Source organism: Oncorhynchus mykiss, chromosome 16 (genome assembly GCF_013265735.2).
Source record: "Oncorhynchus mykiss isolate Arlee chromosome 16, USDA_OmykA_1.1, whole genome shotgun sequence".
NCBI lineage: Eukaryota > Metazoa > Chordata > Actinopteri > Salmoniformes > Salmonidae > Oncorhynchus > Oncorhynchus mykiss.
The window spans coordinates 49,926,264-49,995,210 of NC_048580.1; the positions used below are offsets into that span (position 1 = coordinate 49,926,264).

The following is a 68,947-nucleotide window of genomic DNA, read 5'->3' on the forward strand; positions in this document are numbered from 1 at the left end:
GTTTATTCTCTTTGTTATTTTGTTATAGTGTTCAGTTTTCAAATAAAAAGTCATGAACACTTAACACGCTGCGCTTTGGTCCGATTCCTCCTCTTCAGACGACGACACCCATTACAACACATTACTGAGTATCACTCTCCATATTTTCAAGCATAGTGGTTGCTGCCTCATGTTATGGATATGCCTGTAATCGTTAAGAACTGGGGAGTTTTTCATGATAAAAAAGAAACGGAATGGAGCTAAGCAGAGGCAAAATCCTAGAGGAAAACCTGGTTCAGTCTACTATCCACTAGACTCTGGAAGATAAATTCACCTTTCAGCAGGACAATAACCTAAACATGAGGCCAAATATACACTGGAGTTGCTTACCAGGAAGACAGTGAATGTTCCTGAGTGTTTGGGATGCTGGTCTTCTAGGCAGAGTTCCTCTGTCCAGTGTCTGTGTTCTTCTGGCCATCTTAATCTTTTCTTTTTATTGGCCAGTCTGAGATATGGCTTTTTCTTTGCAACTCTGCCTAGAAGGCCAGCATCCCGAAGTCGCTTCTTCACTGTTGACGTTGAGACTGGTGTTTTGCGAGTGCTATTTAATGAAACTGCCAGTTGAGCACTTGTAAGGCGTCAGTTTCTCAAACAAGACACGCCAATGTACTTGTCCTCTTGCTCAGTTGTGCACTGGGGCCTCCCACTCCTCTTTCTATTCTGGTTAGAGCCAGTTTGCATTGTTCTGTGAAGGGAATAGTACACAGCATTGTATGAGATCTTCAGTTTCTTGGCAATTTCTCGCATGGAATAGCCTTCATTTCTCAGAACAAGAATAGACTGATGAGTTTCAGAAGAAAGAAAGGCCATTTTGAGCCTGTAATCGAACCCACAAATGCTGACGCTCCAGATACTCAACTAGTCTAAAGGCCAGTTTTATTACTTCTTTAATCAAAACAAGTTTTCAGCTGTGCTAACATAATTGCAAAAGGGTTCTCTAATGATCAATTAGTCTTTTAAAATGATAAATTTGGATTAGCTAACACAATGTACCATTGGAACACAGGAGTGGTGGTTGCTGATAAAGGGCCTCTGTACGCATATGTAGATATTCCATAGAAAACAAGCAGTTTCCAGCTACAATAGTAATTTACAACATTAACAATGTCTACACTGTATTTCTGATCAATTTCATGTTATTTAATGGACAAAAAAATGTGTTTTTCCTTCAAAAACAAGGATATTTCTAAGGGACCCCAAACCTTTGAACGGTGGTGTATACATTGGTCATGTAAACATTTCTTTGCAGATGTTATAGCATGTGCAGCAAAATGCTCCTGTTTCTAGCTTAAGCTACAAATGTGCAGTAATACCTATCAATACAAAACAAGAAATTAAGAAATAGAACGAGCATTTTAATATTAATTTACCAGGCAGAGAAATACAAAAAGTGAGCTTTATGCAAAAACAGAGACTTTGTGGAAGCTTCTGATGGCTGTGGAACTGTTGTTGTAAGCCAGGCTTGCCTGCACCAGTTTGGTGCCGGTTGTGGTGGGGGTGAAAGAAACCTTTCTCTCAATGGTCTGTCCTGGCTGCGGGAGGCACACCCTACGAGGAACAAAATAGTATTAGAGAATAGCTGGAGTAAAGAATGACAAGGAATGACTGGATGAAATTAAACCAGGATGTCACGATAAGATCTTTGAGCTCCCCTATCCTTCCACTGTTGCTAAGACCATATAGATGGGTAAACTGACAACTTCACGAAAACGATGTGTCCGCTTCCATATGGTCAGCGTGTTCTGGTTAACCAGTTTTCTAGTAAGAATGACCAGAAACTGCCATGCGGAGAATCGGAAATGGCTAGTTTCCATCTTGTTTTTGATAATATGTCTTGTTTTAAGGTGTTCTGACTGATTTCATGTCAATGCAAATATGGCAAAAAAAATCGCTAGCTTGCTAACGAACAACTGCAACGATGTATTCGAGAGAGAAGTATTCATTGTGCGAATGTATTTATGTTTTCAATAAACATTGGAGACGAAAAATAGCTTACATGTTCTCAACAATCTACCCCAACCCTGTCTGTTTTTTCCCATAGTTGCGCACACGTCGGTTTTGTTGCCAAACAACCACCCTGTCTATTCCAGTACATATCTTTTGCATGTTGTCGTCTTACAGTCTGAGACAGGCATTACAACCTGTGTGACCTTTTTAGTGAGAGGTCAGATCTCATGATGCAACCACTTACATTCCGTTCCATGAAACTGACAATCAAGAAGAGCATACCTGGTGAATATCAAGACCACATTCTTTCCTCAAGCCACAGGAACAACAGGTTTTCCTTTGTCATTCAAACAAGTGTTAAATGTGTTCCATATAGCTCAGCCAGAGCTTATTTGTTTTTAATCGGAATAGTTTAGAATACAATCAGTCTTTTGGTCTTCCGGTGGCGATCACTTACTTTGTCTGGTCTTTGCCCTCCAACAAGCCTGATCCTTCCGCTGTTGCTAAGACCCTATAGATCACTTACTTTGTCTGGTCTTTGCCCTCCAACAAGCCTGATCCTTCCGCTGTTGCTAAGACCCTATAGATCACTTACTTTGTCTGGTCTTTGCCCTCCAACAAGCCTGATCCTTCCGCTGTTGCTAAGACCCTATAGATCACTTACTTTGTCTGGTCTTTGCCCTCCAACAAGCCTGATCCTTCCGCTGTTGCTAAGACCCTATAGATCACTTACTTTGTCTGGTCTTTGCCCTCCAACAAACCTGAGCCTTCCGCTGTCAGCACAGCACTGCTCAAGGGCATAGCGAAACCATTAGTTAAAGAAACCAGGGCACTGTGCTCCTTCTTTTGCTGAATGTTATCCCCTCCAACGACCTGTGGAATAAAAGCACTTCAGGACCTCTGGGAGGTACGTCAGAGCCAGAGTTATCACAATAAAGACTAGATACGTTGTTAGAGAGCAACCTGTACCTCTATAGAGATCTGTGGGGCGATGATGTTGAACTCTTCTGATGCTAGGACTCGCTCTTTGGTCAGCTCATCCTTTATGACCACCGCCACATTCAGCAAGCCCTCACCAACAAGCATGTTCTCATACTCAGAGTATGGGATCTGGTGATGAACCGACAGAACTGGAAGAAGCACAGTAACAATGTAAGCAGTGTCGAGCATAGAGGGTGTCTAAATCGAAACAGATAATTAAATATTTATCTTGGAGGAGGGACAAGGGAAACGTTGTGACTCATTACCTGCTCATGGTGCAAAATGAAGCTGCTTATCTGCCTCCCAAAACGTGCCTTGTGGGCTACCGTTGTATTCTTTGGTTTGAGCATTGACATGTTCTTTCAGAACCTTGGGGACTTTGTGATGAACAAGCAAATGTTCTCCCCCATCGTTGGCACTTTGTCAATCTTCAGGGAAACCTCCAAACTCTGAACTGTTGCTACGGATAGAGAAAAGGCCAGGTGTGATAACAAACATCAACAACAAAAAATGTCATACATAACAAACAAATTAGAAAAAGATGATGGAAAAACTAAAACCAACCTCTTTCACATGTTGCATGAAAAAAAGACAAGTCCTGTCAGACCTTTGCATCTTGACAGCAGAATAATGGTTCTACAGTTGCGTGTGATTTCATGATGTTAGCGCAATCTTACTTTCATTACACTTGTAAGCACAGGTGAGGCTCTGGGGTCCATCAGAGCCCACGTTCTTAGTGAGGATGTGAGATTCGACCCTCTGCGTGTCCACACTCCTCCCCAACACTAGCCCATCCCTCACTATCACAGTGACAACGTCCGCATTGACCGACGCATATATGAATGGAGCGTCGTACAAGGCGTCATAACGTCTCTTTCTGATGCCTTTCACTGGACACGGACCACAGCAGAATATTCCCCCAGAGTGTTGCAGATGTTATCATTCTATTCACTCAAAGGCATGTCAGAACAATTGGCAGATCTGATCAATAGGCCATCGGTTGAAAAGGCAAACATTTGACGATCAGATATTTCAGAGTCAAAGGTCAAAATGGAATTAAAACGGCACAGTCTTCAGTAGCTTTCATCTTAATGATCTAACAGAAAGTGATTATTGAATAGAATGAGGTATTTGACCTCCACTTTTCTCCTGGGGAGTTGGATCCAATACCTGCCACCCATCAAACCCTGGGCCCAGGTCTGGTCGTGACATCCAGCATTCAACCCACACATGGAAGTTCCTGGAAATAGACACAGAAATCAATTTATTTATTTAGGACATAAACAATTGCACAAAATACTATAAATTGTTATGAAACCATCCAGATGACTGAGAGAAAACAAAGTGCTATTTGTTGCAGATCCAAACATATGACATGTAGAGATATTGAACACCAACCATATGCTGTCCTTGGACATGCTGATTTCCCCCTCAGTGTTGGTGTAATATTCCTCGATGACCAGGCTTCCATTGGTGTCATGGGCGGAGTTAAAGATTGTGACAACTCTTGATGGGATCCCCAAAACTCTCATAACTGAAAAAAGAAAGAAGCACAGAAAGACAACTCAAGACAATGATATTTACTGTTGTATATTGCCACTGGAACGACCTCTAAGGGTGAATAATTTTAAAATGGATTGTCAAATGTCAGTTACCTGTACACATGACTGAGGCAAAGACCCAGCACTGGCCGTACCGTACAGGGCTGAAATTGGATCGGCCCCAGAGCTTTAAGATGTCTGCGCTGCCCGTCCATTGCACCATATTTAAAGTTTCCTGACCAGTTCCCCTTCAAGACACCTCGATCATCTTCACAATTGATCTGGTTATAAACAGTTATAAACACAGACACTAAACAAAGAAAATAGGAGGGCATCACACAAAGTCATTGTGAGTGTGTGTGTCATAGACAGAGGGTGGTGTGGTGAGAACACACTCAGGTATTTTGAACATAACTGACTAGTATCTGCGGATATTTGAGGTCTTGTAACTATCAAAGTGCATAACAGTTTACACACCACGGCACACACAACTCTGCAGATGTAGACAGGGTCTGCACGGAGGAGGTCATCTCCCTGCTTGTCTTTGCTGTGTTGTGGGCTGACCTGGAGGATGTTAAGGCAAATCTCCAGTATCCCCTGTTCATACTACACACAGGAGGAAGAGGAGATGGTGGGGATCGGGTTACTACTGTAGGGTCCTCAAGGAGACACAATGATTAACAATACATTAAGGTTGGTTTTCTTTGCAGCTACTTACCTGGCCAAATGACCATGGTCTTGATATGACATTGTGAGGAGTGCCCATGTACAAAAATCCAAAGTCCTTTTTAACGTACTCATCTCTCTGGTCTTCAAAAGGGATGTACACTGTATCATTTGAAAAATACAAAATCCCAGTAAATCATGATAACAGTAGTGGTCATCACCATCACCATCATCACCACCACATGACCCTACACAGCAGGACAATGCTTCCTATGGTGAAGCTGCGTTGCCCATCAAGACACACAATGTGGACTTGGAGGTAGTCCCACAGGAGCCTTAGCAGGAGAACAGACGTGGACAGTATGAGAATGCCTCTCCTATGGGTGGATATGGGCACTCCACCGAGAAATAGACTCATCCTTTGACAACATGACAGGGATTTCAACAGACAGCCCACCTATACAGCAGAACATTCAGAAAAGGTGAGAAATAGCCACAGGCAATAACCGGCAGAAAAAATGTTTTCATCATCTGTCCTGAACAGCTTTTAACAGAGAGGCGATAACAAATAACTGCTAGGAAAAGCGTAAAGAGTTCACATCAAATATTGGCCTGTAGCCTACCCAGCAGGGCAGTAAAGATGAGTGTCTTCATCTGTGGGTTGAACACTCTTCCATGTAACAGCATGGTGACTTTGAAAGGCCTCCCGCGCCGTACCACCAGGTGCCTGGAGCTCAGGCCCTGTGTCTGGTGGGCCGTGTGGTTGTCATGGACTTCCAGATTGACATGCTTCAGCCTCAGATCTGCCCATGGGAATAAACAGAGTGACACCAAGAAGATGGAAGCACACAGACAAACCGTTTCTCTTATCAAACAGCATAGACATGTACACTCTGCAAGAAAACACACCGTTGGAGGGCAATGTGAGAGGGGTATGCACTGTATATTTGCAAGTGAAACAGAGTGTGTCCGTGTTTGTGGGAGAAAGATTATAGGCCACACTACACTGCACTTTTGATAGCTATTCCAACTCAAGACATCTTGTGACAAATGTCACAATACTTCTCTGAAAACCTTTAGCTGCCTATAATTATAAAGAGCGTTTAATGAATAACCTTCAGGCCTGTCGGAATAGTTTCTGGTGTAGTTAATTTATTAGCATCTCTCAATAAGAAGAGACAGTGATGTTACCTCAAATAAATTTAAATTAAAAATTTTTTTAAAAAAATGTATTTTTTTAAACAGTTGCTCAATCATACTGTTGCTGAATGGCTATGACAACATTGTGTGACAGGAATGCAGTACAGCCCTATTTAACAAGGAATTGAGTGTATCTGTCTGTGCTGTGTGCAATCGGAATCAAAGGACAGTAGTGTTGCTCCTACAATATGCCATTGCCAGCCCAATATCCTTGTAACAATTACATTGAATTGTAATCTCATGGATTTGTTATTTGTATATTGCCAAATGCTAATAGGTGAAATAAAAACAATGGCTTAACAATGACATACAGAAAATATATTACTAAATATTCAAAAGCATGGTTCCCTCATTGAACAGAATTTAACAGACTCAAAAGAGAATTAAACACAAAGCATGGATTTATGAGGATACATTTGATAAAGCACACCACACTATCAATATATGCATTTATTTATCTACTTTACACTAAAGTTTCTGAACATATGAGAAAGACAAGTAGTATAGATGCACAGCAGGAAAATCAAAGGCAGAGTGTATTCAAGGTTTAAAGTAACTGTCCAGTGAAAATCTCACTTTTAAAAATTAATGGTCTGTTAACTCAAACCTAAATAATGCTGTTGACTCGTCCTATACTCGTATTTGTGGCCAAAGCATAAATGGGAGAAAAAAAACACTTAAAAAAAACAACTTCAAACTTGTATCTCGAAGAGAACGTTTAAAAAATACTATGAGCTGGCCAATCAGCAGCCGACTTGCATTTTTAATGACCGGTATGCATCCACACCATTCTGTTGGGGTACGCCTACACCAATCCAATCCTTTTTGACACTAATTTAGCATTTCTTGAAAGGAAAACTATTTCACTTATATTGTAAGTAATAGGTAATATTTCATAGAAATTTGGAAACACTGGACAGTTAGTTTATAAATGCTTCAACATTTTGTAATTTCCACTTAAAAATGTCAGATGTGATTTGCCCTAAAGAAAAATGTATCCTCTATAAAAATGTTGATGAATTATAAACCACATTTCCTGTTGCTGCAGGATTATTTTCCTGTTGTGAGAAACTGATCAAACAGACCTGTTTGCTGCTGGTGTGTGTATCGCATGGTGAGCATGTCTTAATTCCCCTCGTTGTTTGAAACTTCCAGGGACAGACTGCTCATCCTAGAGTGAGAACCGGTCTGTGATGAGAGAGAACTATGTGCCACTGTAGGCAAATGCGACGTGACCTGCTACAATCTTGGGAGGGGACAATGGCAGGGGGCCAACATAGCATAGCATAGCATAACATAAATTAACAGGTACTGCACATCCCCTCATACAGATAAACATCTTTATCAACTCTTAGAGACATTGTTCCACTAGAAAATTAACAGTCAACCGATGATTGACTCATTGCTCAAGGCCTTGTGTTACTGATGTACATTTATGACAAGCCATATAGGAATGCTTGGAACGTAGTCTCATCAGTACCTCTGCTTTGCCTCACTGAACTTCAGTCATATTTTAGTTGACATACCTATTCTCTGCAGAACTTGCTTTTAACACATTTTGTAGGGTCAAATCAAAATGTTTTTCTTTAAAAAACTAAGTTGAGGCAAAGCACATGCTTGAAACCATTTGTTAGATTGTTACAAGTAATTACTTTTACCACAGAATTTGTGGCAAAAATGTTAATCTTGTAACATTGTTATAAAACAAAGCACAGAACATTGTGATTGTGACTGCAGCTCAGTTTCCTTGTTTCCCTTGCGTTGTTAGCACAGTGGCTGAATTTTCAAGAACAGTAGCCTGACTGCCCCCCAAAAATAGTCATCCATAACGTGCGGTTAAGAAATTCAAATCGAACACTTTCATAAACACCTCAACTTTACACACAGCATAACACCTGAATTCAATCCACCCACCAGACATCCTGATTGTTTTTTGTTTGTTTTTATAAGGCACTACATGAGTCTTGCAGAAAAGAGTTGTGATGAGGTTCATGATAATGACAAAATAAACAAAATACCTCACATTAAAAAATTACTATTAGTTCAGCTGCCATTTCAAGAGAATCAAATTGAAGGCTGAGACAGTCCGACCATTAATGTGTGTGTGCCTTGTAATTAGCTTATGGGAGGGTTTGTAATAGGCACCCACAGGTCAGAGAAATAAATAACACCACCAGGGGAAATAAAACAATCTTGGGAATATAAACAGAGCATACCAAACATTAGGAACACCTTCCTAAATTTGCTTTAACCTGGATTCACCTATGTCATGGAAAGAGCATGTGCTCTTAAATGTTTTGTGCACTCAGTGTATATCCTCCCATTACCATTTGCCAACATACTGCACGACTTTATAAAATTTATCTGAACTCCAACTCTTACTGTAAAAGTCACTGTTCCTTACACCTGAGACTATGGCTAAAATGTCTAATATAACAAATTCATTATTAGCATTACATGCTAATATTCCAGCTGATAATCACATCCATATCCCACAAATACACCTGCAAACCACTTAAAAAAAGAAAAAAAAGAAGCTGTACAAAAACATGATTTGTATATAAATAAATTAAATAGCCAACTAAAACTAAATTATTTTGCTAAGCAACTTAAGTGCTAGTACAGTCTGTGCTGTACAATTCTGTATTTTAACCACTTGGGTATGCTTCTTTGTTCTGAGATGGTATGGGGTGTTCCCATAGAAACAGAACCTCATTCTAGTTCTTTGGGTTTTCCTTTCCACCACATTGTCAGAACTCCAGTGGGGTCAGGTCCCCAAAGTCACAGTCAAACAGTTCGCTGATGCCCTCGTGCTCCTCTAGACCAAAGTGGTAGTCTTGGCTCTGTGGAGGTGACAGGTTGATGAAGCCATCCAGTGGGTTCCCAAAGCACTCCGCACCGAGGAAGTCAGAGGATGGCAGGGGTGAAAGGTCAAAGTCCGGCAGCACTCCCAGGTTGGGGAACGGGTCGCCTTCCAGGAATGCTTCTGAAAGACAGAAGTAAAGGGAATGCACTTTTAGTGACCACAGCAAATAGCCATTGGGGAATGTTAATGTATTTCTTGGAGAAATCTCAGACATTCCTGAATCTCAGGGTGACAGTGTGACACTAGTGAGAGCAGCTTACCCGCTTCACGACATAATGGCAGAGGGGAGGAGTTCTGTTGGGACGCAGCTGTTGATGTAATTTCCTGTGTGGTGCTGCACTGTGGTTGTTCTGCATCCTGGGGCATTGTCTGGTCTGTGGCTTTAGTTGGGCTGATGCCTGTCACTGGGCTGCAGACACCAGAACTGTCCTCTGGACACAGGAAGACGTCGATGGGACCCTGAGTGCTCTTCAGGGAGACCTGATAGCCCTGCCAGAAGATGACAAAAGAATAACAGAAGACAAATCAACAGTTGTGGTTGAAGTTTAAACCACATTACCTGGAATACAGTATTTGGTCCAGAAAAAGAGTCTTGAGCAAGCGTCCATTGTTATTTTACCCTTCCACATACCTCACTGGGCTCTGAGACTTGCATCTGGGTCTCTGGAGGGGCTCTGATTACCATCACCAGCTGGTCAGGAGAGTCAAAAGACTTCCGCAGATCCTGGCACATCACATAACCCAGCGTGCCATTATGTTAAAGAAAACGGCCCTATAATGCATATTCAAACACGTACAGTAAAAAAAAAAATGTAAAAGACAAAAGGATATTTCTTGTTCTGGGTATCCTCAGTGAGGAGTCTCAGCTGAAGGTTACACTTGGTAATGAGCTCGTCCAGTTTCTCCTCCGCCTGTGTGAAGTCAGAGACCTCTTTCTGTAGGTCCTGGTAACGGGAAACAGACGCTTCATCAATACGGTTCCCCCTGTGACCAACAGAATGACCTCAGAGTTAGGATAATGGAATAAAAGTGTTTCTAATACAAATATCCTGTAAAATCACTGATGTATGCATTGACTCATATCTGTAGAGGCCAGCACAATAAGGATTGTAAGTGTAATTGATGTGAAATGGCTAGCTAGTTAGCAGTGGTGTGCGCTAATAGCGTTTCAATTGGTGACGTCACTTGCTGAGACGCTGAAGAAGTTGTTCCCCTTGCTCTGCAAAAGCCACGGCCAGAAAGACCAGAACACATATTGTCATACTGCATGTACAGTACAAGAGTTCAGACTTACAGCCATTGTATGTTGTTCTTTGATTTCTTGGAGATGAGCTGGATACCCTCCAGGACATTGGTGATGTCATAGATGCGCCTCTTCTGCACTTCCAGGACCTGCGAGGCCCAGTTGAGGTCCACCACCCCGTCAGGAGACTGGGCTAGCAGGTCCAAGAAGCGCTTGGTGGTCAGGTTCAGAGACGTGTCATAGCGAGACTTCTCTGTGGAAAGCTTTGGAACTGAGAGAGAAAGGGAAACAGGTAATAAATACAAGTATTTTCATTCCTTTGGCCAAAATTATAATAGTTATAACTGAACTATCATTAATAGTTATATTTAAGTTGTGAATGTAAAACAGGGTGTCTTGTACCTCTAGGAGGTGCTGGTGTGGATGTTGGGGCTCTCCCAAGAGAAGGGGGGCGAGAGGTGCTCACATATTGGTGATCACTGTCCAAGTCCAGCTTCCTCTTCACCTGAAACACAATTTATAAAAGGGGTGGGGGACAAGGTCAAATGTTAGTATAGATGCACACAGATAAGTATTTCTCACACAGACACACTTTCTGTAGTCAGTGTACAGGGATAACCTTATCCTAGTCACACTCCGGCCAACACCCATTACAAAACGGTCAGTTAACTACCGGTGGTCGTCCCAGAGTTGGCCGTCGCTGGTCCTGGACCACATCTGCAGGGCCTTGGGGGGTGGCGAACAGAAGGATCTCTCCAGTGTTGCTGGGGACTGCAGAGTTGAAGCCCACATTGCTGGGAGTGGAGATTATGACTATTTGGTGGTCCTCTGAGAGGCCAATACTCCCAGCATTCAGAAGAGACTCAAAGTCTACCAATAGATCCTCCGACGTCTGACCTGATAGGAGCGTTTCTGACATCGCACACACAACTGGGGTGCTCTAGTCCCCTAGATCGTGTTGGGGCAGAATTCAAGTCCAATGGCTTGGTATGGTAGTATTAGCACCTTTTGACATATGTCATCTCTAATGTATGCGCATAATAGTGTAAATGTATTGAAAGAGTTGGCTTTCAAATACTGAGGTTAAACATGTCTAATATTAACAGTATCTTGCTGACAATCAAGCTCCAACAAAGCTGACTCATTCGAAAATGTATGGTCAAAGGTCAAATATAGGGCGTGATTCCTACAAATTAGCCAGCTATAAAATAACGTTGAGACAGTGGTTGAGGTTTCTGACAGCTTCAGTCTAATATACAGTAGTTCGTCTGAAACCATACAATACAGCAACACTTATGCTATATTGATAGTTGAAAAAAGTGTAATAAACCAGCACCAAGGTCAGCTAGCGTGCTAACTTGCTGCGAAGTTTTTCTAACTAACGTTAGGTATTTTCATCTTTCCAATGACTGCGGCGAGGCCACATATAGCAACTCCTTCCCTTTGTCCATTGTCGTTAGCTAACTAGTTATTTACTGTAGCTAACGTTGATTTACATCAACGTTAGTTTGGAGCAAATTGTAAACATAATGATAATAATTTGCTTACTGTGTTGCTAGCGAACAGAGTTAATTGAATACTGTATCCAACGACCTAGAAAAGTTGAGCGAGTTAGTTAACTAGCTGGCTTGCTAGTATTGTTAGCCAAGAAATTGGGTTGTGTTCGCTTCAGGGTTAACTTCGAACACAACTCAAGTTTCATACGAAGCTCACAAGCAAAACATCAGCTACAACAAGTCAACAATCTAAATACTTATTACACTTCCTAACAAAATTGCACTACCCAGAACGTCTAGTTACCTTGGAAGAATAAATAACCTGATTTATATAATGCGTTATTTCAAAATGACAAAATTTGGGCAAGTTAGCATGCTAGCGAGATACAGTACTAGCAAACTCAGTTCTTCACCCACTCGTTATGGTCAACACACCCAGGAAGTAATACCGCAAAACTGAAATAATGACAAATATTCACCCAAAAAATCTACATATCCGATCAACGAATCATATGGATCGTTTCAATGAACACCTTGACTATAATCCGTGCACAAAATGTCTCATCTGAGCCCCAAATCAACTATGATATGTTGTGCTATTATCCCAGCTGATCAGAACAAGAGTTGAGGTTTACCCGCCAAATCCTTTAGCCGCGAAACTGGCATGTGCATGAATATCACGATTTCAATTGGCTGAGTGAATGCGCCCCGCTAAAGTCAGACTTGTCATTGGTTCAATGAAGTGCCACTCTATGTGATACCACGCTCGTTGTTTTGAATGGGAAAATATGTTTTTGTCAGATAAAATGTAAGAAAGTGTATATTAGACTATATCCTAACTCATTTGATTCACTTAATTATTTGGTAACTATTTTGTGATGCAAATCAAGAGGGGTGCAGGAGTTACCGCCGAGTTACCATAGCCATTAACATCTGACTTGGGATCAGCCTGTCCTACCCAATCCCAAAGTAAAAAGACAAGACCAATTCTGTTGGAACTGGTCCTGGAACAGCTGTTGGGAATCCGCCCACCTAACTTTATCGGACACGCAGTCGTATTAATTGAGCGCCTACACACAGAAGAACTACAAGATGGCGCAGGCTATATTTGAAGTCCTGGAAGGTATCAATACATTTGATCATATTCACACTTTTATTTTAGCAACATGCTAGTGGGTTTTAAGACAACGCTTTCTAGCAACAGTGCGGTTATTTTAAGTTATCTTGGAGGTGAAATTATGTCATTGTGGTATGATAAAGCCATTATAATCGATGCCAGACAGCTAGCTAGCTATTATTTCGTTGAGCGAATTTTTATAATCTTCCATGGATTCTTTAGATTTGCTTGTGGTAATGCATTGTTTTTCCCTTGGTTTGGTAATTCGTTGAGAATAAACAACTGCCACTTGAGCTAGCAATCATTTACCACCACCAGAAAATGGCAGGAATCGGCAGCCTTGTTTTCGGAAAGAGCAGTGGCGCACCAGTCCTATCACGCATTTTGATTTGTTCATGTCGAACTGTGGTATATGCACCATGATTTGCACCGTTCTGAACCCCAGTTATATTATTCTGTTCCAGGGATGGACAACCAGACAGTCCTGGCTGTCCAGTCTCTGTTGGATGGCCAGGGAGGTGTGCCTGACCCAAACAGCCAGAACGTCTCAGGCTCATCTACCATTCAGTCAATGGGTGTGCGCTTCTCTTCACTTCCCCTTTCTCCTCTTGATCAGTGCATGACTGCATTGTGTTGGTCATAGAGAGGAACTACTCTAACACACATCAACCATGCATTCTGCATCTCGATTTATTGCCATTGAAATACTGAAGTGTTGATATATCCCCAATTGTTCTCTACAGACGACGAAGACGTCTTTCTTTGTGGGAAGTGCAAGAAACAGTTCAATTCATTGCATGCCTTCATGACCCACAAGAGAGAGCATTGCCAGTCCAATGCCCCTTCCCTGTCTACAGTATCACTGGCATCTAGTAATGCCTACACCCCTGTGCCCTCCATTAGCTCTGTGCCACAGACCCCCGCCAACAGACAGGTGGGTACTGGCTTCTTTTTTATTGTTAGCTGAGATGTTTGTTATTAATTAGTCTCTTCCCAAAGTGGAGTGCCATGAGTGAGAAACTAGTTACTCATCTCCTGTATGGGCCAGTGCGTCGTACCATAGCATCCTCTCTAGAACAATAATTTGCTTGCATTGTAAATGCTGGCTAATGCGGTCTTCCTTTTTTCTTTGTTTTGCCATCCACATCAGGTATCCACATACATTACAGTGCCTCCATCTCCTCTTACTCACACACTTGTCCAAGGCAATGTTTTAGTGAGTGATGATGTTCTGATGTCTGCCATCTCCGCCTTCACGTCCATTGACCAACCCATGGCAGCTTTGCAGCCCCCTATTCAGGTAAGTGGTGTTCATTGAATTAAGCTATTCTTCTGGCTGTATTCACTATAAACAGTTGAAGTTGGAAGTTTACATACACCTTAGCCAAATACATTTAAACTCAAGTTTTTCACAATTCCTGACATTTAATCTTAGTAAAAAATCCCTTTCTTAGGTTTGTTAGAATCACCACTTTACTTTAAGAATGTGAAATGTGAGAATAATAGTAGAGTGATTTATTTCAGCTTTTATTTCTTTCATCACATTCCCAGTGGGTCAGAAGTTTACATACACTCAATTAGTATTTGGTAGCATTGCCTTGAAATTGTTTAACTTGGGTCAAATGTTTTGGGTAGCCTTCCACTAGCTTCCCACAATAAGTTGGGTGAATTTTGGCCCATTCCTCCTGACAGAGCTGGTGTAACTGAGTCAGGTGTGTAGGCCTCCTTGCTCACACACGCTTTTTCAGTTCTGCCCACAAATGTTCTATGGGATTGAGGTCAGGGCTTTGTGATGGCCACTCCAATACCTTGACTTTGTTGTCCTTAAGCCATTTTGCTACAACTTTGGAAGTATGCTGGGGGTCTTTGTCCATTTGGAAGACCCATTTACAACAAGCTTTAACTTCCTGACCGATGTCTTGAGATGTTGCTTCAATATCCACATACTTTTCCTACCTCATGATGCCATCTATTTTGTGAAGCGCACCAGTCCCTCCTGCAGCAAAGCACCTCCACAACATGATGCTGCCACCCCCGAGCTTCACGGTTGAGATGATGTTCTTCGGCTTGCAAGACTCCCCCTTTTTCCTCCAAACATAACGGTGGTCATTATGGCCAAACAGTTCTATTTTTGTTTCATCAGACCAGAGGACATTTCTCCAAAAAGTATGATCTTTGTCCCCATGTGCAGTTGCAATCCGTAGTCTGGCTTTTTTATGGCGGTTTTGGAGCAGTGGCATCTTCCTTGCTGAGCGGCCTTTCAGGTTATGTCGATATAGGACTCGTTTTACTGTGGATATATAGATACTTTTGTACCTGTTTCTTCCAGCATCTTCACAAGGTCCTTTGCTGTTGTTCTGGGATTGATTTGCACTTTTCGCACCAAAGTACGTTCATCTCAAGGAGGCAGAACGCGTCTCCTTCCTGTGCGGTATGATGGCTGCGTGGTCCCCTGGTGTTTATTCTTGCGTACTATTGTTTGTACAGATGAATGTGGTACCATCAGGCATTTGGAAATTGCTCCCAAGGATGAACCAGACTTGTGGAGGTCTTTTAATATTTTTTTCGGAGGTCTTGGATGATTTCTTTTGATTTTCCCATGATGTCAAGCAAAGAGGCACTGAGTTTGAAGGTAGGCCTTGAAATACATTTACAGGTACACCTCCAATTGACTCAAATGATGTCAATTAGCCTATCAGAAGCTTCTAAAGCCATGACATCCTTTTCTGGAATTTTCCAAACTTTTTAAAGGCACAGTCAACTTAGTGTATGTCAACTTCTGACCCACTGGAATTGTGATACAGTAAATTATAAGTGAAATAATCTGTCTGTAAACAATTGTTGGAAAAATTGCTTGTGTCATGCACAAAGTAGATGTCCTAACCGACTTGCCAAAACTATAGTTTGTTAACAAGAAATTTGTGGAGTGGTTGAAAAATGAGTTTTAATGACTCCAACGTAAGTGTATGTAAACTTCCGACTTCAACTGTAAATCTTGTTTACTTTCCCTTCTCAGAGTAACCTGAGTATGCACACAGGTGCATCCTACCTCCAGCACCATCAGCAGTCCTCCCACTCTCTCCCACCTGGACAGTCTCAGCCTCTGTCCTCCCAGGTGCTGTCCAGTATCAGCAACTCAGTGGTCCAGGTCTACAGCACTATGCCTCAAATGTCTGGGAGTGGTAGTGCAGAGATTCACACCCTGGGCTTGCAGCCGTTCCAATCTGTACAGGTGAGCTTTTACTAAGGCAATCTGTAATTTGCACAGAATGAGGAAGATGACAGACTTGTTTATTTCCATGTCTGTACTCTGCAGTGTGTGGGCAACATCCTAAAGATGTTGGACCATTAGTTCATGTGTTATACATGGCCAGGTTGCAGTTGTAAATGTGAACTTGTTCTCAACAGGCCTACCTGGTTAAATTTAAGGTGAAATAATAAAATAAAATGTATTATTTCTTCCCCACAGGTCCCCAGTCAGTGTGTGGAGAGCCAGTCATTCAACACTCCTCCAGTATACAGTCCTGGGAAGCAAGGCACCAAGACCAAAACCTGCAGCATCAATGCAAACCTAACTGAGCTTGAAGAGTTTGACAAGGTGATCATTCCTAAACAACCAAGAAATGTCAAGAAAGGCCAGGATGGAGCAGCAGGTATGATTTTGAGAAACAAATGTCAATATACATATAGGTCTATATCCTAAGAAATTCGTATTTATTTTTTATATTACATGTTTCTCATTATTGGCTAAATAGAATAATGTTGTCCGTTCTATGCATCGGCTTTTCAGCTGAACAAATGAAAGGAAAGTCCCAGAAGCTTAAATGCAATTTCTGTGACAAAGTCTTCTCCAAAAACTTTGATCTCCAGCAACATATCAGAAGGTGAGTTTCACAAATCGAGTTCACCAATCAGCCCAAATAAAAAAGCACTATCCATATGCATTGAATCTACCCAGGATAAGAATATCACATGTATTATATTATAATCTTGGATGTCTCCACAGTCATACAGGGGAGAAGCCTTTCCAGTGCATTGTATGCGGCCGGGCCTTTGCCCAGAAGTCTAATGTGAAGAAGCACATGCAGACACACAAAGTGTGGCCTTCGGGAGTGGCCAATTCAGTGTCCAGGCTACCCATCACAGTCAAGGTGGTACCACTGTGTGCAGAGGAGGGCATAGAGCAACAGGAAGAACAGGAGGAACAACAACAGGAAGAGGAGGAGCAGCCAGGTAATCATCTCACTGTCTAATCATGATCAGTTCTCTATAGGCCACTAAGACCTTTTTAAGGATGACATAGTGGCAATAAGTAATGATTACCAAAATCCAAAGTCAATGAAATATGTAGTAATGTATAAGGGCTTAAGTATGTATTATAAATGTAGATTGTGTACTGAATGTGTGTCCAGAAGCCCCAGGTGAGCCCGAGGAGAGAGACTGTGACTCCCAGACTGATGTGGACAGCTTGGGAGATGGTGACTGCAAGCAGAAAGGCCAGCAGGCCCAGACCAAGCAGATTATCCTGATCGACAGCTCCTACCAGTGCCAGTTCTGTGCCGGCAAGTTCAGCACCTACTTCCAGCTCAAATCTCACATGACCCAGCACAAGGGGGAGCAGGTGAGTCCACATGGCCAGAGGGAAGGATCTACCGGGAACAATAATGAAGCATTCATGCACAAGCCTTATTATGCACAGGGGCAATCAGTGCTAATATTATTTGGCAAACTTTTATTGTCCTCCAATGCACAGTTATTCAAATATGAATCTCTCCATATCCCAGTCTACTGTCCCCACTTGCTTCAAGATGTCCACCATTGTTGCTGTACCCAAGAAAGTGAAGGTAACTGAACTAAATGACTATCGCCCCGTAGCACTCACTTCTGTCATCGTGAGGTGATTTGACATGCTACCTGAGGACCATATCACCACCTTACCTGACACCGTAGAGCAGGGGTGTCAAAGTCAAATGGACGGAGGGCCAAATAAAAAAATCAGCTACAAGACGAGGGCCGGACTGTTCGAATGTTCATTGAAAAATTTTTAAATGACGCATATAGTCTAGTGAACCTAATTGAACCTACTGAAAACCTAACAAATATATTACAATATGATCAGATAAATAAAGCAATATTTTCTTATGGCTCTGTCAGTAATCTTTAATTTTCAACAGACACAAAAGACAAATTTCCTTTATATAAATATCCCCATAACATGAACATTAAATGAAAGAAACCGGTATTCAAGGCACCATCAGTAGACTATATTTTCTATTTTAGCAAAAGTGGGCTAAATTTACTTCAAAGAAAAAACAATAATAGCAATTTTCTATCATCCACTCAACTGAAATATTTTTAAAATATAATTGGATTGAAATACAAAAAAATAAAGTGCAAAAATCTATTAATCAAAAACAACACTTTGTTTAAGGAGAAGTAACATGCAGTGAAAACAAATATTAAATTTTAACTTTTAAACTTGAACTGAGTAAAAACTCTAAATATGTGATTGCACAGTAATGTTCACTTGTTTGAGGTTGAGGGTGATACTTGGTGGTGTCCCATCTTTTCCACAAGTTCATCAATGTTCGGGGTAAGGCTCTGAGCTGAAGAAATCCTCAGAATTGAGTGGAGGTGTTCAGCAGTAAGTCGACTTCTGTGTGATGTTTTGTTCAGGTTCATCAAAGAAAACAGTTGTTCACACAGGTATGTGCTGCCAAACATAGACAACGTTTGAGCAGCCTGGATGCGCAGCTGGGGCATTGTGCCGGGGAGGAAACGGGCGAACTCCGCAGCACCCACTGCCGCATATTTTGCCCTCAGTGCATCATTGCATTGGAGGTCAATCAACTCCATTTGGAGGTTTGGTGGTGAGCTTTCCACGTCAACAGCAAATGGGTTACCGAGCAGTTCCAACCTGCTTTTTTGTGCTTCAAAGTCAGCAAATCGGCGTCGAAAGTCAGCGGCAAGCATACCTATTTTATCAGCCAACTGTGTGCTCGGGAACGCACTGGTAGAGAGCTTCTCTTTCATGGTCTGGCAGCTGGGAAAGTGGCTCAAATTTTCTTTCCGCATCTGCGTCTCCCACAGAGTCAGTTTGGTTTTAAATGCCTTCACTGTACTGTACATATCAGAGATGACACGATCCCGACCCTGCAGCTGCAAGTTTATTGCATTCAGATGACTCGTAATGTCACACAGAAAAGCCATTTCACACAGAAACATTTCGTCTCGGAGTTGTGTTGTGTCTTTCCCTTTGCTGTCCAAGAACAGACAAATCTCCTCACGAAGCTCGAAACATCTTTGAAGCACCTTTCCCTGGCTTAGCCATCGCACCTCTGTGTGATAAGGCAAATCACCATGCTCCGTTTCTAACTCCGTCAGAAATGCCTTGAACTGGCGGTGATTCAAACCTTTGGCTCTGATAAAGTTAACTGTGCGCGTGATGATGCTCATTACATGCTCCATTTTCAAGGCTTTACCGCACAACGCTTCCTGGTGTATGATACAATGATAAGCTGTCAGCTCACCTGTCGCGTTTTCCTCTTGCATCTTTTCCCGTATCTTCGCCACCAGTCCGCTCCTGTGTCCACACATCGCAGGTGCTCCGTCGGTTGTCAAACCCACGAGTTTTTCCCAAGGCAGCTCCATCTCATTTACACATCTTGACACCTCTTCATACAAATCATGCCCCGTAGTTGTGCCATGCATAGGACGTAAAGCCAAAAACTCCTCTGTCACGCTTAGGTTGGAGTCCACTCCGCGGATGAAAATTGACAACTGGGCAATGTCAGAAATGTCGGTGCTCTCATCCACAGCCAAGGAATATGCAATAAAATCTTTTCCCTTTTTCACAAGCTGCTCTTTTAGATTGATGGACAACTGGTCTACTCTCTCGGCAATGGTGTTTCTGCTCAGACTCACATTTAAAAAGAGTTGCCTTTTTTCTGGGCAAACTTCGTCACAAACTTTAATCATGCAGTTTTTGATGAAATCCCCCTCCGTAAATGGCCGGGCTGATTTAGCGATCTCTTCTGCCAAAATAAAACTGGCCTTGACAGCAGCCTGGCCTTGTGATTTGGCTTTTTTGAACAGAGCCTGTCGAGATTTGAGGCCTCGTTTTAATTCCTCTGCCTTTTGTAGCCTTTGTTCCATGTCCATATTCTTGTTTTTGTCCGCGTGTTTCGTTTCATAATGTCGTCTCAGATTATACTCTTTCAGTACCGCCACACTTTCTCCACACAGAAGACACACAGGTTTTCCAGCTACCTTCGTGAACATATACTCCGACTCCCACCTTGTTTGAAACCCCCGGTTCTCAGTATCCACCTTCCGTTTTGCCATTTTTGATGGGTATCTGAAAGTTAATTTTACTGTGATGCTGACGACTGCTGTGCCAATAAATATTGAAATGAAGCAGCCTACTGCTCGGTGCGTCACCTTTGCATTGTGGGAAATGTAGTATTGGTGCGTGTAAAAGATCTGCGGGCTGCCGGCTTGCTGCGGGCCGGTTCTAATAATAAATCAAGATCATCCCAGGGGCCGTAAAAAACCTTCTTGCGGGCCGGATGTGGCCCGCGGGCCTTGACTCTGACATATGTGCCGTAGAGCATATCGCCGCAACATATCCACGGACGACACAATCGTCATTGCGCTGCCCTATCCCACCCGGACAAGATAAATACTTATGTAAGAATGCTGTTAATCGACTGCAGCTCAACCTTCAACGCCATAGTGGCCCTCCAAGCTCATCACTAAGCTCAGGTCTCTGGGTCTGAACCACTCCCTGTGCAACTGGATCCTGGACTTCCTGACGGGCTTATCCCAAGTGGTAAAGTTGGGCAACAACTCCTCCGCCACGCTAAACCTCAACACGGGAGCCCCACCGGGTGTGCTTAGCCCCTTCTTCTACCCTGTTCACCCATGACTACGTGGCCACACACGTCGCCAACTCAATCATCAAGTTTGCTGAGAACACAATAGTGGTAGGCCTGATTACCAACAACGATGAGACAGCCTACAGGGAGGAGCTGAGAGCCCTGGTGGAGTGGTGCAAGGAAAATAACCTCTCCCTCAATGTCAACCAAATGAAGGAGCTGATCGTGGACTACAGGAGACAGCAGAGAGAGCACATACCGATCCACATCCACGGGTCGCAGTGGAGAGGGTCAAAAGCTTCAGGTTCCTTGGCGTGCTGATAACCTGAAATGATCCCTTCACACAGACAGCGTAGAAGAATGTGCAACAATGCCTCTTCAACCTCAGAAGGCTGAAGAAATTCGGGCCCTCACAAACTTCTACAGATGCGTCTTTGAAGCTATCCTGTCGGGCTGTATCACCGCCTGGTACGGCAATTGCATTGTCCTCAACCGCAGTGCTCTCCAGAGAGTGGTGCGGTTAGCGCAACGCATCACCGAGGGCACACTGCCTGCCCTCTAGGACCTCTACAGCACCGGTGTCACAGGAAGGCCAAGAAGATCATCAAGGACCTCAGCCACCCGAGCCACAGCTTGTTCACCCCACTACCATCTAGAAGGTGGAGACATTACAGGTGCATCAAGGCGGCAGCATAGCCTAGTGGTTAGAGCGTTGGACTAGTAACCGGGAGGTTGCAAGTTCAAACCCCCGAGCTGACAAGGTACAAATCTGTCGTTCTGCCCCTGAACAGGCAGTTAACCCACTGTTCCTAGGCCGTCATTGAAAATAAGAATTTGTTCTTAACTGACTTGCCTAGTAAAATAAAGGTAAAATAAAAAAAAAGCTGGGCCCAAGAGACTGAAAGAGGTCCTATCTCCAGGCCATCAGACTGCTAAAGAGTCACCACAAGCTGGCCTCCACCCAGTACCTGGTATTCAATGCTGCACCTTAACTGCTGCCCAATGTACATAGTCATGAACACTGGTCATTTTTTTAATAATGTTTACGTATTGTAGTCATGGCTCATCCTATATAACTTATTTAAAAATATTTCTGGATTATGTGTAATTTTTTTTATTGCTAGCACTGTTGGAGCTTGAAATCTGCGATAACATCCGCATATCTGTATACGCTACCAGTAAACTTTGATTTGTGTCAGATGTCTTAGAAGGATGAGAACAGTGCTTCTAATGTTCCTTCCTGCTGTGTTTCAGGTATATAAGTGTGTGGTGAAGACCTGTTCCCAGACATTCCAGAAGCTGGATCTGTTCCTGGAGCACATCCGGACACACCAGGAACAGCTCACCTACCGCTGCCACCTGTGTGGCAAGGTGTTCCCCTCGCTGTTTGAGCTGGGGGTGCACCAGTACTCCCATTGCTTCTGTCCCCAGCAGAACCCACGCAAGGAGACTACTTTCTATAGGTCAGCTTCACCATCTCCACTCTTTTAATTAGGCCATTCTAATGCTTACAAAGTTCAGTCAGTGGCTTTGGTTAAACATTTTTATTTTCAGTGTGATCACAACTTCTCTGTGTTATGACCTTTAGTTTGACCCCAGGGTTAATGGTTTCACAAGTGTTTCTATCACACTCAGGTGCATGAAATGCCAAAGCCGGTACGCCACACAAGAGGCCTTGGAGCAGCATTTATTAACTGCCTCCCATAACTTCCCCTGCCCACATTGCCAAAAGGTATGGTCTAGAAAAAATGGTTGTCATTCACTGCTAGGTTAGCATCTAATTTCCATGCAGTTACTCTAAAGAATGCATTTCATTTTGTCAGGTTTTTCCTTGTGAGAGGTATTTCCGACGACACCTGCCCACACATGGTATCGGAGGGAGGTTCAAATGTCAGATATGTAAAAAGTTCTTCAAAACCGAGCACTACCTCAAACTGCACACTCGTATCCACTCAGGTAAGGCATGCAGACACATTAGCCCATGATGCAAATAACTTTCACTCAATTCTCTTTGCTGTGCCTATGGCAACACTGTCATTTCATTGCAGGAGAAAAGCCATACAAATGTTCTGTTTGTGAGGCCATGTTCAACAGGAAGGACAAGGTGAAGAGGCACATGCTCATTCATGAGCCCTTTAAGAAATACAAATGTCCATTTAGGTAAGTGAGACTTCTGTTCCAACAGGTTTCCAACAGGTCATAAGTGAGGCTATTTAGAAAGCTGAGCCACAAAGGATTCCAACAAAAAGCTGGGGATACCTTTGACGTCAATGAAACTAAGCTCTGCTTTATTGGCGTATTCAAAGCATTGTTTTGTTCTTTCAGGACACATGTTGGCTGCACTAAAGAGTTTAACAGACCAGACAAGCTGAAGGCACACATATTGTCTCATTCTGGTGAGTGTTTCCTGTCTGTTGTAAATTATTAATAGTCACAGCTGTAAACATAATAAACCTTGTTGCAGGTCTTGACAGACATTTTAAAGTTAGGGTTCAAAACAATGAGCCATACCTTTTTCTGTCATCCCAAGGTATTAAGCCCTATAAATGTGGGTACTGCCAGAAAGCTTTCAGCAGAAGAGCCCACATGCTGGAGCACCAGCGCTCGCACACAGACAACTATCGTTTCCGCTGTGCCACCTGCAACAAGGGCTTCACGCGACAGAAGTACTACAGAGACCACAAGTGCCCCGTGGCTGCGGTGAAGGACGGGGCGGAGAAGAGAGTGAAGAGGCAGGGACACAGGACAGAGGGGAACCAGGAGTCGGAGCATAGCAGGGAAGAGGTGGATGAAAGGGAGGAAGAAGAGAGGATTGAGGACCCTCAGGCAGTGGAATCAAGTGTTCCAGTTGAGGATCAGTCAGAGGGAGGAGAGGCAGAGCAGGAGGAGCACTTTGGAGACTGCTGAGTGACACTGGCTGTTTACAGCAGAGCACCCATGTTTAGAGACAATGGATTGTGGCCTGAGTTGCATTCAAGCCAAATCTTGATCTTGTCCTGAGACTACCTCTGCATGTGGAGGGGATTTGAATCTCTCCCAATTAAAAGGTGTTTCTATACGTTTTATATTAAAACATTGAAGCGTGGCACTTTTTCCTGTCAATGATTGTTATTCAGAACAGTGAGATGCCTCATCCGTGACCAGACATGTGATAATGTTTTCATCCTGATGAAAGCACTTTGTTTAAAAGGTATTTTTCGCCACATGTAGTGTCACTCTATTGTGGACATTCCTGACTACCTTAGGTACTGATTCTATTTTGTGAAACATTTTATGTAATGTATGAATCTTGAGGCATGCACTTGATGTTTATTGAATAAATTAAGCTGCATCTATTCAAAATGGATAGCCATGACTTTAAGCAGTTTCACTCTACATGATTGGAGCAGAAATCTTTCGTACATAAATCAAAACATTTCACCATAAACCCCTTTTTATAAAAGGAAATTCATTTGTTATTAACAATTTACAACATGGTTTCATATACAGGGATAGCAGTTACGATACATCTGGAGACAAAAATAAAAGGGGCTGGCTTTTTATTTGCAATGCAACAAATGATTATTTACACATTTACTTCCCTGGGATTTCCATTCATAATCTTCCAGGGAAAAAAATATGTATTCCCATGCCTTTGCCACAGCCAGAAAAACATCTCCCATTTCCTATAAAAATCGATAAATTCATATGCTAAAAATCTCCCAGACTATTAAAAGCTACATGTATATCTAGTCTCCAATGTGGTTAAATCTCATATCACTGAAGACATCTCAAGGCAATATTCTAGACAAACATTTCAGAATACTTAAAAAAAAATTGATCATGTCACAATGCCCTATAAAACTAGGGCCATAGTAGATTCTTGTACCATAAATATAGGGGCCAATATTGTCCCTTGCAATATTTTATTGATTCACAGATAAATGCTAAGGAGCATTGAACAGAAGGACTGTTCTATTTTGTAGCATGTGCAGTGCAACTTCTGGATCTGGCCATTGCCTGATCAGAGGTCTTCATTTTCCTCAGTCAGTGTTGGGATTGTCAGAAATAGTGGCGGGTCAATCAAAGGATGGGACCGATGCTTCTGATATCCCTGTCCCATATATGTTATTGATGGTGGGTTTCCAGCATTCATGCATGATGTGGGGGACATTCTGAGAGAAGGGAGCAGCTTACTGTTGTGGATCGATACCCTCAAATATTCTTCCAGTATTTTAGAGCAAGTTTTCTCCTTCAACAGCACGCAGTGTTTCCCCTAGGATTTTTTTCAGCAGAGGTGGCAGAGTTTGGAGGGGTGGCGGTGAATGGGGTCTTCTTGGGGCATACAGCCACATAAAAAATGTTTAAATGCAGGAGGTAGCGTTGGTGCGCCACTGCTAAATGCATATAGGGGAAACACTGGCAAGCACACACAAAAACACACTGGTCTTCAAGAGGCTCCCTGACAAACGAAGACCACACTCTGTCTATTGATCCGTTGCTGGATCACTCCTGCCCAAAGCCCTCAGTCTCTTCAATCGCAAACATCAATTTCTCCTTCAGCTGCTCGTAGCTTTTGTAAGGAGGCAGATCCAATCGATTGAAGCTAGAGAAGGTGAAAATAGAGGCAGATTAGTTATCTGTCGAGTGAAGCCTTTTGTCTGTTTTGACTCTTCCATACAGTACTCACCAGGTGTGACTTCTGGGTAGCCAGTTCTCCTTTCCCACCTTCTCGATGCAGAACTTCTGCGGGCCATTGCTCCCTACAAAACCAAATATGTAAGTCACTAACCCATCTACTTCGAGGTAAAAATGGCAAAATGTTATATTTCATTAACTTTTACCCTTACAGGTTAAATTCCTTACCCAATAGGTCTGCAAAGCCTCCGACAGGAAGCCGGCAGGTGCCTGTAACGAACTGGAGGAGCCTCATCCGCTTCTCATTGTCCATCTCTTTGATGAGCTGGAAGGCAAGTCCAAGAGGGTACAGTATGTTCATAGATGTTCTTTGCTGCACGAATGTAATGATACTGAGGAAATGTGGCAACTGACTGTAGCACTGGTGAGGAGAGATGTGTAACACTGACCTGCCAGAACCAGAGGACCTGCTTGCTGCTGCGTGCATAGTGTCTGTAGATGGTGTTCCTCTGCCAGTCTGCCAGGTCGATCTCCTGCATCCCACACAACATGACCTGCAGGAAGTTGACAAGTAACAATTGGCTCACTGTTACATGTGAGTTGGAACAACAGCTGTCATCTTTACCAGAGTGAATATGGGGAACCTGGTGTAAATAAGTAGGCCAAACTAAGACTCGTACCTCAAGTTCTTTGGCATCAAAGTACTGCAGGTACTGCTGTGGGAGGACCTCGTTGAAGCCCTCAAAGAAGGCCTGGGTCTGCTCCTCCACACCTCTGGATAACCTCCACTCTGCTACAAGCCTTGGAGAAACACAGACGATCAAGGCACCACAGACCAAGAGGGGAGGGGAGGGGAGGGGGGGGGGGGGCATATGTTGAGACAGACCTGATATACTCCTCCTTGTTCTCCTCAGTGACCAGGACCTCTCCTCCGTCCGGCTTGAGCTCATGAGTGGTGATTTCACCCAGAATCTCTTTGTCCACAGAGAAGTACATCTCCAGGCCACACTCCTCAATGTCATTCTCCCTGAAGTGCACAACAGATGACAAAGACACGTATCAGTGGCCCAAAATGGAAAACTCATGTTATCAAGAAAAATGGGGCCATGAAGTTAAGTGTGTTCATCACAGCCACCAAAACATTAAAAAGAAACAATATTTACTACAACCAAAGTTAATTTTAGTACAGCTTCATCCGAAGACTCACTTAATCCAGATGAGAGAATTGTAGAATTCTGGGTCAATGGACTCTAGATCTTTCAGTGCCCATGGCTTGTTCAGCATGCGCTTGTAGAACGGTAGCGAAAAGCCTGTGTCAATGAACTTCCCGTGGAAAAGAGCCTGCGAAAAGAGATCAGGAGGTTAACATTTAAAAATGCAGAACTGCATCAGCAGATCTTTACACTCGCAAATGTCACACTGCAGTTGAAAAACATGACTAAAAATAATCACCATGGCGATGAAGCGTCCGATGAATTTGAAGTACTTAAGGTGATCAGGGTTGATGTAGGAGGCAGGGTTGATCTGTAGGCAGTAGTTGTCCTTCCCAGCATACTCAAACAGGCAATACATGGGATTCAGCACCTCGTGAGACAGCAGGAAGAACCACTCCCTACAAAGAGAGAAATATATAATAGTTCATAACACTCATCACAATACAAAACCTCTCTGCAAGGATCCAGTTAACACCACAATTCATAACTGGCTCAAATATCAACGTGTAGACAAATACTTATCTAGTATGTTTTAAAAGGTAATTCAAGTAGCTGAACCTTAGACCAGGGGGCACAGAAGGTTCCGTCACCACTACAATAACTTCGGTGGCGGCTCCTCTGAGGAGGACCATTTCATAAAAAAAGTGAAGCAGAAATCGCACCGCCATTTTCTGGTTGCTAAAATTCTTAAAAAGTTGACTTAGTCTCAGTTTGTGTGACAAAACAAGTATAGAGCTTTCAAACTCAACTCTCATTGTTCCCCTCTAATCAGGGACTGATTTAGACCTGGGGTACCAGGTGTGTGCAATTAATGATCACGTAGAACAGAAATCCAGCAGCTCTGGACCTCGTAGGGTAAGAGTTGAGTACCCCTGGTGTAGAGAATAATTAAACAGCTGTGAAATAACTTTTCCATAACCAAAAATATTGTATTTTCAGCTGTTTGAAGCTGGTGTACAAAAGTAAAAGATGTAAAAAACAAACCTTCAAAATGGGAAGCATAGAAATAGCACACAGAACAGATCTACAGCTTCTTAGACATGTTTTCAATGAGAATTATAGATCTATAACTAACACTTATGTTAATTTTGTCAGGTTGCCCAACAAGTTACATATTGCAGCATTAAGTTATTTTCTAGACAAAAACTATAATAAATATATTCACGTCACCACATAACTGATTAAAACACAGTTTTGCAATGGTCTACAGTAGCCTCAACAGAAGTAAGGTAGCACCATGGTTTAGCCGGTGCTACCCCTGGCTACATTGACTTCAATACAAAACCTAAGAGGCTCATGGTTGTCACCCCCATTCTATAGACTTACACAGTAACTATGACGACTTCCGGAGGACATCCCCCAACCTATCAGAACTCTTGCAGCATGAACTGACATGTCCATCTAATCAAAGGATCAGAGAATGAATCTAGTACTGAAAGCATAAGCTACAGCTAGCTGGCACTGAAGCACATAACATGTGGACAAAAATAAATAAATAGTGGAACAGTTTTGAACAAATTAATTTCTTAAAAATTTGAGGAGAAACAGCAGAGATATTTTGTAATATGTTATTTTAGTTGCACTTTCACTTACGCTAGCTAATGCAGCTAATTTTGCCTACTCAACAACCTAACTCAAACAGAAAGGAATGGTATTCATGTTAGCTAGCTGGCTAAGGCTATCCAACACTTCAATTCAAGGTAAGCTTTCGGTTTTATACTGTAAATGTATTGCCACTGGAGCCCGCCGGTGTAACTGCAAAACTGCTTGCTGTATGTACACTACTGCGTGATAGTAAACCCAATCCGATCCATGTGTACAAACACATTAACTACTAGAACTATGTTGACAGCAAATATGGTGACGTCGATGTAGGTTGTGTGTAACGGTTATTGTATTAAGGTTTGGCTTGGAGAGTTATTTTTTTTGCCTGGTGACAGACAGCTAGTGTTGTGCACTGAAGTCCACAAGTGAAGGGAAAATGTTTTAATGGCTGCTATGAAAGGGAACTGTGGGTGCTGGTGATCGGGTATATTCATTCCGCCAATTCTGTTTCAAAACATTTCTTAAAAGAAGCAAACGGAACAAAAAGTGGATGGACTAGGGCTGTTACGGTGACCATATTACCGCCACACCAGCGGTCACTTTTTAGTCACGTTAATTAGGCTTGTAGCCGAGCCCATAACTTATATGTTTTGATAAGGTTTGCATCACAACTAAAGTGGCCAAATAACTTCTTAAAATGAAGCACATTAATCCGCTTTACAATGGGTGTAGAGCCTAACTGGCATACACACGCAGTTTGTGAGTTTCAAGTTTGGAGAAGATCATTTCCCCCATAAAAATGCACTTTTATAATAATAATAATAATAATAATAATAACTGCATAATTGCATTTGCAGTCACTTTTGAGAATGGTGTTTTCCCGCTAACTGATTATATTTTGGAACATTGACACCTATAGCCTACTGCAATGTGCGCATTGCTGTGCTTTTAATGTGAAGAAATAAACTAATAGTTTATCGACAAGTTAAACATTCTGATCGATTCTGTCTGCCTCATTGCTTGAAAACGTTTTTGGGATGCTAGTGGTTGTATTAATTTCGGAACTATGTTTGGAATATTTATGTCTCGCACAGAATAGGTCATCTTCCGTGCTATAGGGGACAGTAGACTGACATAGGCTAGTGCTTCTGCTGTTCGTTAGGCCTACTCATCTTGTTGAACAGTGTGGACAGTTCTTCCAATATCTTCAATATGCGCCTCGGAATTGGATAAGGACGTACGCAGTTGCGTCCCCGATGTGTCCATCTTCACTTGTAGCCTGTGAGAAAGACCCAACCACGTGACGGCATTGGCTAATAACAATTGAGCGACAGTATCTGAGAGAGCCATATGAGTGAGAGGTGCTTCGGCACACGCAGCCGGAGAAAGGAATTATAATATTCAGCCCAAGGGCACAACAGCCACTGGCCGCAAAAGGCATGGATTTTTTTTTTAGGGGGCACTACGGCCACACAAAGCGGATGCCGCCGGGAAATTCAAGGCATTATTAAATAACTCTAAATTAAGCATATAGGAGGACCTGTTTCTTTGTTAAACGGTCAACACAGAATAGCTGCATGTGTTCACTCCCTCAAATCATTTGGAAAAAATTTTCTTTCCATTTTATTCCTCTTTGTTCAATTGTATTCTTCATACTATAAAATAATGCCACAGAATTCTAAGAAAATCTTGCCTGCCAAATGAAGTAGTGAAACCCACAGCCATATGGCATAGCCAGATCAGAGCCTAACATAAGGACAACTCAAGAGTATGCTATTCTGTTCCTCTGAAATAGACTACATTTTTTTCATATCATGTTTCTGTAGACCCTTCCAAAATAAATAATGGATTTATTGTAATTGTGTAGTAGGCTATATATCATGGATTCATTTGACTTTTATAATGTACATGCTCCTAATATCTGCATCAGTGGCTTGTAGGCTGTGTGTGGAAGCCAGGAGATGCTAAATGTGTTTATGTTAAGTAACGGTCAATTACCATGAGACTATCAGTTATTTGCTTGGCAATCACAGTCACCATGATTACTCCAGTTTGTCTCTCTACCGGTGCACCTACATTGTAAACTTGAATTCGTAGGCTAGGTTATAGCAACCTCATGATGGGTATAGGGAAAACTCTAGTATCATGTAGTAGCCTAAACCTATTACTGTTACTTTGAACTGGGTGAATGGAAAATGAATGAGGCAGTCATCCAATATGCTGTAATAGAAATAAGGTCATGCTCGTAAAAAAATAAAATGTCCTGACCTAATCTTAAACGACACAGAACGCCACTGAATGACTTATTGACTTATTTATTGGGGTGCAATAACTGCATGGGAGCACTTGAAAATAGTACATTATAACTTTACCTTGCCACCCCTCCATAATCAAGACCTTCTTCCCCAGGGAATATGATCCATAATCTCCTGCGGAGGTCCTGTGCATTGAAGCTCATTATCTACAATGGAGAGTCAAATTAATATGGACAACATAGGTCAGTGTCAACATGCTCATTTGGGAGGATGTTTACTCACTTGTTGGAACGAGTCCTCAAACAGGGTTTTGCGGGTGACAGTGATCTTGATGTGCTGAGGCATTGACAATTGCTGGACAAGAAGAGGAAATCATGTGATTTTAAATCATGTGATTTTGAATCATGTGACCCCCCCCCCCCACACACGTGCCAACAAAAACAGCAGGTCATCGTTAATTTAATTATGTCACTGTGCATTGGAATTCATGTTGTTCTGTTGACCATAAAAACAATGTCACTGTTTAACCACTCAAACTCAGAAGGCATGACACCTACCTGGCACCAGAATCTGAAGTACTGGACTTTGGCTTTAAAGTCTCGAACATAAGTTATCTGGGGCCCATTTTCACTGTTGGAGAGAGAGAGGGAAGGAAAAGGCACATTCAGTCACGCATCATGGACCAAATACTGAATCAACTTTGTCAGATTACCTGGCTTTTACTATCATGTATTAGAACTACACAAGAATGTCAAACCATAGACCCCAGACAGTCAGAAAATGTTGTGTTTTCACTACTCTGCACGGACTAAACTGATAATAATAAATGTTTAAGCCAAAGCAGGTTATAGGTGAGATGACTGAAACAGCATTCCTGTGAAAGGCACCAAACAGGTTATTCCTGTTAGTTGGGGAGTAGAGCACAGCCAGAGCATAGTCACTGTTAAACAGAGAGCAGTCATGTTGACAGTACACCAATATCATCACTCAGGTGTGGCTCATTAGAATACTGAAAGACAGTACATCATCTGTTCAGCCCATATTAGTCATCCTAATTATTAGCAACAGTTCCATTACTGGAGTCACACTAGTGCCTAGGAAACAGACCCGTGTTTGCTACATAGAGCCTAATTTTAGTCTAAAATGATGCTTAGTCAGATAGGTAGTCCAATGCTTTGATAAGTGACCGTAAAGTTGGTACGTACAGTGAAGATTTTCCAGTACGAGGGTCGATGTACGTAGTGGCTCTCCTGTTGTGGTCCACAAAGTATGGGATGCCGTCGACTGTAAACCTCATCTCCCAGCCCTCTGGAAGAGGCTTCTCATTCAGCAGCCTGAGGGAGAGAGAGTGTCAACATAAAACAGGGACATACAGTAGGATACAGATTTGCACAATGTCTGAATTTACACAATTCCAGTGTATGGGCATGTGTAGAGTACTAGATCCAGGGGCCGCGCTAATCTTACACTGTTCTAGGTGTTACAAGCTAGCACCCACTGACGTTAAAAGTAGCTGTTAGGATACATCTGTAATAAGAGTAGTACAGATTAACTTCTCACCCCTGAGTGCGAGGGTCCTCCCACTGTGTAGTCCGTGTGGTGTGTTGAACAAAGTACACTCTCCCGTTGCTGTCAGTTCTTTTCTCTGAGAATGTAAATGGGATGAAACAGAACAGTTTAAGTACAATCCTCAATTCATTCAAAAGTCTAGTAAACAGATTCATCTGTGACCTTTTCATGTGAGATGTGAGGTAGTGAGATCTTACCCCATCCATGTGGCAGCGGGCCCAGGGGATCAAACTGCTTATTCTCAGTGGCTGGAACCTGATCCTGGAGCTTCAGTGCACAAGAGAAGAAAGATTATATTCACCAAACAAAGTTAAAAATCAACTGATAGAGTGGTTAAATATCCCCAACTGAAAAAGGATAAACTGTTTACAGCCCAATATGTAAAACAGAGTTAAGAGAAGCAAAAATGTTTACCAAAGCTGATTATATTGTCAAACTCTCTAACTGCTAGGTTAACTGCATGGACCATCTTAGAGAGAAGCTGATAAGGCTGACACCCAAATACTATAAAATATGGTGTGGGCACTACACTAAGGCCCAATGAATTACATTTCAGTGTTATAATATAATTTTCCTACAACAGCTCTGTATGGCTTGCCAGCTAGCTAAATGAAGCTAGGGGTGAGGTAAAGTGTCCCTCTAGTTCCTTTGTTCCAAATAGACTTCCTGTAATTACCCAATCCATTTGATGGCATTATCATTTCACACAGTGCAAATAGCAGCTGACTGAGGTAGTTAGCACAATGACTGGAAGTCTATGGATACCTATAGACTTCGTCATTGCACTAATGCTAGTTAGCATTGGCTTGCGAAACTCTCTTACTTCCTTCATACTGGACATAAAAATTGTATCCACGAGTTCATCTGACTCTGGGGAATTAAAGGGCCTCATTGCCAAAATCTCAAAGTATCCCATTAAACGCATCACCTGTTGAGTGTTTCACATCGGTTCAGTACTGTTATTGTAAGAGCTGAGCACTTGGTTTGACCAGTCAGAGTTCCCACTTACCCCATTCACTCCAAATATGAAGCGCTGGTTGAACTGCTGCATGGCACCCTGTAGCTGGTTGCGTTGGTGCTGCCACTGTTCATAGTTCCGCACCGTCTCCATAGTGGGCCGTTGCCATGTGGTAGTTCTGGTGATGTGGTCTACAAAGTAGACCCTGCCCATGGGGTCCACTCGCCGCTCCCACCTACATACAGGGCAAAGAGGAACAGGGGAGACTATATAAAGAGCTTTGGCATTTAGTATCCTCTAGTAACAGACACACTATTCTCTGCTTGTCTTGTGAACTGGTGTAAATACGTGGATTGGAAAAAGACACAGGATATGTAAAGGGGGAGTTACCCAGAAGGTAGAGGCTCAGGCCGCTCCCACGCCGTCCTCTTTTCCACATGATCTACGAAATATAGCCTTCCGTTCTGATCCACCCTCTGCTCCCATCTTCACAGGAACATGTGATTCAAAGAAAATTAAAACATTTACAACATCAGTCAGCCAACAACAACATTTAAGAATTCAAGTCACGGCAGGTAGGGTAGAGTTTAATTATAAAAGTGATGAGACCACGTAACCCAGGAGCAATAACAACAGGTCATTGCAGTCATGACAACAGCCAAAGCCACATTCTAATCTCTTGAGTTTAACAAAGCATAACAGAAAGATGATCCTGAGGGTGGAGTTGTATTGACACCACAAACCGATTAACAGTGTGTTTCTGCCTGCCAGATCACAATGGACGGTTTGACCCTTACCCAGGAGGCAATGGGCCTGCGGCGACAGCGGGGGCTCTGGGGGGGCCTGGGGTTACACTGTCTGCTTGGCTTGCTGCTATTGCTTGGCTCTGGTCGTGTGTAGGGGGTGGGGCGTTGGGGTCTGGTACTGCAGGTGCACTGACTGGGGTATCTGAGCTGGGGCCATCGCTTTCTTCAGTTGGAATGGATCCATTAGAGGATGCTGCTGTGAACCAGTGAATGAGAAAAGAAAATGGAGTAAGTTTGAGAAAACAAAACCACCTAGTGTCATTTTCTGCCATTATCTGACAAACACTTTAATAGTAGACATATAAAGCTAAATATTATACCAATAAATCCCCAGGAGCATTGCTGTTGGTCTGAAGATGGGTTATGAGTTTGACCGCCTCACCTGGAGAGGAGGTTGGTCTGCGCGGGGTGGGTGGAGGGGGTCGGGAGGGCCTGGGGGGGCGTAGAGGATTACCCCTGGAACCCCCTGCTGACAGAGCGGGAGACCCTTTGCAAGACCCTGTGCCATTCACTGCGACCGCACAACCATTTGGGGAAGCTCTGTGCTCCAAACCATCCACAGAAGGAGAGCTGTCTCTACTCCGCCTGCCACAATATCAACTATTAACTTTGGAGCACTGACAAGACAGTGTCGATATACAAATATAAGCAAGAGTATCATTAACACAGTAACCATGAATAAATAATATGCTTACTTCACATCATCCCCGTTTTGTTGCGATTCCCCATTCGATGTACCTGAGATCCAGAAACACAGAGTTGGGAACTGGATGTACTGAGGGGAAGGTGGAGCTTGTTTTCTGGGCAGGATGGGAAAACCATAACTCTCCCTACAAATCAATACAGATAACACTGTGGATAACATCGCACAGAGCAGACTCACTTTGGGTGTTAGCCTGAGCAGCAGACGCAAACATCTCTGGGTCCACTTGCATGCCATCCAGACAGACAGACAGGTCCCCCACGACATCGGTCTGGTCTCTGTCTGCACTCAGCTGCAGAGTCTGCACCACCTCAGAGACTGGGGGGGGGAAAACATGGAACAAAAGCATTGGTTATGTAACAAAAGCCCTCCTTCCACTCAGCTCCTCGCCTGTCAAAAGCCGTTATCAGCCCTTTGAATCATCCTTATCTGCCACTTTACACCAGGACTCGAACGAGTTTGGGACATGAGGGACAGTACACCACAAAGACTATGACCAATGTTTCTCTCTGTTATCACCTTATCAAATATACCTTCAACAAACTAGTGGATGGAAAAAGTAATGGAGAGAGAATCCCCATAAAACGCAAGCAAACCAACCAACCAATCAAAACAGAGGAGTTCTGTTAGCAAATATACAGCCTTAAGATACAGAGTAATTATCCTATTTCAAACCAAAGTTACAATTTTTTACCGATCATCAAAATAGGAGTGATGTCATATTTCCTATCTGGTTTGGCTTAAAATGTGTTTAGAAAGTAAGGATAATACTGTGCCATCGTCGCGGCCCGCGAAGAAGGACTTGCCCCCCCCACACATGCTTTGTAAGTAGGAAACACTGCCGATTTTGCAGGTTATCAAATTATTGTTCTCCCCACTGTACTTGTGATATGAGTAATGTAAGATTAGTAAACATTATTAAGTGCAATTATTTAAAGTGGCATTGTTTAAAGTGATTAGTGATCCATTTATTAAAGTGGCCATTGATTGGGTCTCAATGTAGGCAGCAGTCTGAGTTAGTGATTGCTGTTTAGTGGCCTGATGGTCTTGAGATAGAAGCTGTTTTTCAGTCTCTTGGTCCCAGCTTTGATGCACCTGTACTGACCTGGCCTTCTGGATGTGGGTGGACCATTTCAGTTTGTCTGTGATGTGTACACCGAGGAACTTAAAACTTTCCACCTTCTCCAATGCTATCCCTTCGATGTGGATAGGGGGGGTGCTCCCTCTGCTGTTTCCTGAAGTCCACGATCATCTCCTTTGTTTTGTTGACGTTGAGTGTGAGGTTATTTTCCTGACACCACACTCTGAGTGCCCTCACCTTCTCCCTGAAGGCTGTCTCGTCGTTGTTGGTAATCAAGCCCACTACTGTTGTCTGCAAACTTGATGAGAGAGTTGGAGGCGTGCATGGCCACATAGTCGTGGGTCGTCCCTTTTGGGACCCCAGTGTTGAGGGTAAGCGAAGTGGAGATGTTGTTTCCTACCTTTACCACCTGGGAGTGGCCCGTCAAAGTCCAGGACCCAATTGCACAGGGCGGGGTTGAGACCCAGGGCCTCCAGGTTGAGGATGAGCTTGGAGGGTACTATGGTGTTGAATGCTGAGCTGTAGTCAATGAACAGCATTCCTTAGATATTCCTCTTGTCCAGATGGATAGGGCAGTGTGATGACGATTGCGTCGTCTGTGGACATATTGGGGCTGTAAGCAAACTGAAGTGGGTCTAGGGTGGCCGGTAAGGTGTAGGTGATATGGTCTCTTGAAAGCACTTCATGATGACAGAAGTGAGTGCTATGGGGCGATAGTCATTTAGTTCAGTTTCCTTTGCTCTCTTGGTTACAGGAACAATGGTGAACATCTTGAAGCAAGTGGGGACAACAGACTGGGATAGGGAGAGATTGAATATGTCCGTAAACACACCAGCTAGCCGGTCTGCACATACTCTGAGGACGTGGCTAGGGATGCCGTCTCAGTCAGCAGCCCTGCGAGGGTTAACACGGCTAAGGGGGGGGGGGGGGGGGGGGCAAGTCCTTCTTGAGATAAACTTTTGAGATAATAATTAGGATAATTATTTTCCACCATAATTTGCAAAAAAAATCATAAAAAATCCTACAATGTGATTTTCTGGATTTTTTTTTCTAATTTTGTCTGTCATAGTTGAAGTGTACCTATGATGAAAATTACAGGCCTCATCTTTTTAAGTGGGAGAACATGCACAATTGGTGGCTGACTAAATACTTTTTTGCCCCACTGTAGCTATATGTACATATTCTCATTCACCACTTTAGATTTGTGTGTATTACGTAGTTGTTGGGGGAATTGTTAGATTACTTGTTAGATATTACTGCACTGTCGGAACTAGAAGAACAAGCATTTTGCTACACTCGCAATACCATCTGCTAACCATGTGTATGTGACCAATAACCTTTGATTTGAAAATTGGCAGTGGACTGAATTTACTCTGTATGAGGGGAAAGTGGTGCCTGTGCCGTGTGTGTGAGAGATAACTAGCCCACAGACACAGTATAGGCCTTCATCACATAGCCAAGCAAGGTATGCATAACATGATACAAGGAAGGCACTCACTTTTCATGTCGTTGGCTTTGAGTGTTTCGCTGACCTCGAGAGCTGCCATGCCTAACAATATGTCCGACTTCAAGGTCTGGTGACTCCATACTCGGAAGATTAGCTTGCTAAAAGGAGTGACAATTCTATTGACAAGATGAAAGACAGACAATGAATGACAGTTAAATCACTAAATATAGCAGATATTGTAGGTGAGAGGCAATATATGAAAGCGTCTAAGATGATCGTCTATGTTATTTTTCTACATTTCTTGTATTTTTTGTTGCCTTAAAGCACTTTGAGATTCTTTATGTAATGAATAGCGCTATAAAGGCTGAATATATTACTATTATAATTATTATTCCATTTGAAGAAATGTTTCAACAGTGTTAGCGGGGAGACTAGAAGCAAGTGTCCATGCCTACTCTAACAGCTGCTAGTTAGATCCTGAATGCTTGCAGGAAATCACAGTAGTGGAAGCCCATCAGCTTACTTAACCATAGTATGACTGCTCTGAATACACCACACCAAGACATACTGAAACAGAAGAGTGGCCCACTCTAAATTAAGAAGGGCCAGTAGAGTAAGAGTCCATAGCTATATAATGAAGGGATTGATTATGTGGATGTGTTGGCACTTGCAACTACTACAGGTAACTGCCAAAATAATGGAAACACTTGAGTAAATGAGGAACACAAAGTATATTGAAAGCAGGTGCTTCTTACTTCCTGAGTTAATTAAGCAATGAACGTCCCATCATGCTTAGGGTCATATATAAAGATGCTGGACAGGCCATTATTTTGGCAACCATTGGTACGTCCCCAGGAGGTGACATCCACAGGGCACGAGTGATCACTGAATGGTTTGATGAGAATGAAAATGATGCAAACCATATGCCAGTCACCAGATCTCAACCCAATTGAACACTTACGGGAGATTCTGGATCGGTGCCTGAGACACCGTTTTCCACCACCATCAACAAAACACCAAATGATGGAATTTCTTGTGGAAGAATGGTGTGGCCCTCCAGTAGAGTTCCAGACACTTGTAGAATTTATGTCGAGGTGCATTGAAGCTGTTCTGGCTTGTGGTGCCAAACATCCTATTAAGACACTTTGTTGGTGTTTCCTTTATATTGGCAGTTACCTGTATATCATGAGTGGATCCTCAGTAAACCCTGTACACTTGCCACTTGTGTAAAGAATTTGTACTCAAATTAATTAGTTGTTCTCAACACTGACTGTCATCAAAAACACAACGACAACTTACACTGTGAGCGGCTGCTTCCATTTGGGACTGTGGGTGTTGTTGCATTTCTCTGTCTTTTTGGACTGTCCATCAACGGCCACTTCAACATATGGACTGGGGCCAAACCAATTCTTCCTGTTTTCTTTCAGTTTTGCTGACAGCACTGAGGAGATGTAAAAAGTGTCAATTAGGGCAGAGCTAGAAGTTAGACGGTCTGGTAGGAGTTAGTTTGATAGTACTTCGGGTCTATTCTGTTTTTATGAGTGTAGACGACTGTTTATTTTCACACCCTGAAAAACTATTTACTAAGGACTAAAACCTTATACCTCAATAGAAAACATGGCTATGCAACAGACTTCAATACCAAAATAAAAAAGGGAAATATAAAATCAGACACTATACGTGCATCCTAATTCTCCAAATGTCACCTTTTCATTTCCATTCTGAAGAAATCCAAAATATGACACGACAGACTACGTATTATGAAAATTACAGAGATCATGAACAAACCCATAATTTGCAGTTGTGCCTTCATGGGGTAGCCATTCCCAGGGCCTGGTTTAGCAACGCTGGAGGCCATGACATAGGGCTGGCTACCTGCAAGAAACAAACACACATTCAGTAAACCATTAATTCAAAGGCTCAAAGCACATTCCATACAATGCAAGTCATAGCCTTTCCATCATTACTTCTAGAAATTATATTTTTGTTCAATGCATTGTGACAAATGCTTTACAATGTTATAGACAGAGGGCTATCTAATCTTTACAGGCGTAATGGAACAAGAACATAAAATATCATGGTCAGCATTACATTAGATAACCACCCAGCGACAAACACATTGACCTCTTTTGAATGGTAATAATATGATATTGCTATAAAGCATAAAAGATTATGCTTGTACCAGGCATTATCCAACTAGTCCTCGCTACAAGGTCAGAGTCTGGGTGTCCAACGTATCTAGCTGAGTTAAGAAAAAATAAAAACGGATGAATAAATAATTTACAAAACAGTACCTAGATGTGTGATCGATACTATGATTCCTAACAACAAATAACTCTGCAGTCTGGGTTTACTTACACCTATTAACATCTACAGTGCATTCGAAAAGTATTCAGACCACATCCCCTTTTCCACATTTTGTTAAGTTACAGCCTTATTCTAAAATGATTCCCCCCCTCAATCTACACACAATACCCCATAATAAAAAGTGAAACTTTTTTTTTTATGTTCGCAAACGTATTAAAATAACAAAAACAGAAACACCTTATTTACATACGTATTCACACCCTTTGCTATGAGACTAGAAATTGAGCTCAGGTGCATCCCTCTTCCACTGATTATCTTTGAGATGTTTTTACAACTTGATTGGCGAACACCTGTGGTAAATTCAAGTGATTTGACATGATTTGGAAAGGCACACATCTGTTTATATAAAAAGGTCCAACAGTTGACAGTGCATGACAGAGCAAAAACCAAACCATGAGGTTGAAGGAATTGTCGGTAGAGCTCCGAGAGAGGATTGTTGAGGCACAGATCTGGGGAAGGTACCGAAAAATGTTTGCAGCATTTAAGGTCCCCAAGAACATGTTCCCCATCAATTTTAAAAGGAAGTTTTAACCACCATGACTCTTCCAAGAGCTGGCCCCACAGCAAAACTGAGCAATCGGGGGAGAAGAGCCTTGGTCAGGGAGGTGACCAAGAACCCGATGGTCACTGACAGAGCTCCAGAATTCCTCTGGGAAAACCTTCCAGAAGGACAACCATCTCTGCAGCACGCCACCAAATTAGGCCTTTATGGTAGAGTGGCCAGAGGGATGCCACTTCTCAGTAAAAGGTACATGACAGCCCACTTGGAGTTGGCAAACGTCACCTAAAGGACTGTCAGACCATGAGAAACAAGATTATCTGGCCTGATGAAACCAAGATTGAACCCGGACCTGAATGCCAAGCATCACGTCTGGAGAATACTTGGTACCATCCCTACGGTGAAGCATGGTTGTAGCAGCATCATCATGTTGTGGCGATGTTTTTCAGCGCCAGGGACTGGGAGACTAGACAGGATCGAGGGAAAGATGAACAGAACAAAGTACAGAGAGATCCTTGATGAAAATCTGCTCCAGAGCACTCAGGACCTCAGACTGGGGCGAAGGTTCACCTTCCAACAGAACAACGACCCTACGTACACAGCCAAGACAACGCAGAAGTGGCTTCAGGACAAGTCTGAATGTTCTTGAGTGGCCCAGCCAGAGCCCAGACTTGAAACCGATCGAACATCTCTGGAGAGACCTGAAAACAGCTGTACAACGATACTCCCCATCCAACCTGACAGAGCTTGAGGGGATCTGCAGAGAAGAATGGGAGAAACTCCCCAAATACTGATGTGTCAAGCTTGTAGCGTCATACCCAAATAGACTCACGGCTGTAATCGCTGCCAAAGGTGATTCAACAAAGTACTGAGTACAAAATTATCAAATGTCTAAAAACCTGTTTTTGCTTTGTCATTATAGGGTATTGTGTGTATATGTATTAGAGGTTGACCGATTATGATTTTTCAACACCGATACCGATTATTGGAGTACCAAAAAAAGCAGATACCGATTAATTGGCCGATTTTTATATATATTTGTAATAATGACAATTACAACAATACTGAATGAACACTTATTTTAACTTAATATAATACATCAATAAAATTAATTTAGTCTCAAATAAATAATGAAACATGTTCAATTTGGTTTAAATAATGCAAAAACAAAGTGTTGGAAAAGAAAGTAAAAGTGCAATATGTGCCATGTAAAAAAGCTCATGTTTAAGTTCCTTGCTCAGAACGCTGGGAAAAGCTGGGGGTTCCTTTTTATGTGTCTTCAATATTCCCAGGTAAGAAGTTTTAGGTTGTAGTTATTATAGGACTATTTCTCTCTATACCATTTGTATTTCATATACCTTTGACTATTGGATGTTCTATTAGGTAATTTAGTTGCGCCAGGCTAATCTCGGGAGTTGATAGGCTTGAAGTCATAAACAGCGCAATGCTTGAAACACAGCAAAGAGCTGCTGGCAAACGCAGGAAAGTGCTGTTTGAATGAATGCTTACGAGCCTGCTGCTGCCAACCACCGCTCAGTCAGACTGCTCTATCAAATCATAGACTTAATTATAATATAATATCACACAGAAATACGAGCCTTAGGTCATTAATATGGTCAAATCCGGGAAGTATAATTTCGAAAAAATTACATTTATTCTTTCAGTGAAATACAGAACCATTCTGTATTTAATCTAACGTGTGGCATCCCTAAGTCTAAATATTGCTGTTACATTGCACAACCTTCTATGTTATGTCATAATTATGTACAATTCTGGCAAATTAATTACGGTCTTAGTTAGGAAGAAATGGTCTTCACACAGTTCGCAATGAGCCAGGCAGCCCAAACTGCTGCATATACTCTGACTCTGCTTGCACAGAACGCAAGAGAAGTAACACAATTTCCCTAGTTAAAAGAAATTCATGTTAGCAGGCAATACTAAATAAATATGCAGGTTTAAAAATATATATACTTATGTATTGATTTTAAGAAAGGCATTCGTGTTTATGGTTAGGTACACATTGGTGCAACGACAGTGCTTTTTTCACGAATGGGCTTGTTAAATCACCAGTTTGGCGAAGTAGGCTGTGATTAAACTATAAATTAATCAATTATACGCAACGCAGGACAAGCTAGATAAAATAGTAATATCATCAATCATGTGTAGTTAACTAGTGATTATGTTAAAACCTCTTGTGACTCCCTATCCCGGGTCCGGGAGCGTAATCATCGCCTGACACTAATTAGCATAACGCAACGGACATAAATCTTCCTAGAAAATCTTCCTATTCATGAAAATCACAAGTGAAATATATTGGAACACAGCTTAGCCTTTTGTTAATCACCCTGTCATCTCAGATGTTCAAAATATGCTTTACAGCCAAAGCTAGACAAGCATTTGTGTAAGTTTATCGATAGACTAGCATAGCATTATGCCTTGCTAGCAGCAGGCAACCTTGTCACGGAAATCAGAAAAGCTATCAAATTAAATCGTTTACCTTTGATGAACTTAGGATGTTTTCACTCACGAGACTCCCAGGTAGAAGTTCATTTTTTCCCAAACTATAATTTTTGTAGGCGAAATAGCTTTCGTTTGTCCTTCACGTTTGGCTGAGAAATCGCCCGGAAATTGCAGTCACGAAAACGGCGAAAAATATTCCAAATTAGCTCCATAGTATCGCCAGAAACATGCCAAACGTTGTTTATAATCAATCCTCAAAGTGTTTTTCAAATATCTATTCGATAATATATCCGTCGGGTGAATCAGTTTTTCAGTAGGACCAATTGGAGTAATGGCTACCTCTGTATTTTAGGCTTTTGCCTGCAACATCAGTTCTGTTATACTCACAGACAATATCTTTACAGTTTTGGAAACGTTAGTGTCTTCTATCCAAAGCTGTCAATTATATGCATATTCTAGCATCTTGTCCTGACAAAATATCCTGTTTAAAACGGGAACGTTTTTTTTCCAAAAATTAAAATACTGCCCCTAAAGTCGCAACAGGATTTATTAAGACTGATATTTTTTTTATTTTTATAAGAGACGTTTAATGCTAGCTAGCACCTTACCTTGGCTCCTTGCTGCACTCGTATAACAGGTAGTCAGCCTGCCACACAGTCTCCTCGTGGAGTGCAATGTAATCGGCCATAATCAGTGTCCAAAAATGCTGATTATTATGAAAACTTGAAATCGGCCCTAATTAATCGACCGATTAAATCAGTCGACCTCTAATATTCATGAGGGAAAAAACGATTGAATCCATTTAAGAATAAGGCTGTAACATATCAAAAACCAAATAAACCAAATATCAAAAAAGTCAAGGGGTCTGAATACTTTCTGAATGCACTGTATAATCATGCTTGCTCTCTGGAAAATGCCACAAGAGAATATTAAACGGGTGAAAATAGCACCAGGAAGCATAGCCTAGTCTTCTTTCCTGCTTTGTGGTAACTTCACTGTGCTTCTGCATAATGTATGTTCCCCCGCCTACCTCCCCTGTGCAAATGAGAGAAAGAGCTCTGGATAAACTTTCACTTTGACTGTACCGAGTTAATAATTTATCAGTACTGATTCTGTGGCCTACAGAGAAAGGATCTGTGTGTTACTCACAGTGATGGACTGCTTTGCAAGCCAGCTAAATGACTCACAACAAGTCAGGAGCTCATCAGATGAGACAAGGAAGAAAGATTCACCATCAGCCAATGACTGTGTTTCTGTGAGTGTCAGATATTCCATAAACTAATCAAAAGTGAATAAAATATGCTATTACACTTACCACAGAACTGACAAAAATCTACTGATATACACACAGGCATGTTGAACTGTTGTTTAAAAACATGGAATGGTTACAGAGCAACATTACAAAAGGAAGAGCTCTGAATCTTGAAGAAAATAACTTATACTCTATGAACTTAATACTACTGTCTTACCCATCATAACACACAGTGTATTTGAGAGAGGTTAACTACATTTACCCAGCCCCACCCCTCAGCTCACAAAACAAAGTGGAAAGGTAAGGCTGGTGAAATGACAGAGTATGCCGTTATTTACACAAATGTGACCAGATGACAGCAAGAGATACCCAACTGCATCTTACTCAATAACAATATTAGGGCTGGATAGTATAAACACAGATAATAATGGCTGCATTTAGTTTGCCATCGTTAGGATTTGACGTTATCGTCAGGCGCATGACATTGGCAAAAGGCTTAGTGACGACCTGTTTGATTGACAAGGAAGGGGGCTAACGTTAGCTTAGCTAGCTGAGTAGCTAGCTCGGTCTCAAAATGAGTGAAATGACAACCTTGAAACTCCAAAATCTGATTGCTAACTAAATGTTATTTACATATGCTGCATTCAACTCCGGGATGCAGAGTTTGTATTCATTATCTTTGAAACGGTGTTGTTGTTTACGTGTTAAATGTAATCTGGCAACTGATCGCAAAAAAAGCTAGCTAGCTCGTGTCATGGCTGGCTAGCTCAGTGGAAGAGTGAGTTTGCAAAATATTGTGGTTGAGGACTTTCCACCTCGGTCCTTTCGCTTACCCGAATCCAAGGGCAGAAGAAGTTCAAGACGTGACGTTACAGGCAACTTTCCGCAATATCCCTGTCTGTTTTGGGTTCTTTTGCGGCTTCACTTCAAGAAAGAAACTTCCACCATCTTCGTAATCGTCTCACGTGACCAAAACCATCTCTATTCGAGGAGGACATAAAAACCAGCGAGAAATGATTAGAAACGTACAACGCGCCACCCGGAAAGACTGTCGACCAATCGCGTTCACGGTGTCATGTAGCGTCACGCGGTTGCTACGATAATCGTCAGGCAATCCCTTCTGAAAGTCAAGGTATGAGTCGAGAAACCTGCCTATTTTCCTCGACACTACGTAATGTCACGACTTCAAAGCTATACGATATTACAGAGAACAAGTTCATTATCTCACATTTGGGAAAACATTTGTAATGTTGTACATGTTGTTCACGTTATTCATGCTGATGTTGGGTTTTTCAACTAGCGCCCAATTGACTCCCATTCCCTTCTTGAAGGACTGATCTCCTTGTCCGATAATCACCCAAAATGCACCTCGCGTCCCAATGACAACGCATGGGTAACACAATGGGAGTTATGTCGCATTCAAGTGTCAGTCGGAACTAGAAAATGTGGAAATGTCCGACTCCGACTTCCTAACTGCTTGTAATTAGTTATCCACGTTAATCAAATCAGAAAGTCTGAAATGTTGTAGGACCAACTAGTATAGTATATAGAACGCGGCATTTATGCGATTCCAATGGAGTTCCCATCTCCTCAAAAAAAAAAGTATTTTTTTAAATTAACAACAAATCAATTCAGAAAGTACATGGGGGAACAGAAGTATATAAACATGATATACAAAGGGCAATTGGGCTAGGGGGTACAATTTCACAGTGCACAAGGACCTCAAGGGACATACACTTGTCATTCTAACAGCTTTTTTGTTAATAGAGTATTTTATTGTCTTAAAATATAGTTACATTTCTTTTTGTAAGAAAATGTGGTGTTTTGTTTGTAAATTTACATTTGTGAATATTAAATTTGGCCAAAACTTGAATGAAATGAATTACATAGAAATAAGTATTATCAATAAATCCATTCCAATAAGGCATGACATAAGGTTTAGATACAACATCCTATTGAAACAAGGTTCGTATCGCTCTGTTGTTGAATGGACCAAAAGAGAAAAATCAGTCAATAGGGTTAATGGAAGGTAGGTTCGGAGGGTCAGGTCTTGACACACTCCTGAATAATAAAGCAACAACTGAGGGAATGGCATCTAAAACAATTGCAAAATCTTTAAATGTTAGAGGGATCTTGTAAAGTGATAAGAATTCCTTATAACTAAGTTTTTAAAAACTCTGCATTTACAAGTTGGCTCACCAATAGGATATTATTTCGGAACCCATAATCTAAAAACAAAGAAGCATTTTTATACAACATCCCGATTATTCCCTATATAATATCTGTGTGGAGAAAAAGTATGCTTATAAATTAAGGACCATGCCAAGAAAACCAGCTGAGTTTCACTGGAACTTTGTCAATATTATAATTGCAAACCAACATGAAGTTAAGGCCACCAATAGTAGAGAATACATTTTGAGGAATAAAATTCCACACAGAAGTGGGTCTTCTTAGGAATTGTTTTATCCAATTGATCTTAAAAGTATTATTGGCGGTAGTAAAGTCCAGAAAACTCAGACCACCATACTCATAAGTGTTCATTGCAACAGTTTTCCTAATGTAATGGGTACGATTTCTCCACAGAAAGTTGAAAAGCATCTGGTCTATCTCCTTGCTTATTTTACCGTCAAGGTATAAAGATAGAGCACAATATGTTAGCTTAGAGATACCTTCAGCAATGGTTATTAGGATTCTTCCTTTTAAAGATAAGTCCCATTGATTTAGCTTATTCTGGGTTTTTTTAATAAGAGGGTTAAAATGTAGTAATCCTCTAAACTTCTGATCCTTTGTAATGGTTATGCATAAATATGTAAGTTCTTATTTCACTGAAATACCATAATATGAAGGTGTCACACAATCTTTGACAGACATGATTTCACATTTATTAATGTTAATATAGAGACCAGATGCTTTGGAAAAGGATTGTATCACATTGATCAATATGGGAATTTGGTCTTTCAGAAAAAGTGTAGTATTGTCAACAAGCTGGCTTATAATATTGTTTTTACCAGCTATGGAAATACCCTGTACAGGACTATTATTTAAATAATTTGTAAGAAGTTGGGTGATTTAAAAAACAGATACGGAGAGATAGAGAGGAATTAGGCAAGGTTGTCCTAACTCAAATCTATGTGAGGTGACTTGTTTCAGTTTGATAGAGCTGTTACCATTTGTATAGAGAGTCTTAATATCCTTACAGAAAAAAATCCCCAAAGCCAAGTCTCAAGGGAGTGGAAGAAGAACTGATGATCTACTGTGTCAAATGCTTTAGAAAAATTTTAAAAAATGATATGAGGCTATCCTTTTATTGTTCTTTAGAAGTTTGATAGACTCTATAATCTCTTCAATTTGGATGGGTTCATCACACTGTTTAGATTCACTATCACTGATAGACTGAACATTATTCAGTGAGTCAAGAAACATATCTGCAGATTCCTGAGAGTATGTAGAGCAATACAATTCTGTAAAAATTGCTACAGTATTTAGAGATACATTTTTGGTCATCTCTAATAACACCACTAATGTTTAACTTGTGGATAGTGTTATTTGTAGAGTGACATGTCTCAAGTCTAAAGAAATAGCATGAATACTGTTCTCCCTCCTCAAGTCATTTTTTTCATAGATCTAATAAAGGCTCCTTCTGTTTTTAATCTATCTATCTATATGTACACAGTTGAAGTCGGAAGTTTACATGCACCTTAGCCAAATACATTTAAACTCAGTTTTTCACAATTCCTGACATTTAATCCTAGTAAAAATACCCTGTCTTAGGTCAGTTAGGATCACCACTTTATTTTAAGAATGTGAAATGTCAGAATAATAGTAGCTTTTATTTCTTTCATCACATTCCCAGTGGGTCAGAAGTTTACATACACTCAATTAGTACATGGTAGCATTGCCTTTAAATGGTTTAACTTGGGTCAAACGTTTTGGGTAGCCTTCCACAAGCTTCCCACAATAAGTTGCGTGAATTTTAGCCCATTCCCCCTGACAGAGCTGGTGTAACTGAGTCAGGTTTGTAGGCCTCCTTGCTCGCACACGCTTTTTCAGTTCTGCCCACAAATTGTCTATAGGGTTGAGGTCAGGGCTTTGTGATGGCCACTCCCATACCTTGACTTTGTTGTACTTAATCTATTTTGCCACAACTTTGGAAGTATGCTTGGGGTCATTGTCCATTTGGAAGATCCATTTGCGACCAAGCTTTAACTTCCTGACTGATGTCTTGAGATGTTGCTTCAATATATCTACAGTCGTGGCCAAAAGTTTTGAGAATGACAAATATAAATTTTCACAAAGTTTGCTGCTTCAGTGTCTTTAGATATTTTTGTCAGATGTTACTATGGAATACTGAAGTATAATTACAAGTATTTCATAAGTGTCACGTTCCTCGTAACGAGGAGACCAAGGCGCAGCGTGATATGAATACATTCTTCTTTATTAAAACGAAGAACACTAAACAAACTATCAAATAACAAAACGAACGTGCAGCTATATAACACAAGTGCTGACAGGCATCAACACATAGACAATAACCCACAAAACCAAAATGGAAAATGGCAACCTAAATAGGATCCCCAATCGGAGACAACGATAAACAGCTGCCTCTGATTGGGAACCAATTCAGGCCACCATAGACCTACATTTACCTAGACAAACCAAAGCCCCATAGATATACAAAAAACCCTAGACAAGACAAAAACACACGTACCACCCTCGCCACACCCTGACTTAACCAAAATAATAAAGAAAACAAAGATAACTAAGGTCAGGGCGGGACAGTACCCCCACCCCCCCAAAGGTGCGGACTCCCGGCCGCAAACCTAAACCTATATGGGAGGGTCTGGGTGGGCATCTAACCTCGGTGGCGGCTCTGGTTCTGGACGCCGTCCCCCTTCCCCACACTGAGTCCGCTCCTGTAGCACAGACCCGTGGATCATCGTCGGAGGCTCTGGACTGCGGATCTTCGCCGATGGGCCCCGGGCTGGGGACTGCGATCATCGCCGGATGTTCTGGACTGGGCACCGTTGCTGGAGAACCCGGACTGGGGACCGTCGCTGGAGACCCTGGGCTGGGGACCGTCGTTGGAGGCCCCGCACTGTGGCCCGTCGTCGGAGGAGGTTCCGGACTGTGGCCCGTCGGAGGAGGTACCGGACTGTGGCCTGTCGTCAGAGGTTCCGGTCTGTGAACTGTCGCCGGACGCTCTGGACTGGGTAATGTTGCCGGACGCTCTGGACTGGGTACTGTCGCCGGACGCTCTGGACTGGGTACTGTCGCCGGACGCTCTGGACTGGGTACTGTCGCCGGACGCTCTGGACTGGGTACTGTCGCCGGACGCTCTGGACTGGGTACTGTCGCCGGACGCTCTGGACTGGGTACTGTCGCCGGACGCTCTGGACTGGGTACTGTCGCCGGACGCTCTGGACTGGGTACTGTCGCCGGACGCTCTGGACTGGGTACTGTCGCCGGACACTCTGGAGTGGGTACTGTCGCCGGACGCTCTGGAGTGGGTACTGTCGCCGGACGCTCTGGACTGGGTACTGTTGCCGGACGCTCTGGACTGGGTACTGTCGCCGGACGCTCTGGACTGGGTACTGTCGCCGGACGCTCTGGACTGGGTTCTGTTGCCGGACGCTCTGGACTGGGTTCTGTTGCCGGACGCTCTGGACTGGGTTCTGTCGCCGGACACTCTGGACTGGGTTCTGTCGCCGGACACTCTGGACTGGGTACTGTCGCCGGACGCTCTGGACGACTGGGTACTGTCGCCGGACGCTCTGGACTGCCGAGGCGCACTGTAGGCCTGGTGTGTGGTGCCGGCACTGGTGGTACCGGGCTAGGGACACGCACCTCAGGGCGAGTGCGAGGAGCAGGAACAGGGCGTACTGGACCCTGGAGGCCTGGTGCGTGGTGCCAGAACTGGTGGTACCAGGTTGGGGACACGCACCTCAGGGCGAGTGCAGGGAGGAGGAACAGGATACACTGGACCGTGAAGACACATTGGAGATCCAGAACATAGAGCTGGCTCAATACGTCCTGGTTGGATGCCCATTGTAGCCCGGCAAATGCGAGGAGCTGGAATAGAGCGCACCGGGCTAGAATAGCGCACTGGAGACACCGTGCGCATCTCTGCATAACACGGTGCCTGACCAGTTACACGCTCCCCATGGTAAGCACGAGGAGTTGGCTCAGGTCTCCTACCTGACTCAGCCAATCTCCTCGTGTGCCCCCCCAATTTTTTTATTTATTGGGGCTGCCTCACGGGCTTCCGTGCTAGTATTGTCACTGTTCCTCTATTCTCCGGTTTTTATCCTCGTTGTTTCGCCGTTCCGCTTTCGCTGCCTCTAACTCCTCCTTAGGACGGCGATACTCCCCTGGCTGTGTCCAGGGTCCCGCTCCATCTAATATCTCCTCCCAGGTCCATTTCCCCATTAAGCGCTGTTCCTCCTTTTCACGCTGCTTGGTTCTTGTTTGGTGGGTTATTCTGTCACGTTCGTCGTAACGAGGAGACCAAGGCACAGAGGGATATGAATACATTCTTCTTTATTAAAACGAACACTAAACAAACTAACAAATAACAAAACGAACGTGAAGCTATATAACACAAGTGCTGACAGGCAACAACACATAGACAATAACCCACAAAACCAAAAATGGAAAATGGCAACCTAAATAGGATCCCCAATCGGAGACAACAATAAACAGCTGCCTCTGATTGGGAACCGACCTACATTTACCTAGACAAACCAAAACCCCATAGATATACAAAAAACACTAGACAAGACAAAACACACATACCACCCTCGTCACACCCTGACCTAACCAAAATAATAAAGAAAACAAAGATAACTAAGGTCAGGGCGTGACAATAAGTGTCAACGGCTTTTATTGACAATTACATGAAGTTGATGCAAAGAGTCAATATTTGCAGAGTTGACCCTTCTTTTTCAAGACCTCTGCAATCCGCCCTGACATGCTGTCAATTAACTTCTGAGCTAAATCCTGACTGATGGCAGCCATTCTTGCATAATCAATGCTTGGAGTTTGTCAGAATTTGTGGGTTTTTGTTTGTCCACCCGCCTCTTGAGGTGACCACATGTTCTCAATGGGATTAAGGTCTGAGGACTTTCCTGGCCATGGACCCAAAATATCAATGTTTTGTTCCCCGAGCCACTAAGTTATCAGTTTTGCCTTATGGCTAGGTGCTCCATCCTGCTGGAAGAGACATTGTTCATCACCAAACTGTTCCTGGATGGTTGGGAGAAGTTGCTCTCGGAGGATGTGTTGGCATCATTCTTTATTCATGGCTGTGTTCTTAGGCAAAATTGTGAGTGAGCCCACTCCCTTAGCTGAGAAGCAACCTCACACACGAATAGTCTCAGGATGCTTTACTGTTGGCATGACACAGGACTGATGGTAGCGCTCACCTTGTCTTCTCCGGACAAGCTTTTTTCCGGATGCCCCAAACAATAGGAGAGGGGATTCATCAGAGAAAATGACCCCAGTCCTCAGCAGTCCAGTCCCTGTGCCTTTTGCAGAATATTAGTCTGTCCCGGATGCTTTTCCTGGAGAGAAGTGGCTTCTTTGCTGCCCTTCTTGACACCAGGCCATCCTCCAAAAGTCTTTGCCTCACTGTGCGTGCCAATGCACTCACACCTGCCTGCTGCCATTCCTAAGCAAGCTCTGTACGGCTGGTGCCCCGATCCCACAGCTGAATCAACTTTAGGAAACGGTTCTCACACTTGCTGGACTTTCTTGGGCGCCCTGAAGCCTTCTTCACAACAATTTAACCACTCTCCTTGAAGTTCTTGATGATCCGATAAATGGTTGATTTAGGTGCAATCTTACTGGCAGCAATATCCTTGCCTGTGACGCCCTTTTTATGCAAAGCAAGTGTTTCCTTGCAGGTAACCATGATTGACAGAGGAAGAACAATGATTCCAAGCACCACCCTCCTTTTGAAGCTCCCAGTCTGTTATTCGAACTCAATCAGCATGACAGAGTGATCTCCAGCCTTATCCTCATCAACACTCACATCTGTGTTAACAAGAGAATCACTGACATGATGTCAGCTGGTCCTTTTGTGTCAGGGCTGAAATGCAGTGGAAATGTTTTTTTGTGATTCAGTTAATTTGCATGACAAAGAGGGACTTTGCAATTAATGGTAGCGCTCTTTCAGGTTATGTCGATCACTCTTCATATCATTCTGGAGTATATGCAAATTGCCATCATACGAATTGAGGCAGCAGACTTTGTGAAAATTAATATTTGTGTCATTCTCAAAACTTTTGGCCACGATTGTATATAATTTTCCTCCCTCATGATGCCATCTATTTTGTGAAGTGCACCAGTCCCTCCTGCAGCAAAGCAAAGCACCCCACAACATGATGTTGCCACCTCCATGCTTCATGGTTGGGATGGTGTTCTTCGGATTGCAAGCCTCCCCCTTTTTCCTCCAAACATAACGATGGTCATTATGGAAAAACAGTTATATTTTTGTTTCATCTCTCCAAAAAGTACCGTCATTGTCCCCATGTGCAGTTGCAAACCGTAGTCTGTTTTTTTATGGTGGTTTTGGATCAGTGGCTTCTTCCTTGCTGAGCTGCCTTTCAGGTTATGTCGATATAGGACTTGGTTTACTGTGGATATAGATACTGTTGTACCTGTTTCCTCCAGCATCTTCACAAGGTCCTTTGCTGTTGTTCTGGGATTGATTTGCACTTTTTGCACCAAAGTGCGTTCATCTCTAGGAGACAGAACGCGTCTCCTTCCTGAGCGGTGTGACGGCTGTGTGGTCACATGGTGTTTATACTTGCATACTATTGTTTGTACAGATGAACGTGGTACGTTCAGGCTTTTGGAAATTGCTCCCAATGATGAGCCAGACTTGTGGAGGTCTACAATTTCCTTTCTGAGGTCTTGGCTGATTTCTTTTGATTTTCCCATGGTGTCATGCTAAGAGGCACTGAGTTTGAAGGTAGGCCTTGAAATACATCCACAGGTACACCTCCAACTGACTCAAATGATATCAATTAGCATATCAGAAGCTTCTAAAGCCATTACATAATTTTCTGGAATTTTCCGAGCTGTTTAAAGGCACAGTCAACTTAGTGTATGTAAACTTCTGACCCACTGGAATTGTGAGACAGTGAATTATATTTGAAATAATCTGTCTGTAAACAATTGTTGGAAAAATGACTTGTGTCATGCAAAGTAGATGTCCTAACCGACTTGCCAAAACTATAGTTTGTTAACAAGAAATTTGTGGAGTGGTTTTAGGTTGGAGTTTTAATGACTCCAACCTAAGTGTGTGTACACTTCCGAATTCAATTATACATATATTGTGGCAGACCAGGGGGTTTGGTCAAGACTTTTACATAGATCAGACACGGACAGAGTATGATTAGCTCGGTTTCAAGGGTGTTCATTAAATAATAAATAAAAAAGAAAAGGTCTCCCCCATGAAACCCTCTCCTGGGCGCCAGGTCTTCCTGTATGGTACACAAACTCAACTCCCTCATCTTAGTTCGGGTAACCGTATCCAACCACCTGGAAGTAACCTCACTTCCCCTAGTCCTCCTTGTGTGCTGCCCTTCTGGCACCTTTATGGGCCTCGCACAGCTGGTGAGCAATCCGCCCTTGATTACTCACCAGCTCCCAATCAGCCTCAATTAGTCCTGTCCAGAGAGCCTGTCAAGACCTGGCACGTCCAGCAGATGGAGCCACCGCCTCGTGATGTATACTCCATCTATTTTATATATATATATATATATATATATAAAATCCAGTTTCTTTAATCTATATATAATCAAGTTGATTTAATCTATATATAATCGAGTTTATTTAAACTAAATATGTTATCCAGTATATTTTGCAACTCAATCAGTTCCATCTTCTCCTCCCCCGACAGGCCGGCTGGGGACCTCTGAGAAAGGGAGGTTATCTTAATGATCACATTTTCCTCCTCAGCTCTTCTGGTCTTAACAAGATTACTACCATATTTTCTAAGATATTTGGACACCTAAAATTTAAATAGCTCCCAGTTCTTGCAAAAAGATTTTTCTTCACAAGGCCTTTCCCAAAAGTGTGAGAGCAAATATTTAACCTCAAACTTAACTATATCATTATTTAATAACAAGCTATTTAGCTTCCAGTAGGATGCTCTACCAAGGTTAATATCAGGGGTAAATATTTTCATATCAATGTAAATGGCCCTATGGTCTGTGAGGGGAGTAGTGCAAATATTTTTAGTAACACACTCACTATCAATACATTTGGATATAAGCCAAAAATCTATTCTGGTTTGTCTGGAACCTGTTTTGTTACTCCAAGTGAATGATCTGTCTCCATAGATCAGTAAGATCAAACTGTTCCATAAAAAGTATTAACCCAAAATCTGACTGGTTTGCCTACCTGGGGGCCATCTATCAGTTGAATTATCTATATTAATGTTCAAGTCCCCTCTATCAATAATAACGAATTGGGAAATTTACATAACCAATTAAGCATACGTTTCTCTACAGATTCAAGCAACTCATCATTCTCATGTTTGGTGTTGTACCCGTAGAAGTTTACAGTAATGAGTGTAATGTCATTGTAACTGATCATTCTCATGTTTGGTGTTGTACCTGTAGAAGTGTACAGTAATGAGTGTAATGTCATTGTAACTGATCTCGGACAAATAAAGTGACCAAAGGGGTCACATTCCGAGTGTAGAATATTACCACCAAAGGTATTTTTCATTGTAGTGACACCAGCGGAGCGTTCAGATCCATGGGAAAGCCACATATCGTTGCCTCACTGTGACCTCCAGAAGTTGGCATAAGCAGAAATTGAGTGAGACTCTTGAAAAAAGCAAAAATCGTTTTGAAATTGTTTCGCGCATCACATTGTTTTGTAACCCCCTAGCATTAAGATAAACTATGGACAAAGACAAAACAACAAAGATAATATAGAAGTATAAGCTGTAGGATGAGACAAAAACGTAGGAACAGTGAATGTAAGTGATAAGGAACCAAGATCTGCACCATCAACTTAAAGTGAAAATAGCTTATACCATAAACTCTGAGCTAGTTGTTATCTGGCTTTCAAAATTCAACTCAACAGAAAATGACGTTCAAGACCAAACCAAGGGTTCTCTGTAGTAAGAGAGACTAAAAACCCTCTTTAGTGTAATCAGGAACTATTCTGGGAAATAAACATGAAATACAAAATAAGTGCATATGAAAACTGATCATAAAAAAAAGAGTAAAACGTGTTTTACATATTCACATTCCTAAGACCTTTTTCACTTGGAAATAATGATTAATAACTAAATAGAACAATAACCGTGTAAAGTCAGAGCAGACCTGTAATGCCACTTCAAAAACAGTATCTGAGTTACCATAAAAAATAAATACAACTTTCTGTCGTCTCCTCAAAAGTATTTCTGCCAAAACAAGGTCATAGGATAATCCTTTGGGGTTTCTCGCTGGGATGAAAGTTCGTCCTCATAATTCAATTTCAATTTAAGGGGATTTTTTTGGCATGGGAAACAGATGTTTACATTGCCAAAGCAAGTGAAATAGATAATAAACAAAAATGAAATAAACAAGAAATGTACAGTAAACATTACACTCACAAAAGTTCCAAAATAATAGATATTTCAAATGTCAATAATGTGCAAATAGTTAGAGTACAAAAGGGAAAATGAATCAAAATAAATATAGGTTGTATTTACAATGGTGTTTGTTATTCACTGGTTGCCCTTTTATTGCGGCAAAAGGTCACAAATGTTGCTGCTGTGATTGCACACTGTAGTATTTCACCCAATATATATGGGAGTTTATCAAAAACCCTCTCCTCCGTGACACAGAAACCGATAAGTGGCAGAGGAGTGTACCTCGGGACCACTTCCATTAGACCAGTAAGAATAAGCAAGACCTAGACTTCCGGTCCAAACACTTAAAAGACACACCCTATCCCCTCAGTCCTTTTTTAAAATGGTTTATTAACAACAAATCAATACAGAATGTATTGATGTATTGGCTGAAAACTCAATCATCGCGGGATGAACAACGAATTTCCGTCCAAGGACGGTCCATTTAAAAATCATTCCTTTTTTATTAACAGCAATTCAATACAGGAAGTACATGAGGGAACACAAGTATATATGGATGATATTCAATGGGTACAATATCACATTACACAAGGACCTTAAGGGACATACAGTGGGGCAAAAAAGTATTTAGTCAGCCACCAATTGTGCAAGTTCTCCCACTTAAAAAGATGAGAGAGGCCTGTAATTTTCATCATAGGTACACTTCAACTATGACAGACAAAATGAGAAAAAAAATACAGAAAATCACATTGTAGGATTTTTAATTAATTTATTTGCAAATTATGGTGGAAAATAAGTATTTGGACCCTTCATTACTGAGGGACCTCCAACGCCTCCACCCGTATCGCCCTGCGCCTCGAGGCCGGTGGCGGCGCGCTGCGTTTTGTCTTATTGGTTGCACCTGTTCCCTGTTTCGTTTCTTGATTTATGTCTATTTAAGCCTGTTAGGTCCACCTAGGTTTGTGCGGGATTTTTACTCTGTTGGTTGTGGATGTGTTTGCTTTCTCCGGAATGTTTTGTCCTGTGTTTGGTCAGGTCTGTTTTATGCGCCCTGTATTTTGCCGTGACCGTTTTGTGCCGGAGAATATTATGATTTACCGAGCTCTCTGCGCCTGAATCCAACCCACCACTCCTAGTAAACGCTGACATTCAGTTTGTCCATGAGGCCCCTCTTTACAAATTTCATAACAATAAATCACTCCATCTGTGTTTTCATTATTCTTGGGCATTTTTTAAATATGCAGGTCATCTGCCTTCAATTCAAAACCATCAAAAATCAACTGTGTGACCAGTAGTGCCCCTTTTTTTGCGTTTTTGCCTGAGTGGCATATACCTGATCTCCATCTGTATGCCTGCCTGTTGTTGCCAACTGGAATGTCAATACTACGAATTTGGGATATCAGATCTCGCCTAACTGATTTACAATCTGAGGTAACACAGTTCACTTGAAGGATAAGAATATCTGGATTGGCAGTCCACCCTGTTTGTCTGCCTAGCACTAAATAACATTTTCTACATGTACTCGATGCATCCCCCTTGTGAATAAATGCTGGAAAATGTCAGCAAAGGATTCTGTTGATAGACTAACTTTATAAACAGAAGTTGGAATGCCATTCTGCAAAAAACAGGTTTTTAAATTTCTCACAGTTATCTATGTATTTGACATTGACAAAAGTTTTAAGGCCCAAATCATGTAGTCACGACATTAACTTATCAATCTAATCTCGCAGATCATTACATCAATCTATTTAAAAAAAAGATGAAACAGTTGTATTGATCTCAGTCAAAACATTTCTCATCTCACCATGTTGGACGGTGTGGCCAGAAGTCTGACTTGTAGACTGGAGTAAAAGAGCAAAGTTATCTTTTATCTGAGTTTTACTGGTAATGATCTGATTGTCAATTTCTTTGAATGTTTTCTTCACTGCCTGGAGATGGAAAAAAGGACTGAGTATAGCCTACAGTTTAAGCTTGTTTGGTGGGATTTACGTATGTCTCATATAACCACACTCACTGAATCCTGGGGTGATCCTAGATCATTTTGTACAGTAGGTTCATTCCTGTTCTATGCTTCTGGATGTGTTTTGTGTAAACTCTGTGGATTAGGAAACTAGAAGTGCTCCTGAGTAGAATGGATGCCCCTTTTACTGCGACACAACATACAGATAACTTTGTATGGTGCAATATGTATGTCCTATATGAAACAACTATTGGATCTAAGTTGATGGGTCACTCTTTTGCAAAATGAGCAGTGAAGCTTCTCTGGGTGTAAGCTCCATGGGTTTGGTAACTAGAAGTGGTCTTTTTACTGCAACACAATGTACAGGAAATTGTGTACTACAGTTCCACATGTCCAATGTGAAAAACGCACCGAACATCATGCAATACGAATGGGCTAATTAACAATGGGATTTAATAGTGTTTTCTAAAGTTGATTAGGCTATTATAATGATAATATTATTATTATTATTGTTATTACTATTATTATTAATAGTAGCATTATAAATAATATTTTGTCTCAGGTCGCCGAGAGGGCAGAGTTCATTTGAGTGACTGGTGAATGTGCTGCTAAAAAGGCAAATCCAGGAGGTAAATCCGGAGGACGCAGGTGAACATAACGAATCAAATTAAAATCCAATTTGATGTCACATGCTTCATAGACCACATGTGTAGACTTAAAGCCAATTTACGGTTGATCTGCAATGTGGTCGGATGTTTAGAATGGAGAGTGTGTGACGCAAAGGCAGAGCCTCTGGAGACACGCAGAGACCAAATCGAAGGTTACGTATGTAACCACGGTCATGTGAGCTATTGGATGACTCCTATATGGTATCCTTCCACGCGGCAGGATACATTCCAAGTAAGAATTTCTGATAAGTCCAGTGTACCGGGTAGTGCTGTGGCTGACCCCCATAAATAGCTGCCGAGGCGCAAATGTCATTGAGGGGAACTCCTCGGAGCAGTGCCCACGATGTAGCTACCCCTCTAGTAGAATGCATCACTACATCAGATGGCAGAGGCCGGCTGGCCAGCCGATATGCTGTAGTAGTAGTGTCCACAATCCAGTGTGAGAGTCTGTATCGATAGGCTTTGGCCCAGAACTCTCTCACCATAACAAACAAATAGCCAATCAGACTGTCGTATTGCCTGTGTCTGTGTAATATAAGTGTCCAAGGCCCTGACCCTGGGCAGAGCACACTTGGGGAAAATAACACCTAATTCACCCACAGCCGCGGGGAGGAGCACATGCGGACAAATGTAAGGGCTGGTTCACATGTTAAACAGGGCCTTCTGCAAAAGTGAGGAGTTAAGACGAAGGGTGACACTCCTCTTGTCTGGACCCATTCAGAAAACATTCAGTGCTCACTAAAAGTGCATGAAGTTCACTCACCCTCTTAGTGGAGGTAATAGCCAACAGGAATGCTACATTCATGGATAGGTGCTTCAAAGTCATCGACTCTAGGGGTTCGAGAGCGGCTTAGCAAACGCTAACAGCACCACGTCAATGTTCCAGTTTGGTAACGAGCAAGCCATTGTTGGACACAGATGTCAAACTCCCTTCATAAATTTGGAGAGCAATGGGTAGCCAGCCATGGGTCCCTCTTGGCCATAGTCATGGAATGCCGAGATAGCAGCTAAATACACTCTCAATGTGGATGCCACTCGGCCCGTATTAAGCAGTGACTATGAAAACCGTAACTATGAAAACCATAAAATAGGTACAGAATATGCCGCACCACATTTGATATGACGCATTGGTGGAAGAAACCATGGCACTCCGCAACGTGTTCACCACGTTGTCCTGAAGTCCTAGACTGGTCCACTAACACCTCTCAGAGGCCAAGCCTGAAGATGGAGGCAGTGCGAGTCCAAATGCCACAGTGTCCCCCCAGCCTAAAGAGAAGGTCGGACCTCAGGGGCAGCTGCCACGGGGTCCCCGAGAAGAGAGACGACAGGAGGCTAAACCCTGGTGATCTTGGCCAGCATGGAGCTATCAAGATGACCCTGTCTAGCGTAGCTGTGATCAGGAGAAATGTTGGGAAAGCTTAAAGTGGTGTTGCCGGCCAATCGCGAGCGAAGGCGTCCAGACATATAGGATCCGACATTGAGAACCAGCTGGGGCAATGAGTGTTCTCCTGAAATGCAAACAGGTGTGCTCTCCCGAACCTGTCCCAAAGATGTAGCACCACCTGAGGGTGTAGACTCTAGTCCCCCCTGAGATAGATCACCTTCCATGAGGAGGTCAGGTGACTCTTCTCCTCATTTAGGGTGAGGTCCACTCAAATGTGGTTCAACAGGGTCCTCGTGTCTGTTGTGGCCTGTTCCCTGGATGGTTCAAACTATCCAATCATCCAGGTAAGGCATTTACTCCTCCAGTAGAATATGCCACCACAGCTGAAATGCTGCAGTAACAGTGTCCACCATGCAATGTGAGAGTCTGGTCGGATAGGCCCTGGTCAAAAACTCTCTCACCATAGTTAACGAAAACTGATAAAGCTTTCATATTGCCTGCATCTGTGAAAATGGTCAATTGCCGTGGCCTGGCACAACACACTGGGAGAAGCCCCTAGTTCACCATCAACAGCGAGAGGGGCGTGTGTGAACAACTGTAATGGCCGGTTAACGTGTCTGTCAGACAGAACCTTTGGCCAGAATGAGGGGTTTTGATGTAGGTTGACACTCCTTCATCTGATCTCATTCGGAAACATTCAGTCAACCAGGGCGTCAACAATAGAAGACCCTGCAACATTTGATGAGCCAGAACTATAGCATTAGCCAGCATCGGAGTTGGAGTTCATAGCCTTCCATCACTGTATTCAGTGCCCGTGGGGACTCAACTTGCCTCTTTTAGTTTGGCCTTTGGGCGAAGGCCAGAAACGATCAATGCCAGCAGCAAGCACCTCAGGATGACTGCACAGTGCCATCCTTCTTAGACGCAGTCCGCTGCCTGTTGGCAGGGACACCCCACATTTATCAAAGCAAAAAGCTATATTGGAAATGATAGTTTATCTTTGTGGGAAGAAGAGATGGGTAGTATACCCTGCAGTATAACAAAATAATATGGCAACCCCAGCTACATACTGTGCAAGACCAGCAGTGTAATCTAGCTGTTATGTTAGTTTCTAAAGGAAACTAGGATAGATATCTTTACTGTAAACTAATGTAACAAAACTATAGTAAACCCAGCTATATACTGAAAACCTCAGTGTAATAGGGAGGTGGTGAGGGGCCCTCGGAGTGTGGTGTCAGGAAAATAACCTCACTCAACGTCAACAAAACAAAGGAGATGATCGTGGAAAGGAAACAGCAGAGGGAGCATCCCCCTATCCACATCGACAGGACCGTAGTAGAGAAGGTGGAAAGTTTTAAGTTCCTCGGCGTACACATCACGGACAAACGGAAATGGTCCTCCCACACAGACAGCGTCGTGAACTGCGCAATACTTTTCAATAGTATAGAATGGGACCTACAGTATCAGGCTTTGTCTCATACACTATCTGAATGAAGGAGGTGACATGAATGGCTGTAACTTTTCCTTGTGGATAAATAATTAAGCCAACAGTGTAAACTGCTTGACAGTGAAGTGGCAGAGCAATCTACCTTGGCACCAGTCCTCCACCACCGAGACAGCAGGGGCCGGGAAATGGGAACCGCCGTTTTACACTCTGACAGCAGAAGGACAGGCCAACTGTCATCTTACAGGGCATCTGGGTCACCTTGGTGGCAGATGGGATGAGGAAGGAGGTGCTCCAGTTGGAGAGCCTCGCTCCTGAGCAAGGATGCAATCAGGAAAGTAGTGCCGCTAGATCGGCTAAGTGGGTTCTACTCCAAGTATTAAATAGTTCCAAAAAAGGACAGTAGCTTTTGGCCAATCATAACATTCATATAAATACAAGTGTAATAATCAAAATAAACCTTAACTTCTTGTTAATCCAGCCGCTGTGTCAGATTTCAAAAAGGCTTTACGGCAAAAGCACACTATGCGATTATCTGAGGACAGCGCCCCGCATACAAAAACATGAAAACCATTTTTCAACCAGGCAGGTGCAACACAAAAGTCAGAAATAGCGATATAATAAATGCCTTACCTTTGAAGATCTTCCTCTTTTTCCAATCCCAAATGTCTCAGTGACACGATGAATGGTCGTTTTGTTTGATAAATTCCTTCTTTATATCCCCAAAATGTCCATTTATTTGGCACATTTAATTCCGAAATACATTGGTTCCAACTCGCCCAACATGACTACAAAGTATCTAATAAGTTACCTGTAAACTTGGTTCAAACATTTCAAACATCACAGCAGCTCCACGAAATGGCACGGGAGCTCTTGCTGTGTGCTCAGACCCGCTTAACATCACTGCGGGCAGAGCACATTCCCAGGGTCTTGAACCTGGCAGGAGAGACGCTTTCGAGAAATGGCATGCCGGAGAGGGACTGGAGTCTGCATCCTGAGGTTGTGTTACAGCTGTGGGAAAGGTTTGGGAGAGCGCAGGTGGACCTGTTTGCATCTGTACAGATCAAATTAAATCAAGCATTATTCATACAGCACATTTCAGACATGGAATGCAACACAATGTGCTTCACAGAAAACAAAACAAAAAAACTTTGAAAATAACTGAAATATTTAACACACAACAAACATCACGATTAAAAAAAAGGATAACAGCAAAAACGGAATGACTAAAAAGCACCCCAAGGAAAAGCAAAGCTAAAAAGATGTGTTTTAAGATCTCTGTTAAATATGTCCACTGTTTCAGCCCTCCTCAGGTTCTCTGGCAGGTTATTCCAGAGGCCCTGAGGGACCTACTGGGTACATAACGTAAAAGCATATCTGACATGTATTGGAGTGCACAGTTGTGCATGGATTTAAAAACCAAATGAATAATCTTAAAATTAATTCTAAAACTCACAGGCAGCAAGGGCAGAGACCTTAAAAACAGTGTAACGGGTGTTCTTCGTCTGGTCTTGGTCAGTACCCGTGCTGCAGCATTCTGTATGTTTTGGAGTTGACCAATGGCTTTCCTGAGTAGACCAGACAGGAGAGCATTACAGTAGTATTTCTGTATCAGCCTGAGAGAGAAACGGCTGCACATTGGCAATGTTCCTCAGGTGGTAAAAAGCAAATTTGGTCACAATCCTAGTGTACAATTCGAAATTGAGTTCAGAATCTCAAAAAAATACCTTGTTATTTTAACCTGCCTTTTTATCTTTATTGCCCGTGATCTCAGCTTAGAGAGGAGAAGCCTCGTGAGGTGTTGGTCGGTCACATACTATGAAACAGTATTGGTCGGTCACATGAATGAAACAACACGGTTATGAATGCATTAATTGTGCAAAATCATGGAAATATAACTTGTCTCTGTATAGCCATATATGTCACGCCCTGGTCTTAGTATTTTGTGTTTTCTTTATTATTTTGGTCAGGCCAGGGTGTGACATGGGTTATTTATGTGGTGTGTTTTGTCTTGGTTTTTTTTGTAGGTCATGGGATTGTGGTTAGTGGGGTTGTCTAGAATAGTCTATGGCTGCCTGGAGTGGTTCTCAATCAGAGGCAGGTGTTTATCGTTGTCTCTGATTGGGAACCATATTTAGGCAGCCATATTCTTTGAGTGTTTCATGGGTGATTGTTCCTGTCTCTGTGTTTGTTTGCACCAGATAAGGCTGTTTAGGTTTTCCACGTTTATTGTTTTTTGTATTCAGTTGTTCATGTGTACTATTTCGTATTAAAAGAACCATGGACACTTACCACACCGCATATTGGTCCTCTGATCCTTTTCGCCTCTCCTCTTCGGAAGAGAATATCGCCGCCCCAAAGAAGAGCTGGAGGCGGCAAAGGCGGAGAGGCGCTGGTATGAGGAGGCAGCACGGCGATGCGGATGGAAGCCCGAGAGTCAGCCCCAAACATAATCTTGGGGGGCGGCACACAGGGAGTATGGCGAAGCCAGGTATGACAACTTCCTGTGCTTACCGGGGGGCTAGAGAGACCGGGCAGGCACCGTGTTATGCTGTGGAGCGCACGGTGTCTCCAGTGCGGGTGCATAGCCCGGAGCGGTACATACCAGCTCCTTGTATCGGCCGGGCTAGAGTAAGCATCGAGCCAAGTGTCATGAAGCCGGCTCTACGCATCTGGTCTCCAGTGCGTCTCCTTGGGCCGGCTTACATGGCACCAGCCTTGCGCACGGTGTCCCCGGTTCGCCTGCATAGCCCAGTGCGGTCTATTCCACCTCGCCACACTGGCAGGGCGACCGGGAGCATTCAAACAGGTAAGGTTGGGCAGGCTCGGTGCTCAAGAGCTCCAGTGCGCCTGCACGGTCCGGTCTATACAGTACCACCTCCACGCACCAGCCCTCCGGTGGCAGGTCCCCGCACCAGGCTTCCTGTGCGTGTCCTCGGCCCAGTACCACCAGTGCCAGCACCACGCACCAGGCCTATAGTGCGCTTCGCCTGTCCAGCACTGCCAGAGCCTTCCTCCTCTCCAGCGCTGCCGGAGTCTCCCGCCTGTTCAGCGCTGCCAGAGCCTTCCTCCTCTCCAGCGCTGCCGGTGTCTCCCGCCTGTCCAGCGCTGCCAGAGCTGCTAGTCTGCAAGGAGCCGCCAGAGCTGTCAGTCTGCAAGGAGCCACCAAATATGTCAGTCTGTAAGGAGCAGCCAGAGCTGCCAGTCTGCAAGGAGCCGCCAGAGCTGCCAGTCTGCAAGGAGCCGCCAGAGCTGCCAGTCTGCAAGGAGCCGCCAGAGCTGCCAGTCTGCAAGGAGCCGCCAGAGCTGCCAGTCTGCAAGGAGCCGCCAGAGCTGCCAGTCTGCAAGGAGCCGCCAGAGCTGCCAGTCTGCAAGGAGCCGCCAGAGTTGCCAGTCAGCATGGAGCAGCCAGAGCCGCCAGTCAGCATGGAGCAGCCAGAGCCGCCAGTCAGCATGGAGCAGCCAGAGCCGCCAGTCAGCATGGAGCAGCCAGAGCCGCCAGTCAGCCAAGATCTTCCAGATCCACCAGTCAGCCAGGATCCGCCATTCAGCCAGGATCCGCCATTCAGCCAGGATCTGCCAGAACCACCAACCAGCCAGGATCTGCCAGAGCCATCAACCTGCCTGAGCTTCCTCTCAGTCCCGAGCTTCCCCTCAGTCCCGAGCTTCCCCTCAGTCCCGAGCTACCTCAGTCCCGAGCTGTCCCTCAGTCCGGAGCTGCCCCTCAGTCCAGTGGGGCCCTTGGTGAGGGTTACTAGGCCAAGGTCGGCGGCGAGGGTCGCATATCTAAGGACGCGTATAAAGCGGACTAAGACTTTGTTGAAGTGGGGTCCACGTCCCGCGCCGGAGCCGCCACCATGGACAGACGCCCACCCGGACCCTCCCCTATGGGTTTAGGTGTGCGGCCGGGAGTCCGCACCTTGGGGGGGGGGGGGGTGGTCTTAGTATTTTGTGTTTTCTTTATTATTTTGGTCAGGCCAGGGTGACATGGGTTATTTATGTGGTGTGTTTGGTCTTGGGTTTTTTTGTAGGTCATTGGATTGTGGTTAGTGGGGTTGTCTAGAATAGTCTATGGCTGCCTGGAGTGGTTCTCAATCAGAGGCAGGTGTTTATCGTTGTCTCTGATTGGGAACCATATTTAGGCAGCCATATTCTTTGAGTGTTTCGTGGGTGATTGTTCCTGTCTCTGTGTTTGTTTGCACAAATAAGGCTGTTTAGGTTTTCCACGTTTTTTGTATTCAGTTGTTCATGTGTACTATTTCGTATTAAAAGAACCATGTACACTTACCACGCCGCATATTGGTCCTCCGATCCTTTTCGCCTCTCCTCTTCGGAAATCCCTAACAATATATAAGACAACTGCTGGGTCTGCCCAGGGCGAGCTCCTGATTGACATGGTGCATTGAGTTGGTTGGAACCTCTTCAGCACACTGACAATAAACAATGAGTCATTTAAGATTGACTTCAAGTGTCCCTGTGGAAGACTTTTTCCACAACAGCACATTTCATAAAACTTCTCAACAGGTCTTACTTGACTGACCTCCCACCCTCACCTACCATCAACCAATCATATCAATGCAAAGGTATCCGGAGCCCTAAGCATTGTTGGAATATTTGAGACGTGCACAGCGGTACAGAGCACAATTTGGCCTCTGGAGGCTCCTCATTTGCGTCACACCAGCCAGCATAAACTGTCTCTTACTTACAATGAGGGAGAGGTTGTTGTTCTGACATCACAGTGCCAGGTCTCTGACCGCACCATCTGTGGATCTGTTGGGGCAGTATACAAATTGGAGTGGATCCAAGGTGTCTGGGATGATGAGCCATGACCAGCCTTTCAAAGTATTTCATGGCTACAGATGTGAGTGCTACGGGGCAATAGTCATTTAGACAGGTTACCTGTGACTATGTTGGTCTGCTTGAAACACAGAATGGGTGAGGGAGAGGTTTAACATTTTTGTGAAACAGTTACCAGCTGTCAGGTAGCTCGTCTGGTAGACTCGTGTTACTGGGCAGCTCGTGGCTGGGTTTCCCTTTATAATATTTGATAGCTTGCAAGCCCTGCTACATCCGACGAGCATCAGAGCCGGTGTAGTAGGATTCGATCTTGGTCCAATATTGACTCTTTGCCTGTTTGATGGTTTGTCCGAGAGTGTAGCAGGATAAGCGTCCGGGTTAGTGTCTCGCTCCTTGAAAGCGGCAGCTCAAGCCTTTAGCTTAGTGCAGATGTTGCCTGTAATCCATGGCTTCTGATTGGGCTATGTACGTATGGTCACTGTTGCGACGACGTTGACGATGCACTTATTAATGAAGCCGGTGACTGATGTGTTCAACTTCTCAATGCCATCAGATGAATCCCTGGAACATATTCCAGTCCAGAAGAGATAGCGAGAGGCGTAATTCGGTCGAAAAATCGGACCCCCTCCAGCAGGTGCCGTTTTTTCAGTATTTCACCCACCAAGCAAGGAGTTTTTGTAAGGAAGTCAATAAGAGAGTGTTGAATTTGGCAAAAAAAATGAATGGCTTATTTGCTACATGAGGTTTATTTGATCGAATATACGTTTTGTAATGCATTGAGTTGGTTGTTACGCCCTGACCTGAGTATTCTTTGTTTTCTTTATTGTTTTGGTTAGGTCAGGGTGGGACATGGGTGATGTATGTGTTTTTTGTACTGTCTAGGGGTTTTGTAGGTTTTTGGGGTTGGTTACTATCTAGGTATTTATATATGTCTATGGTTGCCTAGATTGGTTCTCAATTAGAGGCAGGTGTGTATCATTGTCTCTGATTGGGAACCATATTTAGGCAGCCATCTTCTTTGGGTATTTCGTGGGTTATTGTCTATGTCTATTTGCCTGTGTCTGCACTAGTATTATTATAGCTTCACGTTCGGTTTGTTGTTTTATATAGTTTGTTAAGTGTTCTTCGTCTTCATTAAAAATATGTATTCATCTTACGCTGCGCCTTGGTCTCCTCCGTACAACGAACGTGACACATCCCAGCAACTGAGAAAAAACACTTTATATCGGCATTGTCTCGAGATGGCTGTGCGTATTCATGGCATGAGGCTAGTAGAATAGCATCTCTCTCCATTGAATACAAGCAGAAGACGTCAACAACCCTCATTGAATATTAAAAAAGGATTACAATAATGAGATGTATCCACTAATCCAAAGAAAGGATGGGTGGGAGCTAGAGAGCCCACTGTGCTGCTTTGTAGACAAAGAACTACCCACCACCAACAGCGTGGTAAGGAGGAGCAGAGGGTTTGGGACTCCTGGACTTGGGAGGAGATATTAGACGGTAAGGGACCCTGGAGTCAGGCTGGGGAATATCGCCGCCTGAAAGTTGAGGCGGCGAAAGCGGAGAGGCGGCGATATGAGGTAAGGCAGCGCAGCAGGCACGAGAGGCAGCCCCCAACTTTTTTGGGGGGGAGCACACGGGGAGATTGGTGGAGTCAGGTGATAGACCTGAGCCAACTCCCCGTGCTTACCGGAAGCAGCGTAGTAATTGGTCAGGCACCGTGTTATGCGGTGAAGCGCACAGTGTCACCAGTGCGCGCTCATAGCCCCAAGCGCTATAGGCCAGCCCCCCGCAAGTGCCATGCGAGAGTAGGCATCCAGCCAGGGCGGATTGTGCCAGCCCAGCGTGTTTGGTCTCCAGTGCACCGTTTCGGCACAGGGTATCCTGCGCCGGCTCTGCGTACCGTGTCTCCAGGGCGCTGGGAGGGTGCTGTTCGTCCTATGCCTGCACTCCGCACGTGCCGGGCAAAAGTGGGCATTGAGCCTAATGGAGAGGTGCGAGTGGTAAGCACCAGATCTCCAGTGCTCCCCCACAGCCCGGTTCGACCTGTGCCTGCACTCTGGAGGGGCCAGGCTAAAGTGGGAATTCAGCCTGGAGGAGTGGTGCCAAGGCTGCACACCAGAGCTCCAGTGCTCCCTCACAGCCTGGTTTATCCGGTGCCTCCTCTACGCACCAGTCCTCCAGTAGGTCTCCCCAGCCTGGTGGGTCCTGTGGCAGCCCCACGCACCAGGCTGTCTCTGCGTCTTCTCCTTCCAGAGTCTCCCTCCAGTCCCCTCCAGAGTCTCCCTCCTGTCCGGAGCCGCCAGAGCCGCCCGTCAGTCCGGAGCCGCCAGAGCCGCCCGTCAGTCCGGAGCCGCCAGAGCCGTCCATCAGTCCGGAGCCGCCAGAGTCTCCCTCCTGTCCGGCGCCGCCAGAGTCTCCCGCCTGTCCGGCGCCGCCAGAGTCGCCCTCCTATTCGGGGCCCGCTGCAAGGGTCCTCAGTCCGGGGTCGGCGGCAAGGGTCACCGCTCCAGAGGCGCCACCTAAGTGGGCCAAGACTAAGGTGGAGTGGGGTCCATGTCCCGCGCCAGAGCCGCCACCGCGGATAGATGCCCACCCAGACGCTCCCCTATGGGTTTAGATTTTGCGGCCGGAGTCCGCACCTTTGGGGGGGAGGGGGTACTGTCACGCCCTGACCTTAGTTCCATTTTTATGTCTCTATTTTGGTTTGGTCGGGGCTTGAGTTGGGGTGGGCATTCTATGTTGTTTTTCTGTTTTCTTTTCTTTGTGTTTGGCCTGGTATGGTTCCCAATCAGAGGCAGCTGTCTATCGTTGTCTCTGATTGAGAACCATACTTAGGTAGCCTTTTCCCACCTGGTGTTTGTGGGTAGTTGTTTCCTGTTTTGTGTTTTCACCTTTCAGGACTGTTTTGATTTTCATTTCTTACGTTCACTTTGTTATTTGGTATTTTCGTGTTCTGTTATAATAAATAATCATGGACACTTACCACACTGCGTTTTGGTGCGATCATTCCTACTACTCATCCGATGAAGACGAAGATTGTTACAGATGACAGCTTTGCACACTATTGGCATTCTCTCAACCAGCTTCACCTGGAATGATTTTCCAACAGTCTTGAAGTAGTTCCCACATACAGTATGCTGAGCACTTGTTGGCTGCTTTTCCTTCACTCTGCGGTACAACTCATCCCAAACCATCTCAATTGGTTTGTGGTCGGGTGATTGTGGAGGCCAGGTCATCTGATGCAGCACTTCATCACTCTCCTTCTTGGTAAAATAGTCCTTACAAGCCTGGAGGTGTGTTGGGTCATTGTCCTGTTGAATACAAATGATAGTCCCACTAAGCGCAAACC

The 68,947-nt window shown here is 43.3% G+C and overlaps 3 protein-coding genes and 1 pseudogene across 6 annotated transcripts; 1 reads left to right on the forward strand and 3 right to left on the reverse strand.

The window, feature by feature from the left end:
• Nucleotides 1-1,200: 1,200 nt before the first annotated feature.
• LOC110491088 lies at nucleotides 1,201-7,487 on the reverse strand (annotated as a pseudogene).
• e2f1 (E2F transcription factor 1) lies at nucleotides 6,816-12,625 on the reverse strand. Its single transcript, XM_021566302.2, has 7 exons — nucleotides 11,157-12,625; nucleotides 10,886-10,988; nucleotides 10,535-10,754; nucleotides 10,072-10,224; nucleotides 9,872-9,986; nucleotides 9,501-9,729; nucleotides 6,816-9,360 (listed from the first exon to the last, which is right to left on the reverse strand). The coding sequence occupies exons 1-7, from the start codon at nucleotides 11,400-11,402 to the stop codon at nucleotides 9,125-9,127; spliced, it is 1,302 nt and encodes a 433-aa protein (XP_021421977.1). The 5' UTR covers nucleotides 11,403-12,625; the 3' UTR covers nucleotides 6,816-9,124.
• A 356-nt stretch (nucleotides 12,626-12,981) lies between these two features.
• znf341 (zinc finger protein 341) lies at nucleotides 12,982-24,789 on the forward strand. 2 transcript variants are annotated; one of them, XM_036947164.1, is made up of 16 exons: nucleotides 12,982-13,102; nucleotides 13,561-13,671; nucleotides 13,840-14,030; nucleotides 14,247-14,396; nucleotides 16,113-16,328; nucleotides 16,566-16,749; nucleotides 16,887-16,980; nucleotides 17,103-17,329; nucleotides 17,509-17,717; nucleotides 17,881-17,940; nucleotides 22,228-22,436; nucleotides 22,609-22,705; nucleotides 22,797-22,929; nucleotides 23,022-23,133; nucleotides 23,299-23,369; nucleotides 23,504-24,789. In XM_036947164.1, exons 1-16 carry the CDS (start codon nucleotides 13,072-13,074, stop codon nucleotides 23,878-23,880), a joined length of 2,472 nt encoding a protein of 823 aa, XP_036803059.1. In that variant the 5' UTR covers nucleotides 12,982-13,071; the 3' UTR covers nucleotides 23,881-24,789. The 2 variants fall into 2 exon arrangements, with proteins under 2 accessions (XP_036803059.1, XP_021421979.1); XM_021566304.2 differs by lacking the exon at nucleotides 17,881-17,940.
• itchb (itchy E3 ubiquitin protein ligase b) lies at nucleotides 24,402-45,030 on the reverse strand. Of its 3 annotated transcripts, none has more exons than XM_036947162.1 (24): nucleotides 44,580-45,030; nucleotides 38,957-39,039; nucleotides 38,468-38,609; nucleotides 37,220-37,344; nucleotides 34,821-34,958; nucleotides 34,633-34,675; nucleotides 34,320-34,522; nucleotides 33,929-34,133; nucleotides 33,522-33,617; nucleotides 33,183-33,366; nucleotides 32,371-32,440; nucleotides 32,165-32,249; nucleotides 31,810-31,938; nucleotides 31,162-31,234; nucleotides 30,887-30,958; nucleotides 30,722-30,810; nucleotides 27,043-27,202; nucleotides 26,798-26,931; nucleotides 26,477-26,617; nucleotides 26,271-26,391; nucleotides 26,040-26,144; nucleotides 25,819-25,915; nucleotides 25,643-25,715; nucleotides 24,402-25,558 (listed from the first exon to the last, which is right to left on the reverse strand). In XM_036947162.1, the coding sequence occupies exons 2-24, from the start codon at nucleotides 39,024-39,026 to the stop codon at nucleotides 25,459-25,461; spliced, it is 2,655 nt and encodes an 884-aa protein (XP_036803057.1). In that variant the 5' UTR covers nucleotides 39,027-39,039; nucleotides 44,580-45,030; the 3' UTR covers nucleotides 24,402-25,458. The 3 variants fall into 3 exon arrangements, with proteins under 3 accessions (XP_036803057.1, XP_036803058.1, XP_036803056.1); XM_036947163.1 differs by having other exon boundaries at nucleotides 33,929-34,130; nucleotides 38,957-39,043; nucleotides 44,580-45,029; XM_036947161.1 differs by having other exon boundaries at nucleotides 38,957-39,043; nucleotides 44,580-45,028.
• Nucleotides 45,031-68,947: the final 23,917 nt, after the last annotated feature.

Bases quoted from the DNA above. Each gene is read 5' to 3' on its own strand.
- znf341 (XM_036947164.1), top strand. From the start codon at position 13,072: ATGGCGCAGGCTATATTTGAAGTCCTGGAAG. The intron at 14,397-16,112 runs GTAAGTGGTGTT...TTCCCTTCTCAG, and splicing joins CTTTGCAGCCCCCTATTCAG to AGTAACCTGAGTATGCACAC. The intron at 17,330-17,508 runs GTAATCATCTCA...ATGTGTGTCCAG, and splicing joins GGAAGAGGAGGAGCAGCCAG to AAGCCCCAGGTGAGCCCGAG.
- itchb (XM_036947162.1), bottom strand. From the start codon at position 39,026: ATGGCCTCCAGCGTTGCTAAACCAGGCCCTGGGAATGGCTACCCCATG. The intron at 34,134-34,319 runs GTGAGGCGGTCA...ACTGGTTCACAG, and splicing joins CAGACCAACCTCCTCTCCAG to CAGCATCCTCTAATGGATCC. The intron at 32,441-33,182 runs GTAAGTGGGAAC...TGTGCACTGAAG, and splicing joins TCATATTTGGAGTGAATGGG to CTCCAGGATCAGGTTCCAGC.
- e2f1 (XM_021566302.2), bottom strand. From the start codon at position 11,402: ATGTCAGAAACGCTCCTATCAGGTCAGACGTCGGAGGATCTATTGGTA. The intron at 10,225-10,534 runs GTAAGTCTGAAC...TGTTGGTCACAG, and splicing joins AAGAACAACATACAATGGCT to GGGGAACCGTATTGATGAAG. The intron at 9,361-9,500 runs GTAAGCTGCTCT...TCTGTCTTTCAG, and splicing joins GCCATTATGTCGTGAAGCGG to AAGCATTCCTGGAAGGCGAC.